Consider the following 60948-nt stretch of genomic DNA (forward strand, 5'->3'; position numbering starts at 1 on the left):
CCTATGATTAAATCCCCTTCCAGGAGCTCTAAGAGGAACCTACCGAGGTCCGGCAACGCCACGGCATGTAGTGCCGGTGGGATGTAAACCGAAACCACATTCAATGGTTTGCCTTCCCATTGTCTATGAACCGCCGCGAAGCGGCCCTGATCGTCTATCTTGGTGGACTGTGTTATGAAGTGGGAGGATTTTCGTATCAGTATGTCTGTGCCAAGTGACCCTGAGGTGAACTCTGCGTGTGCTATCATTCGGTAGCCCCGTCTATCCATTGCCTGTCTAGCAGCGCCCGCTAGATGTGTCTCCTGTAGAAGGACCAGGGCCGGACCCAATCTCTTAATCCCCTGAAAAACCAAACCCCTTTTAATCTTATCGCCCAATCCCCTGACGTTCCAAGACATGATTTGTAGCGGGCCGTCGGGGTGGCTTGATCTACACTGGCCATGGCGTTGGCTTGTATTGGGGCCACCCTAGTACACTTGGAATCATTATACCCCTCACCCCGTGGATGGACCTTACCCGGGGGCGAGCCCACTGTCTCCCATGTGAGGCAGTGCGTCCGACCAGGGGCGAGGCAGGCGTACCTTCAACAGTCACACTTTCGTGCGACCTTTCATGTGGCTTGTGACGCTTCGCAGTGATAGTGTCGTACTGTACCGTGTTGTTTAGAGACAAACCTGTAACCTTTTCGATCAAACGATCCAAAACAATAACCATCCCCCTTCCAGTAACCGCCCCCCTCCCTGCCCCCCTGCTACACGGACTCAAAACTGCCCGCCCCCCCAACTTAGCAGAGTACTTGCCCCATCCCCAAAACAGTGTACTTGCGCGCCGGGGTGAAGAACTCTCCGGAGTCAGCGGTCCCTCAGTCCTCTCCCCGGAGGCCCATCGCCCAGTGTCCAATGGCGGGCCTTAGGCGTGCATCACAGTAGATCCAATAGCATTAAACCTGGAAGTCATTGTTCTTTGTTGTCCTCGTCGCCCACACAGTCTCTCAAGGGTGAGCACCCTCCATCCCCCCTCCTGATGCTTGGGAGTCCGGGTGACGTCCGTTGTTGCGACCCTTCTGTGACCGGTTGGATCGTCGAGGTTGGGTGGTCGTTCTCCATCCCTCCAGCCAGTCCTGCGCGGATTCTGGGGTGTCAAAGAACCATGTTTTGTTATCTGCCACTATCCGCAACCTGGCCGGGAAGAGCATCGAGTATGGGATCTCCCTCGCTCTAAGTTCTTTCTTCACCTCGAAAAACGTTCTTCTCCTGCGTTCGACCTCCGCCGTATAGTCTGGGAAGAAAGCCAATGTGGAGTTTTGGAGCCTAACAGGGGGGGATGCTCGGGCTGCCTGCAAGATGGCGTCTCTATCCCGGAAGTTGAATAGTCAGGCAACAATGGGCCGCCCCCGGTTTTGGTTGGCCACCCGGAACACGGTGGGCCCTCTCCATGGAAAAGAAAGTGGATAGTCCTTTTGGTTTTTGTTCATTTGTGATTAGGCTTTCCACGTATAAGTCCATGGCTCTCGTACCGTCAGACTCCGGTACGCCAATTATACGGATGTTGTTCCGTCTAGAGCGCCCTTCCTGCTCATCGAGCTTCCCACGCAGTACCTTATTATCTGTTGATAACCTCTCCACAGCCAACTGAAGCTCTGACACATCCTCCACTAGTGATTTCGTTACCACTTCCATGGCATTGACCTTCTCCGTCATTTTATGGAAGTCAGCTCTGATTAATGTGATTTCGGTCGAAATCGAACCCGCAGTTACCTGTACTTGCGCCAATGCCTGCATCACGTCATCCAGTGTGGCCTTCTTGCCCCCTGGTGCATCCACGGATTTGCCAGCTGGCTCTCTTCCGGTCGTCGGGGAGGTGGTAGGTTTGTCCCATGAATATCGGTCTATTCGGGTCTGCGTGGTACCACTCTTCGGGCCTTTCCCCGCCATGCCGGTGTTCTCCTCAGCCTTCGGGCACTCCCGAGTTGGAGGACCGCGTCCGACCCTCCTGTGTTCAATATTGGCCACTGGTGTCTTTGCCTGTATAAGTGGTCGGGCGGGAGGCTTCTTCCCCGCCCTGGGTGCACGCGATTAGAGGACTGCGCAGCTGCACCACCCCACTTTTACGGGATGGGTCTATATGAAGAGACCTGCTCTGTATTGTCGGTTTTCCCCAGTTCTTGGTCCTAGGAGTTATTCCGCCTTCCAGTTACCAGGCATAGAGTAGATTGTCTTTGGTCGCCCAGGCACGGCACTGTGTAGGGGTGTCAGACGTCCCTTTGCTCCTTTTTCTACCAATGGTGTGCACTGGAAATGTGTGGCCGGGCCCACCTGCAATATATGACCTATCTGTGTGTGGCGCCTCTTCGCAGTGTCTCTCACTATACTAATTTTTAACACTAATCTTGTATGGGTTCCGGAGTAGCGTCCTACTCGCGAGAAAAGCACTTCAACACCCATCAGGGGTAATAGGCGCTAGATGAATGCAAACCTTTCTTTCCTTTTATCCCTCTGTTACCCTTCTCACTCCAAATAACTGACTAATATCCACCACTCAAATTACTTTCATATTTCACCATACTAATTCAGCACTAATCCTTTATGGGTTTTCAGAGTAGCGTGCTTCAACACCCCATCAGGGGTAACAAGCGCTATATACATACAAACCTTTTTTTTCACTCTTCTATCCTGCTATCCTTCCGAAACCAAATAACTGATTAACCTATTCACCACTTAAAATATACTTGCATGTTTCACTATACTAATTCAACACTAATCCTCTATGGATCCCAGAGTAGCTTGCTACTCGCTGAAAATGCGCTTCGACTCCTCATCAGGGGTAGCAAGCGCTATATAAATGCAATTACAATACAAACAAAGGGGAACAGGGTCACAACTGATTTGAATATGGTTGGGTCCAAACTGGGATTGCAAGATGAGCAAAAAACAAACAATAGATTTAACCTAGATCTGTAACTGGGGGTAAATGTTTGACAATGTTCAGCATTCTGTCCATCATCTTTTTATGTTGCTGAACACAACAAGGTGCCAGTCAGCTAGGTGGTAAACAAGCTATGCTCCACACGAGGACAGTCTTAAACAAAAACAATAGATTTAACCTAGATCTGCGACTGGGGGTAAATGTTTGACAATGTTCAGGATTCTGTACATCATCATTTTATGTTGCTGAACACAACAAGGTGCCAGTCAGCTAGGTGGTAAACAAGAGGACAGTCTAAAACAAATAAAGACATAAAGCAAGGATATGAGTTACAAAATAAAAAGCCAATGGCAAGCAATGGGTGGAATGCACTCCTAGGGAAGCTTTCATTAGGTCTTTGCATCCATACTGCTGTGCAGTTTGGTAGCCTTGACCTAATGAACCCGGAGGTGCTATTGTGTGTGGGTACTTCTGGGAACCTGCTCCTCATTGAAGTCAGGAAGCGGAAGAATGATGGGTAGGTAAGTAGGGTTTTTTGATCATAACAAGGTCCCAAGAGACAGTGGTAGTGCTTGTGTGAAAACAAATGTGTGCTAACTGAACTCCAGGTATACATAAACTATAACAGAATTGTCTTGTGTTAGGCACGCACGAGTTAACAGAAGAGTGCTTTGAAATTAAACAATATAAAGTCCCTCCTAAAATGACACTATGCAAATAAGGGCTAATTGCAACAATTGTGTCTTTTTCAGCTTGCAAAAATGTGTTGGGTGAAACAAAACTGACCATCTTAACATTTGCGGTGAATAAAAAATAGTCTTGAACTAACAATTCCATAAATTCATGCCTGTAATCCAGATTTCAGTCCATCTAATTCTGCAAGCAATGCTAATGGCCAAAATTGAAGTGCTCTGTACAAGAACTATCAACAACTGCTCAATGTCTGGTGGCAGCGTCCTGGCTTTGTGTCAGCCAGCACCAATTACATACACTAATGGCGAGGAAAAAAAGAGGGGTAACTACTGCTTAGTACTTCAGTTCGTGGCACAAAACATGTGTACAGCTAGATCGAAGATGTTTAATATAAGAATACAATACTTCGAATCAAAATCATCTTTATTCGGGTTTCAATTTTAGAAAACCATAAAAGTACAATTAATTTTATGCACCTTAAAACAAACCATAAAATGCATAAAACATTTAAATTAATTAGATAAAATTTCATGACATTCACCAAATTATTATATACAACAATGGAGGTCACTTTGGACTGTAAATGTGTTTCTTAATATTCATGATTCTCCAGAGAAAAGAAGCGCAATTCAGCTCATTCAGTTAACTTAGATTTGCCCTATGTTTAACACAAAATTTCAAGAATCCAATATCTTCTGCCATATATGTTGTCTCCAATAATTGTAAGGCGATGTAAGCTGGGCGACATCTTCAAGCCAAGAGTTTTAATAATGGGAGCACCCAGTGTGTCCTAGGCTCCTAATAAAACCTACAAAAGAGAACAACATGTATGGTAGACTGATTTGAAATATCATCACATGGGCAAGTAATTAAGTGTGAAGCCCACGTGTTCACCTCTGTGAATGACACTAGATGGAATATATTCCACCTGAAGCGGGTCAGTAGAAATCTATTGTGGGCCTTGTGTTCGAACGTTAAATAGGTCTGGATAGCTAGGGTAGATTGTATCAGTAATGCATGCTGAACAGTGGGTTTGCTGATCTTGTTGGCCAACCTGAGTTGTTCTAAGTGGCTCAAGCACATTGTTTTGAATTCTTTCCTAGATAGTTCTATTATTGTCAGAGGGAAAGAGTAATATTTCCCCAGTCCTAAATCATGGAAGAATTTTTTAATGTACGTGAGCCACTTAATTTTGCCCCCATTTTCTAATGGAGGCAATCTTCCAGCAACCCTCGAGTAAGGGTCGTTTTTTCGGAAGACCAAATGTGGTACCACAAAAGCATCGGTTGAAGCCTAATTATATCGGTTAGATACGTGAGGCCGAGCTCTAGGTGACAGTTGTATGTTGAGGAACTTCGGGGGACGGCAAATATGAATCTTAGGAAACAGTTCTCAGCTTCCTGTAGCGCCTCGATATTCCAATTACCCCACAGGGCCGCTCCGTAGGTTGCTACGCTGATACACTTAGCTTTGTAAATTTTAATCAGTTTCGTTGGTGGTCTACCTCCCAACCTTTGTGTGAAGCTAATCAAAGCTGTTGTGCCCTCGTGAAGTGCAGCTTTCTTATCTCGATGGCCTGCTTCCAAGAACACTTGTCGTCTATCAAAACACCAAGATAAGGGTAGGTTTATGTTGTTTGTAGTTTTACATTTTCGACAAAGATGTCCCTAACCTTCTTGCGGCCCCTGCCTATAGACATAATGAAAGTTTTTTTGATATTGATATTAAGGTCTAGGTCCGCCATAAAGCTGTGCTATCTTGTCACGGCACGTTAGTTCAACGGGTGTACGTGCGAGGATCACGGCGTCATCTGCATACAGGAGGGCCGGAATGGGTCGACCATTTATCAACGGTAGGTCCTGGCACCCCTGTAACATAGCATGTTCCAGCCCGTTGGTATAAAGGGTAAAGAGAAAGGGGGCCAGGACGCATCCTTGTCAGACTCCTCTCTGCACACCGAATGACGCCATGAGTTCCCCCTTATTGCTGAACCTGACCCTAGCTGTGGCCCTGGTATATAGTTCCTGTAAGAAATTTATTAAAGGGAGCTCAACCTCCATTTACTCCAATATGCCCCAGAGCTTGGAATGACTGACGCAGTCAAAGGCTGCTGAAAGATCAACATATGCTAGGTACAAATTCCACCTTTGGCCGTCACATACTTGCCCACTAAAAGAGAGAGATTTAGCACTTGGTCGATAGTACCAAGTCCTTCTCTAAATCCGTACTGTATCTCGGAGAGTTTTCCGTTGTCTGTAACCCACATCTGCAGTCGATTGAGAACGACAAGGCCTGCCACCTTACCTAGGGAATCTAACAGTGAAATTGGTCTATAGCATGATGGCAGATTACGGTCACCCTCTTTAAAAATTAGCATCAAGATAGAATTCGACCAAGAGTCAGGGAGACCCGTAGCACAAGATGCCTCCAAGACTCTCGTCAGAATCAGGGACCACAATCCCATGTTATATTTATAGAGGTCCACATGGCGATTGAACTACGACCTCTTTGTTGTTAGATAGTGCCTGGGAGTGTGGAATCCCAAACATTCCCAGGAAAAATTCACCCATGCTACCTCAATGGCTATATCCACAGTGTCATTGGTGTTGTTATCTGCAAGGAAAGGTGATCTAATAACCTTCCAGAAAATGTTGTTTTTAAGGTTACAGCTATTGTGTAATTGGGTCCAGAGATCTTTCTTACGTTCTATTTTCCTGTTCTTTATCGCCTTGTTATATGCCCTTCTGGTAAAGGTGATTTCCTGCTTGTCCCTCTGTATTTTGTGTAAGGCCGTTTTTAAGTTGGAGTTGGCTTTTGAACAGATCTTATCAAACCATCCTTTATTCTTTGGTGGATTGTCCTTTAATTCCCTATAAAGGGCTCCCTTTAATGCTTCTGTTATTTTTGAGAAGCTCTTCAGGACCTCCGCATCGGTGGCGTTAAGGTCCAAACAATTATTTATTGATTCTAGGGATTTACTTACCACCTCGGTGGTTATTACTAGTGGGTCAATTTTTTCCCCCATTTAAAGGAATACCCGTTAGGTCTCTCCATGCGTGGTATGCCAAGGCTTTTGTTGTGCCCCAAATTTCGCCTTTGATTGTTACTTGGCAACGTTACAGATACGCTGATCTATGGTACTCTCTGCTCCACTCCCGTTATAAGTGCTAATTAAGGGAACTGAGGGGGACACTAAATCGTTTGCCAGGCCCAGTTCCAAAATACTTATTGCCTCTTTCAATCGCTCTCCAACCTTTGTATGGCAGAAGTGAGTTATCGGAAGTCCGTGTTCATCTAATAGACCACAGTTTTGTTAACAGCTTTGGGGACAAAGAGTAAGGTTAAAATCTCCCCCCCCCAGATAATGTTATTTTTGTTAAGCTTATTTTCCAGTTCCTGAAGATGGTACATTATTTCCTGTAACACCATTGCTAGATCGGTCTGATTTAAGTTGTTATAAAAATTTACCATATGTGTCCCGACCATTAAGGTCCAGCAATAGTATTTGGAAATTTGGTTCGGTTTTATAAGGTACGATGTTCTTAAAAACCAAGAGTTTTGAGATGAAAATTGACAATCCACCTTTCGCTCTCCTCGAGACAGAGGGGAGGGTGCTACAGAAAAAGGTTTTATAGCCCACCATATGTAGTTGTTCCGTCGCCCAGGTCTCCTGAAGGCAAATGAAATTAAAAAGGAGAACAAATTGTAGCCAAATGCCATTCGTCAATTTAGGGCGAAGGCAAGCTACATTCCAAAAGGTGATTATTAGTTCTAAGTCAATGGTAGAGAGGGGCTGCTCAATGCAGTGAAGTAGTGTGGCTCACTGGTTAGAGGCGGCAGACCCGAGAGCAGAGGACGGCCCGGGACCAGGGTTCGATTCCCGGCGCGGCAGGTTTCTGGACCAGGGTCAGCGGACTCGATAATTCTCTCGCCTCGGTGCCCACTCTGATCAGCGATCACACTCGGCAACTCTGGGCATTAGCTTGCCTCATCTTCACTAACGGCCCCACCAGACCGCCGGGGATGCCTGGTCTCACCCTTGAGATACCCATTAAGGGACCATCTCTCAGGGAAGCCAGGAATGGTTTCGCAGCGGTCGAAGCGCCTTGGGACCCTACGGGTAAGTAGTGCGCTATATAAATGCCCATACATTTACAATGCTTTGATCTAAAGGCTCCTCGGTCTGGCTGTAATTATCTTCATTACTCACTATGCTGGGAGTGGGTAATGCCGGACTTGGAGGCCTAACAGCAAAAGAGTAAGGTGTATGGTCCTTGTTAGTCCTATTCTTGTCTACTACCATCGAAGTTATCGAATTAGTGGAAGTGAGATAGTTATATTTGTTTACTGAACTCTGCGCAGTTATAGGTTCCTGTATGACAGGTTTCATGGCGTTATCTTTCCCCAGTCAATTGATACCATCCAGCCCAGATAACACATTAAATTGATTATGTGTCGGGATGCCATAATAGTTGTTCGACATTGGAGCGTTGAATCTTTTTGCTGGCCAATTAATTTGATTAACGCGTGGAGGGTAGAAAAAGCAGAGGGGAAGAATATTAATCAAAGCTGGCTCCAGGGTGTTATGTCCAGCCCCCCGAAGGATGTTCTTGACCAGCATGGGGTACCTAAATGTAAGTACTATGCAGTCCCCCGAAAATGTTTTTATAGTGTTACCCACCCATTGGACCCTTCGTGCCATCTTAAATTCAGATAAGAGTTGGGCTTCAAGACCAGTTTTCCTGCCCAGCCAATAAAGGGCTTTATTTCTTAATGATTCCCATGTTTCTCTCTCTTCTAATCCCTTTGGTGGCACATTTGCTAAGACTATTAAGTAGGGAATAGCACATGGCGGAAAGTCAAGCACCGAGTCTGGTGCCGAAGGGGCCCAATTTTGAGTTGGAGGGGGTTGGGCAGCCTGTTGTCTGGGGAAAATACAGGTGGGCAGGTGTTTTGGCCTAAGGATTTTGGGTATAATGTTGGTTCCAAATACCTTTTGTCGGTGAGTGGAGTAATTACAGGATTCTTATGAAACTTTCCCGTTAAGGGATGTTTCCCGCCAACTATTTTTGTGGACAGATCTTTAAGGGGGGGTTCTCTGGACTTTGAGTTAGAATTGGGCTGGTCGTTGCGAGTAGCTTGGTCATTGCTGGTATGTGAGATTTTCCCTTCATTTCCCACCCGCAACCCTTAAAGAACGGGATTTTCCTTATCTGGGGACACATGATCCTCAATAAGTGTCAGTCTGGCCCTTACTTAGTCCAGGCTCACCCTTAGATAAACATCCAGTCGTTCCACCAGAGTGAATAATCTCTTCAGATCAATAGTTAATCCCTCTAGCCTCTTTATGGGGTACTCCTTCCCTCTATTGGGGCCCTTCCTTAATGTTGGCTTTTTTCCCCCCTGGTGGGCAGATTTTGGGGCGGTCCCTGCTGGTGTTACTAAGTGATTCCTGTCTTTTGTTATTATTCTAGACCCTAAAGTAGGAGTGTTCTCTGGGCAGAAAGGGGTTTTGTGTTTTTTCTGTGGGGGCTGTGAAAAGGAACCAGCTCACTTATAAGGTTGTCAGAAATATTTTGAAAACAGCCATTAGCCTGAGTTTCCGACCTTTTACTTTGGTCTTGTGACTCGTGGTCCAAGGGCGGCAATTCAGTTTCTTTAGAGGAACGTAAGGAGCTTGCCTCTATGGATTCTTCTACCGATGTAATCTGCTTATTTATGGCCCCCATAAGATAGTTCAATAGGGATTATTGAGAGGCTGGTAGGTTTTACGGGGGAATCTTTGGGCTCGTCATTTTCCACTTCCCCATGATCTTTCATGTTTTGTTAGCTTTTATATTAAATAAAGCAATGGCACAGTTATAATAGTCTAGTCCTAATAGGTCCACAGTCCCTACTTGGTTCGACAAAAGGTCAGGAAGCCATAGCAACAGGGTATAGTCTTGCTGTATGTTGGTGTCGAGTTCGATCTCCGCGGTGGAACCAAGGGGATATGCCCAGCCCAGCCTCTGCCAGCCGCTGACAGGCGCGGATGGGCCCGCCCTTGACTCGGGCTTCGCCCAGGCCCTCACACTTCCCACGCCACGGGAGGGCTCTGATGGTTTTGTGCACCTCTGGGCGCTCTCAATGACGCGCTGCACCTGCGCCGTCAGGATTCTGGGAAACGTAGTCCCCCACCTTAGGATTTGTGGCGTGGGAAGGTGGCTCGAGCGGCAGCGCCACAAGAACAGGAGCAGGAGCAGAAACAGTCTCTCCCCAAGCAAGGGGTTTCCTCGCAGGTTAGGCTTTAAAACCCGGTCCGGGTCCAATGATGAATGCAGGCACCTCAGGCAATGCGCCGCGGGAGGGCTCCGATGGTTTCGAGCACCTCCGGGCGCTCTCAATGACACGCTGCATCTGTGCCGTCAGGATTCTGGGAAACGTAGTCCCCCACCTTAGGATTTGCGGCGTGGGAAGGTGGCTCGAGCGGCAGCGCCGCGAGAACAGGAGCAGGAGCAGAAACAGTCTCTTCCCAAGCAAGGGGTTTCCTCGCAGGTTAGGCTTTAAAACCGAGTACGGGTCCAATGATGAATGCAGGCACCTCAGGCAATGCGTCCCAATACAATACTTAAAAACACTTGAAAATAGTAATTACAATACGGAAATGACATACTCAAAACAACCAAAATTTAAAGTGCGCCCATTTTCATTTAACCTCAAATCATTAGTTTCACGATTATGTAATCTAGTTCAAGTGGGTTTACTTGCTCATGTAGATTTTTTTATCCATTTAATAGAATGTATATTGATGCCTTTGAAACCCAAGCCTGCACTTCTTCTGTCAGCTTTAGTGGCTCTATTTACAAAATAAAACACACTATTGCTGAAAGAGAGCCTGAAGCCCTTCCACTTCGGAAGTCACTGGTTGAACCACTCCGGTCTTTTCTCCCAGCACGTATATGTAGATGGCTGGAAATCCACGTGAAATAGTACAAAGGAAACAGTAGGAGACGGAGGTTTCTATCATTTGTTTCTGAAGTACATAGAATCCGAGCCTCTTGTATGCTGTTAAAAGGCTGGGGAGGGGCTAGTGCACCTAGTGACATCAAACACCAAGGCAGGTAAATGAAGGATTTTCAACAGGCTCTGTGTGTTCAAACATTAACTCAAATAGACATAGGGACAAAAATGTTTCAATACGCAGGCAGAAGTGAGTGAATCTTCTCCATTGCCGCTATAAACATCACAATACTAGGGCGGCGCACTTACACAATAATTGATCGATGTGAAATTTACATGTTTCGCTGTTCATTAGCCTGTTCATCGAATGTTATGGTAGTTCAACACTTTAGCACAAAAGAAGCAGGGCAGAAAACAACTTAAGTCAAATGTTGTGAAGTGAGAGATGCTCTAAAAAAACTACTCCCCAACATGTACATACGACCACACCTGTGGCCAAGTGAAAAACAATTGCAAATAAAGGCTGTATCTAGATCCTCCCAGTATGGCCAATTTAGAAACGAAGGCCCAGCAAGAGCAATAAATCTTCCAGGATCACAGTTTGGGAAAGTGGGGAAGCCATGATTATAACGCAGGTCTCCAACTCTACAGCAAATAACGGATAATTACAATAATTGTGTGTTATTCAACTAGCAAAAAATGATTTGAGCGAAATAAAATTTACCCTCTTTCATATATTTGTGATGAATAAAATGTGGTCTTGAACTAACACTTACAATTCCATGAATTGGCCAGTACCGCGAAGATTCTGAACCCTCTGATCAATCCAGTTCTCAATCTATCGCTGTCGAGTGGCATTGTCCCCCTGGCCTGGAAACAGGCAATGGTTGTTCCACTTCTAAAAAACCCTGGTCTTGATCCTGAGAATCATGCAAATTACAGGCCAATTTCTCTTTTACCGGGTTTGGCAAAGATTGTGGAAAAGCATGTCCACTCTGTGCTCTCCACTTTTCTTGAAACTCATGGCTTGCTTCATCCCACCCAGTTAGGCTTTCGCTCCAAGCTTAGTACCGAGACTGCTCTCTTGGAGGTTAATGAAGCCATCAGGTGGAAGAGCTATGCTAGTGATGTTAGATCTGTCGGCGGCCTTCGACACCGTCCCTCATGAGGGTCTCCTCAGCAGACTTTATGAGATCGGTCTGAGTGGGACGGTGTTGAGCTGGTTTAGATCTTATCTAGCGGGTTGTCGACAGGTGGTCTGGCCCCCCCCGTACTCTGCCGAAGTGCCGCCTCTGGAGGTCGGAGTTCCTCAAGGGTCGGTGCTTAGCCGACCCTTTTTAACACCTTTAGGACTCCCTTGGCGGTGCTGGCGGAGTCTTTTGGGGCCCAGATCATATCATACACTGATGACACCCAGCTTCTCTTCACCTGTAGAAAGGGTGCCGAGTTTGATGGTGAGGGCATACGCGGGTGTCTTGGGGCTGTTTTCGACTGGTTTCAGCGAAGCAGCCTCAAGTGCAACCCCGATAAATCGGAGGTGCTTTTCTTCGGGTGTCTGGCTGACCCGCCATGGCAGGATTGGTGGCCTGTGAACATGTTCCCTCCCTCATCTTCCTCCTCGGTTGCTAAGAACCTTGGGGTCAAAATTGATAATAGTCTATCAGCTTGCCATGTATTGACAGAAACAAAACACAGCAAGGTAGATGGCCCCTGGATCGAGTCCACTTTTGCACTGGAAACACAGCCCCAAGCCATTTCTGCATTACACACTTGCAAAGCACTGAATCTGTACTAACGCTAGTTTTTTTTAATATTAAGAGTGATTTTTCGACATTTTTAAATACGTGATTAAAGGCCAAGAGCAATACAAATAAAAAATAAATACAGAAATGAAGAAAAACCATATAAATGCTTTGAAAATATGAATCTATGTTCTGCTAGTAAAAATACATGCAATGCAATAATCTGCATAGTGCAAAGTTATAGTCCAGGGGTGGCACCAGAAATGCTTGAGTTGGTTGCCATGTGTGAGGGGGATCTCAGTCAGGGGTGGTGGAAAGCTGGGTGACTCCAAGGACTCAACGACAAGATGTGTATCATACAACCTTCCTTTATACCCAAACAGCAAGTTGCAAGCCGAAGAGCTACATTTACCACCTAGTTGAAGAACGCACTCTTTGGAAAACACTTATACAGCTGCTGTTGGAATGAGTCACAGGGATAGACTGAGGATGTGACTTCGAGTACCAAGCTATCCAGGATGCATGGCTCTACCATTACAAAGGATGATAATGGTTTGTTCCGAGGCTGCTTAGCCAACACTTCCTTGTTTTGGCTGGACAGAACTGCTTTAAATTTTAAAAAAAAACTGAAAATGAAGGCCCTACCGGAAAAATAATGATTATCACCACCAGGATTCTTCATTTCTCTTTTATCTGAGGAAGCCCCCAGCAGCTTTACAGATGTTGTATTCGCTAATGTTTTTGTATCAGTTATGGATGCCTCTTCCAGATCCCAAAGTAAAGAGTCACAGAGGAAGGCCCAACCCCTGCACTGGCACTCTAGAATGCCACACACGGACATCACCGATCAAGAATGAATAGGTTCGTTTTTTTTCAGAGATCTATGGAGTCTTTATCATTAACATTAAACAACAGGAAGGATATAGTTTTAATTCATGAAGAAATGTCAGATATTCGATTTTTAAGAAGAGTAATAAACATTAATCCCAATGATCACCAATACCTACCGGGATTAAGATGTTACAAAATGATCCAAGAACTACAAGCTTTATTTGGCAAATTCAACATGCAAGTACTTGATGAAATGAAAGCCAGTGTTTCTATAGTCCGGTTGTATCAGTAGTCTGCCCAGCATCTGAGAAAATGCTTCTACCCAGTACCTGTTGACCCTGTAATTACATTTCATATGAATACAGCAAGACAGTGCTACTAGGCTCAAAAGATGGGTTTCCTGGGCAGATCTCCAAAGAAGTGTCTCTGTAAAATGAAAATTTTGGACAAAAAAGATGAAATTATGCTCTACAAATACAATATCCATTCTAATCTCTGCACCTTTCTGCACATGACAAACATGATACAGGTAACAGACTCTCTCACCACCATCCACTTATGGTACCTAGGGTGATATTTGTGAAGAATATAGTTTCACCTTTTGTGTCTTCACATGAAGGCTTTAAGTGCTGGTAGAAATAATTGTCCAGCTCATGACAGTGAGAACAGATAACCCACCAAGTATGATACACCTTTAAAGTGGGTATTAATCAGAAGTTTTCATGATCACTATAATTGAGCAATCCTTAGCACAGGAAGCCGGAAGCCTGGTTTAAGAATTGACATATTCCTTGGCAAAGGAGTGTTAGCAATTAATAAGAAATTAAACTACATTTGAAGGAAAATATATTGTCGGACTTAAGGTGTTTTACAAAAGGCCCCAAAAATGTCTGCACTGAAAATTAGCACGTTAAATTGATGTTTACCGATTCTAGAGGGATACTTATGGATAGCTCAACATATGAATACAAAATAAAACACTTTATTGCTGTGTTGCATATACAAGTCAAACATGGGAATCAAGGCATCATGTGGTCCCCATCTAACCCCTAGTGATGTATAGGGGGGCACCATCCGTAGTGACAATATCACCAGCACAAGAACTTTAGTTTCCAGTGCTTCGTAGCAAGCATTGCTCCCCACACTGGATTTCTATCAAGTGGATAGTTTCTGACCTAAAGAGTTCGGAGTGATATCACAGCAGCCTTGGGGTCATTATCGGACATCAAAGTTTAAGTGAGTGTCGTTAGCACATCAGCTTCTTCATCCATCTCGATGTTACCCTGAGCAAAATATATTTTATCTGATCTTTGCAAACTAAATACATACAGGAGCATTTAGATATAAAAAGATTAAAAGTAGTCTCAATCTAAAATAGGTATTCCTGTGTTGAAAAAGCACAGAAATTCAAACTTCAAAAAGAAGGAAAAGAATTTAACAAGCTGAGGTCTGAAGAAGGAAGAAGCAATAATCTGCACATCGGTTGAAATACAGTACATATTTCAAAGCCCAGCTTACTGTTGGGAGGTTTCTCATGTCATTTTGTCCCATAATAGAGATGAACAGAGAGGCCAATACACAGGACAGACACGAAGAACAGGACTGTGAGATGTAAACTGAAAAGCAAGTAAGAGAGGAGACCGTTCACCAGCATGGAACAAGAAATAACGAAGAGCCGGGTAATGTTGCTGCCATGCTTCATAACGGCAGACATGATTAGCCCATTCACAGCCTGGCTAACTACAATCACAACTAGCCACACAGAGAAGCCTTCGAAGAACTCACGGCTCTGGCCACTAGTCATGTGCATCACCAGGTTCATTGCGATTCCAAAAGAGTAAAGGAAAATGTTCTGCAAGTTGAGGGGCAGTGGCTGAGTCTTCAGAATGAGCTCTGTGTAAACAGCTGACAGCCCAGATATCAAACAGTAAAGGAGCATCATCCCCAAGCCAGGCAGGGTTATGTGGAGCTGGCTCTCTGGAGCGGGATTTTGTTGGTCCTGCATACCTCCATATGTGTACATTATACCAGCAATCATGAGCAAACACAGTGCCATCCATTTGCGCAGAGAAAGTCTTTGGTGCAGGAAGATGCTGTAGAAGAAGGCAGTGCTGCCAATCTTCAAGTTGCTCAACACTTGATAGGTGCTGGGGTCCATAAAGTGCTGCATGTGGACGACCAAGTTATTGTTTGCACCATAGAGCAAAGCAGAAATTGCGAAAGGAGCAGCAAGGTGCCAGGATAGTGAGACTGCGGGAGACCTCTGGTCCCAGATTAGCAAAAGCACAAGTGAAGTGAGAAGCTTCACCAATTCTATCAACAGCACCACAGAGGAGGAACTGAAGGGAATTTCTCCATCAACTTTGCATAGGTTTATGAGTGGGGCATGGGAGCCATAAATCACAACAGACAACATAAGCATAAACACCCAGAGAACTCTACGTAAGCTGTGACCCACTGAGCGGGGCAAGGAGCTATCGGAATCAACATGGTCAATTACAATCATTTTTAATGAAACTGAGGCAAATCAAGCTGCCTTATCTTTTCATTGAAGATCTAAGCCTTAAAGTCAGCTTCCAGCAAGTTCTCTACATAATTTATTAAGCAGAGTAAGCAAGGAACAGCACATTTTATAGCAAATTCAGACCTGTGGTACAATACGCTTTGTTTTGTAAGCATGCAGACAGTTGTGATAATTCGTGGCCAAACTAAATACAGTCAGTCCTAAACCTTGAAGACTTCAAACTGAAGACCTTGAAATTCGACCCAAAACTTCAATGCTACAATAACGGAAAGGCACCAAACCACTTGCCCAGTACAGAGCAGGAGGGTTTCTTATTTGCAGCTTCTTACAGAACCATATTCTCATGAAACTAGGCGACAGAAGTTATGTTCCCAAACAAAAACACTGAAGCATAGACGTCATAGCATTGAGAAGCAGAGTGCAAACCTTGCTGAAGTAGATCCACAATCACCTGCTTCGCAATTGAGAGCTACTTGAGAATTTAAGAAAAAGCATCAACAACTTGACCTTTGGAAACCAGTTAAGTTAATGTACACTTTCTATTATGAGAAATTCCTGCTAAAATAAAGCCAACTTTTTCTTTATACATCAACTACTAAAATAGAACAACTATATCTTAAGAGTCTTTAGGTAAGAAAAGGAAATGAAAAGGTTCCTTTGTTCCAGTTTTGACCCCCAAACTTGGTGTCCTAAATCGTAGTGTGTGAGCAGACCGGCTGAGTTATTAAACATCTTTCCAAGTCAACAATAAAACAGCATGTCATTCTCTCATTAAGAAGGTGTGCACATATTTCACTGTGCAGATTGTTTACGGTTTGCAGCATGAGAGCTGCAATATCTGGGGTGCTTTGCTAGTCCGGCCGCCCTTTCTTGAAAGAGCTAAGGTAATCGCGGATAGTTTGCTCGACGTTTGGAACAGCATAGTTCTGAGCTGCATAGATCCCGGTGCAGGCACCAATAGCAAAACCTAGGACAGCTGAGGCTCGGAGCTTGGCCACCACATACCCCGCCAGGAAGCCCTTCAGAAATGGAGAACTTAGCAACGTGCCTTCCTGCAAAGAAAAAAAAACAGAAAGGGTCAGATTACAATCACATAACACGTTCTCAATAAAGAAAATAATTAGGTATTTTGAAGATCTGGTATCTTGCATTTTGTTCTAGGTTTCATGCGAAAGTGGCATGAGCTTATCACTCAAACTGTGCATCTTTAAAGGGGAAAGAAGATTGAACATGCAGTTCTTCCCGACTAAGTTTGACAGATCTCTATTTTTAGCATGGAGTTGAGCTAACGCTCACAAACTTTGATCAAGGTGAGTTTCAAAGAAGAAATATTGCTGATTTCGCAAATCGCTAACATATCATCTTTGACTAGTCCTCCATTGGGGCGGCCATCTTAGACTAGTCTTCCTCTCCCACTGCCCAGACTTAAGATCACTTAGGGCTCTAGCCCTGCAACCTCACAAATTCACCCACGTACACCCCCCCCCTCTTCTACCTACGCCTCTCCCACCATGGAGCGCACAGGCGAGCACACATACAAAATCAACTACCCACCCGGGCTCTCCAAAAAAAAATGCCAAACGCTACAAACACAACTTCCTGAAGGCACACCCTTAAACACCCTGTGTGGACACCTATTTTTCACTGATCAATGGTGCCACGAGCACCAATTTCATCTTCCACACGCTGCGTAGAGCACAATGGAGGAAAGCGCTCCTCTCCATTCTCTCTATATCCACCACCAGTAAATCCGCTCATGGCCTAACGCTCTCTATCTCGCCATCCCAAGTTTTCCCTGGCAGAGCCACCATCTACAACAACGGGATCATTCTATTCCAAGCCACTGATAGGAACCTCGACCGACTCGACAACCTGTTCCCTACCTTCCTAGAACACATTGCCAAACGACGGTCCCCCACTCCGCACACACCAAGCTGCACTTCACCCCCCAACCCCATTCCCCAATATAACCCGCCCTGCCCATCTCAACAGCGTAATGACACACACCTCTCCCAGTACTATAGTTAGTCACACACCCGACGTAACCCCTCCACACCCCTCACTCACGGACGAAGATAGTTCCCCATCATACATCCAGCATACCCCCACCCTCCCTTCCCCCCACCTCACACGAGTCTCGCTGTACCCACAACCGCCCGGAGCATATCTCCCCCCCCGCGGCAGATCTTTCTCCCACCCTATCTCCCCCCCCACTCTCACTCCCCACTTCTCCACCCTCCCAACTAGACCCTATGAGCACGCCACCTCCCGTACCTTAACATCCCCCCCTCTCTCCCCCCCATACTCAGCCCCCACTACCCTCCTGCCACCCCTATTGTCTTCAGTCTTCATTCATCCCTCAACTCACCGGCGTCGCCTCCCATCGACGTCCTCCCCCCTATGTCCCACCCTACCCCGACCTCACCCACACACCTCGCCCACAAATTCTCTCATCCATCGAATGCCACCCCACTCACTATTACCGTAGAACCCTCCACTAACGCTAGCATATCCCACCCCCCCGTCCCCAGCTCGCCTTCCAGCTCCCTACTCAACAACCCGCCCACGGCCCTCATCTCCAACGCTAGCCCCATTCCTCCGCTGGACTTGATTTTAACGACCCTCCTACAGTTCAAACACGAGCTCCACACCATCAAAGAACTTCTCCTCACACACCGCAGACAACCCCGACCTACAACCACCACTTCGGTATCCAACAAACGCCACACCTTCCCCACAGGCCCTCGCATTCAACTCTCTCCGCGTTGGCCCACTATCCCAGCTTGCAACAACACCCACCGCCCCCGCCGCGCTCCCAACTCCTTGTCGGACCACGACTTAGACACCCTCCTCCGCTCTTTTGGCCCAGGTCCGGTAAAACACACAACGTCCACACAACTCCCCATACCCACAATTCTCACAAATCCCATTAGGCACCCAACTCTAAGTAACAGAAGCTCCGTCCCCAACAATCCCAGAAAAATCCCCCTCTCTCTAGAACACTCGTCCACCCTTCTCACCCCCAGACTCAAATGCATCCTACTCAACTGCAGATCGGCCCAGAGGCACTCATCCGACATTGCAGATCTCGTCACATCAATGGATCTTGGCCTAACCATTTTGACTGAAACGTGGCTAACTGAAGCTTCTACACCTATTATGGACATACTAGTTCCCCCCACTTACCACATCATTAGACTCGACAGGACCGGCAAGACGGGCGGGGGAATCGCATGCATTTTCAGGAGCAACCTCTCCGTTACTAAAGGCACTTCGCCCTCCCTCACGTCCTGTGAACTCTTCTGTCTCGATATCTCCAGCGGGGGCAAGCCAGTATGTGCTTTACATCTCATCTATCACCCGCCTGGGGACAACCTCATCTTCACCCAACAACTCATGGACACGATCACATCCAATGCTGGTCGGCAGATCACTCAAATCTACTTGGGTGACTTTAATCTCCACTGGAACGATCAGAAAGACGCAGTGGTGAACAGTCTCAAAACCTTCCTTAACGCGCTCAACCTCACCCAAATATGTAACAGCCCAACACACGACAAAGGCTCCATACTTGATCTCATCATCGCCAATGAGAACTCTACCCAACTGGGGGCAATCCAACCTTGTGACTGGTCTGACCACCACATCATCACATTCTTCATCAATGAAAAAGTCAAACCTACCCCGGCTCAGCCCTCCAAATCCAAGATTTGGAAAAGGGACATGAAGAATCTTAACCCCAACTCCCTGCCTCCCCACCTATCCAGTCGCCTCCTTCCCCCTTCTGGTGCCTCTGATGTTCAATCACTGACTGACCACTACCTCGACTCTATGAACTCAATAATTAATGAAGCCGCCCCATTGCAACTAAAGAGAGTCTCCACCAAGATCTCGAACCCTTGGTATGACGGCAGACTCAATGAAGACAGGCGTGCTATGCGAATGGCAGAGCGCACTTGGAGATCTGACCCCTCATCACTGCATCGCAAAACGCTTAACAAGAGAAATGCCTACTTTAGGAAAATCAAGCGTGCGAAATCTGACTTCTTCAGCCTCCAGTTGGACCAAGCAAAAAACCGACCAAGAAAACTGTTCGAACTAGTCAAAACTCAAACCAAGACGCAACCCTTACTATCAAACAACACAACAAACGACATCCCACACTGTGAAGACTTTTCTGCTTTCTTTAAGCAAAAGACCGACAACATAAGATGTGACCTCCTCATTGATGTAAGCCGATACCCTAGCCACATCAAAATGTCTAACACCCAACCTAAAAATAACGCATCTTGGACGTCCTTCAACACCTACTCTGAAGAAGCAATACACAAACTGCTTGGCACCTTGAAGCCCTCTAATCACGTCACAGACCCCCTACCTGCTAATGCTGTAAAAGACCTCACCCCGTACTCCTCCCACTCTGGACTAAAATAATTAACAGCTCCCTACAACAAGGTCTCATCCCAGACTCCCTCAAGGTGGGGCAAGTCACGCCCATACTCAAGAAACCTTCAGTTGACCCGTCAGACCTAAACAATTACCGACCCATCACCAATATCCCCACTTTGGCCAAACTGCTGGAAAAATGTGTGCAGCTCCAACTAACAAAACACATTGACCAGTTCGACCTCCTCAACCCTCATCAATCAGGCTTCCGAGCGAAACATAGCACGGAAACGGCCATGACACACATAATTGATGACGCCCTCCAAATCCTTGATCGCAATGATTCCTGCCTCCTCATCCTCCTGGACCTCTCCTCAGCATTTGACACGGTCAAACATGAGAACCTATTGGAGCTGCTAAACACTAGAATGGGTCTATCAGGGACTGTGCTCAAATGGTTCACTTCCTTCCTACATAACCGGTCTCAGAAGATCAAGATCAACAATGTGCTGTCCTCACCTGTGCCAGTAGATTTAGGCGTCCCACAAGGATCAGCCCTCTCACCCACGTTGTTCAACCTCGTCATGGAACCACTCGCCACCTTGCTCCAAGCATCCAATGTACACTTCCATATGTATGCCGATGACACTCAACTTTACCTAAAGGTACAATCCCCGGAAGATATCAAACTTCTGAACTACACACTTAGAAACACCCAATCGTGGTTGGCCGACAATCACCTCAAACTAAATGCTCTGAAAACTGAGTTCCTTCTGATATCACCCCCTGCGAAAATTACCACCACTCAAATCTGGCTCAATCACCTAACAGCACTCAATGTCTGACCAATCATCGTGGATTCTGCGAAATCCTTAGGTATCACACTTGACGCAAAGCTCAATATGCAAAAGCACATTAGCAAAGCAACGAAAGGAGCTAATTTCCAAATCAACACATTGAGGAAACTTAAACCCTTCCTCCCAGTCAAAGATTTCCAAACTACTGTACAAGCCCTAGTCATCCCCCGCATAGACTATGGAATTGTGGCCCTCAGCGGACTCACTCTAGCAACAACCGCACCCCTAAGAGCCTCCTTGAATGCTGCCGCGAGACTCATCACGGGCGCAAGAAAACACTCTCATATATCCCCTGACTTGAAATCTCTGAAATGGCTGCCCTTTGAAGCAAGAATACAGCTGAAAATTGCCGTTATGACACACTCGGCCATACACCACAAGGCACCCAACTACCTCACTCAAAAGTTGACTATATCAGGAGGCTCGAGATCCAATAGAAGTACAAAAAGTCTACTCCTGAAACCTCGCAGATTCCGGAAGGAAAAAACTTACAAACGCTCCTTCTCAGGAATGGCTGGCACCCAGGATCTGGAATGCACTCCCTCCTGAAACAAGGCTTATCTCCTCCACAGCATTCTTTAAGAGAGAGGTGAAAGCCATCCTTATGGCCAAGTTCACCTGAACTTTATTGTTGGTTGATCAGAGACTTTGCTCCGCTTTGCTAACATTGGTTACTTGATTGTCTAATGACCTCATATTCTTATATGATTGCGATCCTATTATGCTACTCACTTACTACCTATTACTACACTGTGCATATTAGTCTATTGAATCACCCCCTAGATGCTTCTACCCATCGTTCTCTGTAACTCTTAGTAAATGATATAAGATATCCTTATAGCCTAAGCTCTCCTGATCTCTATTGTAACTGGATCAAAGGCTCTGCACCGTCTTATATTATTGTCTATTTTGAGTGTTTATTGGTACCTCCGGATCTCTATTGTAGCTGGATCAAAGACCCTGCAACGTCTTATATTATTGTTTATCTGATTGTTTACGGGTATCTTATCAGCACATGACTGCTATCCGATTATGCTATTGATTACTAGACTGTACCCAATATTATGTTTAGTCACCCTCCTGTTGCCCCCTGTTTCTGTGAAGCGCTCTGATATCTGCAAAGATCTTGTTCGCGCTATATAAAACTTTGAATAAATAAATAAATCATTTTACAAATTAAAGCGCATCATGTTCACTGCTTTACTGTATCACTTGTTTAAAAGCTTTCCTATCTTTCAAACTGAACTTATGCACATGAAAGCTCCAGAGACAAAACAAAGCTATGTGGATGAGTAGCCTGATAAATATGGATGAGATTCGAGAATGTTAATTTTATTCTGTTAGGCCAAAACGAAAAGCAGACAGTACTAAAAAGTACTGGCAAAGCCAATAGGTCTGGAGTTGTCGGACAGCTTTTTAGATCTGTCCCAAAAAATGTGTTGTCATAGTTTCGTAAAATATTGTTAAGGGAGTTGCTGGATCGATCTACTATTTATATCCTAAAAGCAAAAGTCCTAGCAATGAAGGAAACTACTTTATGTGTGGATGGGCTCCTTGTCAAATAGCAGAATGCCATCACTCAAGCTGAAGATAGCCAATGACTGAAGTGGACTGACCCATGCTGTATGCTATAGTGGGCAGAAGAAAAATGTGAACTACAAACCAACAGACAAATTGATGACGAAGAATAGATCATTTTAGTAAAATCAAGAGGCCTTGGCTAACGCCAGACTTACAAATGTAATCCTTCATTCCGCTATGGAAAATGTGCAACAGGAGAGAAAGCTTAGCCAGAACCGTTTTAATGGGTAGCCGATCCTGCAGTAGAAGCCCAGCTTCTCAACCAATCTCCAGCCTCTCAGAGTAGACTACAAGTTAAGGGGTCCATTAGAGATAGTATTCTTTTTGAGGACCATCAAGTGGACCAATATAATCAAACATTCTCATGCAGGTCTCCTACCGTACTGCCAATGGCAATGATTCATTGGCAGCAAGCGATCTGTCTAGGAGGGATTCAAGCAGTTTATCTAAAAGTGTAACTCATAATAAACAACAGTTTCTCGTGATCGTTATCTGCCCCAAGTCCCAACTACCCTTCACTGGAGGTTTTCATCAGCAAATCAAGACACACATATCTCTTGGTATACTCAAAAAATAAGAATAGGCTGATTCATTTGTACACAAAGAGTATTCCCCCCCCCCCCAAAAAAAAACTAATTAGTGAAAGTTGAAATTTGAATGTATATTCATCTTTCACAAATCTCTGCGAGCGAAATTCATGTAAGTCACTTTGTTTTTCAAAGAAATTACAAATGTTGATTTACGTGGAATAATAAAGACAGGTTACAAACTGTAGACTTTGCTTTACACTAAGTGTTGTGTGAGCTCACATTATATTCACTGAACACAAGGAGAGGCCTATCGAGTCAGTGCTGGCTTCAAAACAATATGTGGCTGATAGAAAAAGCCCTGAACTGAGTATTCTAATGCATTTATGACTGACCCAGATTTCTTGAAGAACACCAAGACATACAATATCCCACACATGTGGAGAAGTGTGGCTCAATGGTTAGAGCGGCAGACCCTGATGCAGAAGTCTAGTCCGGGACCAGGGTTCAATTCCCCGCCTCAGCGGGTCTTGGGCTCAAAATTCCACGGACCTGATAATTCTCGCCTCGGTGCCTATTCCAATCATGGAGTCCCACTCTGCAACTCTGGGCAATAGCTTGCTTATTCTCCACAACGGCCCCCACAACGCTAAGGATGCCTGGCCTCCATCTTGGGGGTGCCTAGGAGTAGACGCCTCACAGGGAAAGCCAGGATGGGTTCCACAGCGGTATTCGTACAAGCGCCTTGAGGCCCCATGTGGGTGAGTAGTGTGCTATACAAGTATCAATTTACATTTCAATTTACATTCCTTTACATTATCAATTAATATGGAGGCGTTTCCCTCAGCAGTCTGACTCTCGAAGAAGTAAATCTTTGAATGTTTTAAAGGTGGCAACTATTTGAAAGAAATAGTTGAAACCCCCAAAATCTTACAATTTAGGTCTCATCCACGTTTGAGAGTGTTCTGCTCAGAAATATCCTCAGGTCAGGCTCTAACTCTTAAATTTAGGAGGGAGAGATTCCACCATACTGACAGATTTGGAAGCGCACTTTCTAGACATAACATTGCACCAGTTTTGATGTCATGAATGTGATTGTGAAATTTACAATCTGAAAATGCTGTTTCTATACAGCAAAATTTTAATTCGGAGTAGAAAGCCTTTTGTGAATCATTCTTAATCATACTCTAATAAGTCTGAACTGTGCGAATGAGTATGCTTAGCCACAAAAGGACTTGATGAGTGTTAATACATTTTCTTGAAGGAGCACCCAACATTTTGCTTTAACATTTCTGAAAAACCCAAATTGAAAGGCTCGCTAGCCCTGTACTATACTGAAGTATTCATTACTGTCAAAATGGGACCTGTACATCTCAGATTCAACATATAACATTTTACTGCCACTTTTCTTATCCTCTGTGCTAAGTCCATCACATTTACATGTTCGTGGGCTATTAGATACAAAAACAGGTTTCTTGATTTAGGTTTATGTTGCAATTTATTAAAAATTTCAATGAAGCACACACCTGGCATACCCATCTGTGATATTAAAAGGAATACCTGAAATGTTAGGCAAACTGAGATAAAATACCATTACCCCAGTGGTTATGCATGAAGAAGCATAGTGCTTTTAAGTAGCCTATACATGCGGATCCCAACTATCAGCAAGAACATGTGTCTAGAGCCCTATGGTCGTACATCCAGAAACAATTTGAAGCCTTTATTAGACACAGGGTACTTTGCTCTGTAGAAGAGTTAAAAAAGATTACAAGCTTCAATACCAAAGTGACAAGCTCATGGAGTGGATTTATGAAAATGACTTCCCATTGCAGGGAGGACACAATCAACGAAATATAGGAACATAGGCAACAATTACAAGACAGGATAACATTGGAAACCAAATATGGTCTGACTTTGTGGGCCTATTTTTTGAACCAAACAATCTCCTCTGCCTATTCATTCTTCTGTGACTTCATCTCATCTCAGTGCCTAGCTCAGCATCTTCTGATTATTATCCCCACATGCTGCTTCAATTAAACGCTGAAACGCTTTCTGCTGCATTCATGGTCCTGGCTGAAGTATTCTAGTTTATGCCAGCAAAAAAAGACAAGGCTTCTCAGAACTTCAACAAAATGTCCACTTAAATTTTCTGATGATTGCACCTTGGGGCAATGTAGTTTAACATAACCACTATGCAAAGTGTGAGGATTTGAAATGGATGCACACTTAGTAATGCACCAGTTTGTAACAACGTGCAAGATTGTTAAAAGTCGTGTCTGGACAGATTAGACAATCTCATACTTGCTTTCTTCATCAAAGGTAACTTCTCCCACTTTGTTGCAGCTTGGTGCAAAGTCATCAAAGCATCCCTTAAATGAGGTTATTTTTCAGAATACCTAAAAACGTAGCATTGATTTGGTCCCCTACTCACAAACCCCAACTTCAATTCAAAGCTGACAGCACACTAGTGGTACATCTGCAAACTCCCTAGCTAGGAAAGATCATACAAAAAATGCATCTCTGTACAGCGGAGTATATCAGTGACAAACATCTACTAACAGGGCTTCAGAGTGGGTCTTGGAATCAAAACTGAATTGTTAAAATTGTGGCTGATATAGATTGAATGTTGTGTAGCAGCTATTCCCGCCTTCTTGTTCTGTGTATCTTGCTGCGGCTTTCAACATACCTGTTTTTGATCTAAAGCTCTTCCTCCTCGAAAGCCATTTTGAATTTAAGGACACTGTTCTCAAATAGTTCCCACATTATCTCTCACACCATTCTCAAATAGTAACAATGGAAGGCAATATTTCTCAACCAACTCCAATGATCAATGGGTTTGTGCAAGGTTTCCTTGTGTACCCTACCCTCACCAACTTATACTTGGAAATGCTCTCTGAACTTTGTAAAGGGACAGGTGTCTCTATTTCCCAATACATAGTCGACACTCATCATTCAGAACCGATGAAAGAAAAGTTCCTCACCCTCGGACAGACAACAACTTAGTTAATTCCATTCTTTCCTAAATACAAAATGTTCTTCAGTCCTCACCTGCTGAAGCAACAAAATACTGTCAAATACTCGCTCTCTCATTCACTCATTGTCGCGTTTCTTACTCCTACACTGGACACTTTCTTTTTTATGATACCCCACGTAAGGGAAATATTACTTACCCTGTAATTGTCGGTTTGTAGCTTGTACTGTTGTAGATTCATATGCTCTGTATTTTCATGCCACCTAATGTTGGGTGGGAACTTTTGCAGTTGTTTATGTGCAGAGATTTTTGTTCACTAGGTGTTTTGTGGCTCCCCCCACATATAGTCTATGCTTGTGTGTCTTTTGCTTTCTCGCCCTAAGTGCACCAGGTATGCCCAGGCGTGGGTCCTGGGCTCACTGTGCCACTGGAATCAAGCTATCCTGGCTGAAGAGGGGGGAAACCCCGAAACCGGTCCTAGGATGCTTGTTTCCAGTCCAGGGAGGACCTGGCTTGGCAATTCGGTCTGGACTGTTCCTATGAGGCACACGGTCAAGACTAATTTGGCCCGGTCTCAACTGAGGTGGTATGGTGAGCAAAAGAATGATGGATTTAACCCAGATCTCTTGACTGGGGGTGAATGTTTTGATTTGTTCTGCTTTCCGTCCATCAATTGTGTCTTTTTCATATAAAGCAGATGCCAATTTTCTTGGTACTGTGTTCACAATGCACCAGGACAAACACTCACCTCAGTCAGTGGAGTGGAGTGAAACTAAGACTACCTGTGCTGTGCATTGTGAAAGGATAGAAAGTGAAGGCGAGAGCGCATGTGAATATTTAGTAACATTTGCAAGCTACAAACAGATGGTTAGAAGGTAAGATTTTCCAGTCGTAGGAAGTATTGCTGTTGAATTTAATGCTCTACATAGACTCTAGAAAAAAAAGTACCTTCACAAAGCAGTGGTTAGCGAGTGGATGACTTGCACCAACAAGACGTGGGCAGTCCTTCTTTGATGTATTTTTATTTTATGCAGTCCACCCCGACAACCCTACTGGTTTGTTTTTAGGACACTCACACAAAGAGTTTTCACTTCAGTGGCATGCTTTATCATCAAGTCCTCGCCATGGATACAGCAATCCTATCTGGTTGGGCACAACCTTGTACAAGGGAGCTCTGAGTGGAAATTTTCTGGAAGGGGGATGGGGTTAAAGATTCTAAAACTGCCTCATGGTGCCCTTGCACGCAATAGGGCAAACAGGAGGTGAAACCGCCAACCACAATCTTTAAAGAAAGTGCAACTACAAGGAGCTGCCCTTCCCCGCTATGTGGCAATTAGCAGGACTCTAGAAAGAACTGGACTGGAGAAGTACCTCAGAAGGTTGTGTAAGTGTGTAGCCTGCAGGAATGAAAGAATGTATGATGCAGTAATAAGGAACAATACCTCTATTTAGCTAGACTACAATAATTATTAGGGATATGACGAGTTTGATGTTGAAGAAAGCCTAGAGACCAAATTAGGGCACTTTAAGGCAGAAACATGTAGACCAGATTTTGATGCAGAGTATATAGTGAGAACTCTTGAAGCCTCAACAACTTGTTTTTAATCTTGTCAAAAGTATTTGCGGGCACCCAGAGGCAATTTTAGAATATTGGATTCCATTCCCCTTCCTGGCACACAGAGGCAATTCTGTTGATTACCCCAGGGATATAAGAATAGCCCTCGGCTGTTTTCAACCAGAGCAACTGAATAACTTCAAAATTTTAATGAAGAGGTATTGTCCTACATTGATGATATATACCTAAAGGCCAATGAATTAATGGAACACTTGGACAGAGTAGACCGCATAGTTCTGGTGTTTGCTCACATGGGCTACAAATTAAATTAAAAAAAAAAAACGAAAATTGCCCATCTTAATGTCCTTTTTTAGGATATAATTTGTGGAATAAAGACAAAAGCTTAGCGACCCATTTAAAAAAAAAGTGAGTTGATCCAACCTCTAATGACTGAAAAAACTACAATCTATTTTAGGATTTTAAAATTTTTGCAGAACATACATTTTGGATTACACAATGTGTAAAGCTATTCTATGACTTGATTAGACCAGACTCTTCAAGCACACATTGGACACAGGAACACACAGATATTTTGAGTTCCATAAAGGCGGATAGGATGGCTTTAAAACATTTACACATTTGTGTAAACCCACAAATCTGGCAATCTGCGTAGTCACTGGACTGTCTGAGTACACTTATATCACATTCACCAAAGGTGAAATAGTACCAATAGCATACGAATCTCATTTATACACATAAATGAATTTTGCATCTACTGAGAAAATACTCAGCGGTACAGACTGCTGTAGTGAGAGAGGACTAGCACAGGATAAATTCATAATTGTTGTAACCCAACCTGTACCGACCTCAGAGGCCGTCACCAAAGCAACCGTTCCAAATGCCCAAGCTTTACATACATGATGGATACAGAAGGGCCTTACTCTCTCACTGAAACAGATGTAGACTACTTATTTGACTCAACATTACAACCACAAGCCTTTTTGCAGTATGAACTAGAATATCCTCTGATGTATGAAATAATCCCTCTAGATCAATATGAATATATCATTTATACTAATGGGACTGCCCAAACTGTCGTAGAGACAAAGCACCAATATTCAGCTGCATGCACAATAGTTAAGGGGCGCATGCATGATGGGAAATTCCATCTTAAAAAAACATATATTCTGTGGGAGACTGCACAGTGCAGCTGGCAGAACTCAAGACCCTAGTGCTGTAGAATATGGATCATGGATTCCCCACAATTATAGTGTGTGATTTGTATTATTGTGTTGAGTCATAATGAATACCTTCACTAATGGGGCCAAATTTAGATTTTGATATTCTGAGGGTTGCAGGGTCAAGCATAAGATGTTTTGGGAAAAAGTGGCAAAGCTGAATGATTGCTAGCCACGGGCTCATGTAATGTATACCTTGAGTGATCTACGAATTGGTATTTACGATGTAGGGAATACTTTGGCTGATGAAGCCGCTACAGCAACAGTTTGTACTGCTGCAATAACTCGCTCTAGTATGAGGATAGACTGAGACATCTTGGTGGCTGTAAATGCTATGCGCAACAAGACGCACCTGCTTAAAGGCATTTCACTCTAGTATTCCTTTAAGTTACTTTTTTTATATATACAGATTGAAGCACAGCTGTGCTTCAAACTATATTTAAAAAAAAATTGAATAAAGAAGATCCTTTGGACATTACTAGCTCTCCAGAAATAATTATTGAGTGCACCTCCTTCTTTCTTTGGAATTCTTTGTATTAGTGGCACCTATCTTTGGCAGGTGCTGGGAGTTGTAGCACCTAATTTCTATAACAATACATTTGGATTAAAAGTGCTTAACCTTGGTTAGCGGTTGTGTTCTTTCATGTAAATACGCCTTTAAGTTAGATGCACATATGCTTACATACCAGGAGGGGGGGATAGAATCATACCCAACACTGATTGCAGACTGGGGTTAATACTGCTCATGAGGGTCTTGCTTCAGCACACACAGGGATTACTGCTACAGTTTCATTATTGCAGCAGCTCTATTGGCGGCTTGGTCTTACTAAACAGACCAAGGACTTTGTCCTCAAATGTGACATCTGCCAGTAGATGAAGGGCTCCACCATTGCACGTCCACCACAGACAACTCTATTAATTTCCAACAAGCTTTTGTGTCTATTTGGGTCACTACAGCCCATACAATCTGACGGGTCTTACAAGGACATCTTGGTGGCATTCATGCTCTAGATTCCTGTGGGTATGGCCACAGCAGTCGGCTGACGCCCGAACTGTTATCAAAGACTTGCGAGTCTTCATTGGGACAGAATCAATAGGCCCACTACATTCCAACCGGGGCCCGGCATTTGGCTCTCGGGCTTACAAAGAGGCCATGGGAAGTTTGGGTGGGAACTTGTGATACTCCTTACCCTATCATCCTGAGAGAAATTCGGATGTCGACAGGAAAAACCATGATTTAAAGAAGTCTTTAACAGCAAGGGTACTAGGCTCAGGTCGCAGTTGGGTACATCACCTGTATGGGGTCCAGAGGGCACTCCATATTAAATTCTGTTCACGTAGAGCCTGTTGGTCACAGGCCTCGATAATGTCGACACAGAATGGCAGAAACACCATTTGACATCAACAAACGTTTGGCTGCTTACAGGAACTAAATTAATTCGAGGACGAGCAAAGCATTGTCCAAGTAAAACGCACCGCCACTGGTGAAGTAAAGGTTGTCCCGCAAGACCCGGTTGGGTCCCGAAGATTGGGCATCTAGTCCGGGAGAAAAATGTAAAATACAAAAAGAGAGTTTGGGCCGTCACACAGAGCGCCTGTACCTGTCCTGGATGTCAAAGGTACCAGAACTGTATTTCTTCTGCCCCATGACGGCCGACGAGACAAAAAGTTTGTCTCTATTGATCTGATCGAGCCACAATATGTGGCAGATTCTCAGCAGTAAGCCACTTGGGCTAATGGGCAGCCACTGCTCTCCTCTTGCTACTAAAGGAGGTTCAGATGGAAGGTTTGATAACTAAAGAAGATTCCTCTCTCCAATGAGAAACAGTAAACAACAATCTTCTCTCTGTTGCAACAACAATCAACTAGTACAGATAGGCAAATTTCGAATCTACAATGTGATGACAATAAAAGCTACGTCAATATGCCACAGAGTCATCATCTAGTTCTACAAAACCTGCTGAGCTGCCAAAAATAGATCGAACAGCTTCTGGCTACTTCATGGACTACGACAACTTCTCAGCGGTTTCAAATGAGCCTGAGACACTACTGCAGTTGCCTCCCCCTTTCAAGCTACAAGTACATGCTCTCTATCTTTGGCTGAAAAAGAAATACTTTGTTACTCCCTGGTTGCACCTCTGAATAACAATTAGATTACTATTTCTGGTCCTCTGGATTGATTAGATGACTGTCTTTTTCCTACTTCTGAATGGACATTATCTCCCAGAACACACTGCAGTACAACATGTAGAAGTTGGTGTTGAAACCACATGCTTCATTGCAATGTGAACAGAGAGACCTGTTCCTGGAGAACATTACAGCGGTACCAATTCTTGAAGGAATACTTTGGGACAGGTCATCGTATGATGTAAAAGGGCCTTCTGAACTTTTCCAAATTCCATATTTGTTTAAAATTGCTTTGGATTAGGTCAACACCGCTAGTACTATTCCTGATGATTGGGACATTGATACACTGGATACTTTACTGGCAGATTTAGAACAATTGACTGCATTTTCTTCTGATGAATTGTATGATGGTACACCTAATTACAGTGATATGTTCAGTTTTCAACATTATGATTACCAGTTTTTGCATAAAGCAAGTATCCCAGTTCTGAAGGAGTAGTGTGGGACAGGATATCATATGATGTACATGGTCCTACTCAACTTTTACAACTTCCATATCTGTTTAAAATTTCTTTAAATTATATCATATCCTCTAATACTATTTCTGATGATTGGGACAGCTATACAGTGCATAATTTGCTAGACGACCTAGAGCAATTGTCTCCATTTTCTTCAGATGTATTGTATGATGATGCATCTAATTACGGTGATATGTTCTGTTATCAACATTATGATCACAATGTTTTGTGTAATGCAAGTATCCCATGTGCTATTTATAATTACACCAAATGGGAACACTGCCCAACTACACAGAAAAGTAGTTCGAAGATATTTGCGCAGAAGTTTGTTTATTTTGACACACTTCACCGGTGATTACACTTTCAGGACCTGCTTAGGCGCCTTGATGCCCTTGGGCTAAGTTGCGCGTTAAAAGATTCCTTTCATTCATTCATTCAGATCAGACTGAGCCTCATGTTTTTACAGGCTTACACCTACATCTGCTAAGAAAAATATGCTAACAAATACAAAGCCGATATATTCTGCTTCTTTTCTTACCCAGCTCACCTGTACAGGGTTTTGACTTTTGGAAAGACACAATAGATGTTAAGTCCGTTTGGGGGACAAAACATTGGCAGGTTCATGGAACTGAGGCCTTCCTTAGAGCAGGTCTAACCCCGCATCAAATGATTTCCTGAATAAGACAGTGCAACAATCAACATGTCTTGGAATAGCTAAGATAAAAGCCTTGAATACAAATTCCCGTATTTGCACGTTTTGAAAATTGGCAACACTTTATACGCTGTAATGAGGATACACTAGAAGCCATGATACGCAATGGCTCCTACAATTCATCAGACCCCCATTGGAAGGGAAGTTTGGTTCGGGTTTTAGACACTAATTTGTGTCAGTCTAGATTCCTTGGTGACACTGAAGGGTTTAAGATCAATAGACCACACTAATGATATGTACAATCTGAACATTTGGGGTGGTGACATCGTTAAGTGTTGGGAATGTATGCCTAGATTGGCTAAAGACCTCAACACTGTCTCAGGTGAAACACTTGTCCCTTGTGTTAGATGACCTGGATCTCAAGGACTTCTTGTTAGGTCCCAGGAACACACATCAAAAGCGCTTCTTATATGCCATATACAATGAACTATGGAAAGTTTCTCAAGAGGAAGGTGCTGAGAGGTTACGTGAAATTGATAGGATTAAATTAGAAAGGGCTCTGGCAGTGGGTGACAATGGCATGACCACATTATCCAATGGGAAAAGGGGAGGGAGGGTTTGAATGGCATCACCAAGCTCAGTGTTAGACTCTAAACAATTTTGTGCATGAAAAAAACTAAAGACCCAAGACTATATAACACACTTAGCACATACAATGATATAAGAATTTAATCTTTTATTATTCTCTTTATCAGTATTTTTTGTAAAAAAAAAAAAATTATTTTGAATATATTTATAAAAAACTGTATCGTATCACATATATTTACATAATCAGTTATCTCTGCATAATGTATACATTTGTATTAAATGTTATACATATATTTAATCAAAAAACCACTACTGTATTATTTTCCAAGACTACCCTGACTGATGCGGATACATCTAGTGCAGATTCTGTACATTGGTTACAGCAACTTTTATATAGGAATTACAATACAATACACAAATTCATAGCTGTTATCACTGGTAATGATGTTTCTTGACTACCACCAACGCGTTTCGGCAAGTTGCCTTCCTCAGGATTTCCTTTACCAGTGGTTTTAAATTCAAATCTATTTGATCTTGACTGAAATGTGAACTGGCTGCAACTCGGTATGTGTGGATAGCTGGTTGACCAGAAGGTTGTGTTTGCCAGGATCTTTTATGTATTTGCTGATCAGATCTTAATTAACCCGACACAAATATTTCAACATCTAGGAGAGAATTCACTTGGCTTGAAAGTCCCATAGAACTTTATTTTCTAGTTCTTTTATCCTTGTCTGAAAAGAGCACAGGGTTTAGGTTGTCATAGTGATGCAGAGATCTTCTTTTATTTTGTAAAATAGTTCTGTCTTTATCTTGATGGTTTAACGGCTGATACTCGGTGTTTGTAGATAACCAGTAGTATCGGTGACACTATTTCTCTTGATCTTTGATTAACTGTCTAGTCTGCCACCCACGATCGATAAATATTTAACTTGTGAAGGAGATTAATTTGATAAAATGCGAGGTCTGTATTTCCTCCTTTCGTACTGGCAGGACTGACATTTCTCAGATCGATCTGAATCACCGATAGCCTCAAGGATATATTCACTGGGAAACAAAGTATCACCTGCATTTGACATAGTGCAGCAAGACGGGTCTTTTTTACAACATGGGACAGTCACAACTTCGGTCCATTGCGTTATTAAGCTGGACACTTCAAATCTTATGTTCTGGGCACAAGACTACGGAGATATATTAACACCTCCAATCTGTTTTCTTTATGCAATCTAACTGGACGAAAGATATTGATGGCGCAGAGAGTTGCAACGTATACCATGTTGCACATTGAAAGACTAGACCAATTACCTTTCACCACTGACAAAACACCGCCACGGATTATATAATCCATGGATATAATACCCAACCAGTCACAACATTCCAATTCCAAAATTGTCTACAACATCAGCAGGTAGGCAGATATGAAGCATTAGGGGAAGGATTTGTGCATGAATACTGGGAATTACCTTTTTAGTTTTGATGCAGGAATGGGGACATGTAAGTTTGTATCAGTGGATCCGACTGGGAGAATGGTTTGAGTGGGTACTTAGTGTGCAAGGAGATTTCCCTTCATGGGCTGTAAACTTGTCTTGTTATCTGAAGGGTTCACCGGCCACCGTGATTCATCCAGTATTCAGGCTACTTTAATGGGCGTTATTTGATGGTGAACAATCAAGGGCATCACCCCTCGTCAGCCAGGCTATCTTGACTCCAGTGGCACAGTCAGCCCAGGGACCAGGTCTGGGCAGCCCAGGACCCACGTCTGGGCATACCCGGCGTAATTAGGGCGAGAAAACAAAAAGCACACAGATGATGGAAGGAATGCAGAGCAAATCAAACATATCAGTCAAGGGATCCGGGTTAAATCCAATGTTCTTTCGCTCACCATGCCAACCTAGTTTAGACCCAGCCATATGCAAATCAGTCTTGACCCTGTGCCTCATGGGAACAATCTAGTCCGAATTGCCAATCCAGATCCTCCCTGGACCGGAAACAAGCATTCTGGGATCAGTTTCAGTGCATCACCCCTCATCAGCCAGGCTAGCTTGAATCCAGTGCCACAGTGAGCCTGGGACCCAAGTCTGGGCATACCCGGCTCACTTAGGGCGAGAAAGTATAAGACACACAGGGGTGAATGTTTGACATTGTGCAGCATACTGTCCATCAATTGTTTTTTAGGTCTCGCCTATTCCATTCCGCAAGGAATGAATATGCGAGTCTAATGCAGCTAAACCACTACTTAAACCAAAGGCTCACCAAAGGCTCTTCCAAGGCTCTCAAAAGACTCTCAAGCAGATTTTCAACAGTTCACGCGAATCACGTGACCACACAAGCACGCGCATTTCCCCTACAGGCTTCGCCAGCGTGCTTAAACCCATTTGCTCCTGGGCTTCAAATTAAAGCCATCTGTTGCTTCCCCAGCACACTCAGCCTCACTTCTCCTCCCCCTAATTAACACACACTTCTTTCACGGCCGCGAGGCCGCGCTTCAAAGGGATCCGCTCCCCCGCCCCTAAAAGCTTCTGTCCGCGATGTTCATTCAGACCCTGTCTCTCCCACCTACTCCCTTTCTCTACTTTTAGTCAGGCTCTCGCTGTTACGCGCTCTCTCCCCCCTCCCCTCTTTCCTACATATTGCCCCTTTGTTTCTCTCTTCTCTGTTTTATATCGACCGCCTCTCAATACCATTTATTTTCCCCTCTGCCTTTCTCTTCAACTCTCCCCCGCCCACTGCTTCACACTTCACGGCCAGATCGGCTCTTGTGAACACACGGCAGCCCGGGCCTCTCCTTGCTGGGTTTGAGGTAGAGGCGCCAATCAAAGGGTCTCCGGGACTGAACCAGCTGTCTGAGGGCAACGCCCGCCCACCACCCACCACCCCCCAAACAAAACGCCAGAAACTTATTATGCACCTATGTTTGGTTCATCTTTGCAGCGCTGTAAATAAACCCAGAGCGACACTCTCCAGACATGAACGTATCAAAAACATTGGCAATAAACTCCGGATTGCCCATGCAGTTATTTTCCTCCTGGTACTCTTCCTACCCCCTTCCTGTACTGCCAACCCCTCCATTCTGCAGCCTCTTTATCCGGTCTCTCCTTACCACTCTCTCTAGCCTCGCTCACGCCCCTCACTTCGCCCCATTTCCTCTACCGATCTGTCCCAGACTTTTTCCCTCGCCAGCATCCTCTCTTTTACATTCAGACCCTGTCTCTCACACCTACTCCCTTTCTCTACTTTTGGTCAGGCTCTCGCTGTTACGCGCTCTCTCCCCCCTCCCCTCTTTCCTACATATTGCCCCTTTGTTTCTCTCTTCTCTGCTTTATATCTACCGCCTCTCAATACCATTTCTTTTCCCCTCTGCCTTTCCCTTCAACTCTCCCCCGCCCACTGCTTCACACTTCACGGCCGCGTCTCGCATTTCTCCTCCCCCTCCCCACAGCAATGCCAATTTTTTTTGGTTACCACCTAATTAGGCGATGGGGGAAGGCCCCAGTTTTCCTGCTTGGCTTTGTCCCACCTTGCTACATCACAGCCTCCACTCACCGACCCCTGGATAACATGTTATGTGAAAGCACACAACAGTAGCATCGTTAGTACCGCCAAAATACTGCATTACAGTTAACTAAATACAAAACAACCCCAATCTTTATTTAGCAGTAGGGGCAGCAGGTAATATCTTCCAACCCCCCACCCCTTCCTTTGGGCGTCCCTTGAATAGACCCTGTGCATGTGCAGATCGGCTCTTGTGAACACACGGCAGCCCGGGCCTCTCGTTGCTGGGTTTGAGGTAGAGGCGCCAATCAAAGGGTCTCCGGGACTGAACCAGCTGTCTGAGGGCAACGCTCGCCCACCACCCCCCAAACAAAACGCCAGAAACTTATTATGCGCCTATGTTTGGTTCATCTTCGCAGCACTGTAAATAAACACGGAGCGACACTCTCCAGACATGAACATATCAAACACATTGGCAATAAACTCCGGATTGCCCATACAGTTATTTACCTCCTGGTACTCACCCTACCCCCCTTCCTGTACCGCCAACCCCTCCATTCTGCCGCCTCTTTATCCGGTCTCTTCCTACCACTCTCTCTAGCCTCGCTCATGCCCCTCACTTCGCCCCATTTCCTCTACCGATCTGTCCCAGACTTTCTCCCTCGCCACCATGCTCTTTTACATTCAGACCATGTCACTCCCACCTACTCCCTTTCTCTACTTTTAGTCAGGCTCTCGCTGTTACGCGCTCTCTCCCCCTCCCCCCTTTCCTACATATTGCCCCTTTGTTTCTCTCTTCTCTGCTTTATATCGACCGCCTCTCAATACCATTTCTTTTCCCCTCTGCCTTTCTCTTCAACTCTTCTCATCTCCCTGCTCTCGCTCTACCTCCCTGCTTACACCCACCCCTCTATCCACACCCTGTGATGTCAGCTTACAGGCCCTCTTGACGCACATGGAATCTAGCCGACTCTCACTGAGAGTGACTATTTTAAGTGAAAGTTGATGACTTTATGTAAGGCACTGGTTTTTAAATGCCGCAAACTTTTATCCCCCTCCTGTGATGTGAAACAAATTTCTGGACGCGGCCGCCTATCGCCAGCTGCAGGCCAAAACTGCAGGCCTCACACCCTCTCACCCTCACTCACCTTCACACCCCCTCACCCTCCTCCTCACACCCCCTCACTCACCCTCCCAACCCTCACCCTCACTCACGTTCACCCCTCACACACCCTCACTCACCCTCACCCACCCTCACTCACCTTCATACCCCCTCACACCCTCATCCTCCTCACCCTCACACCTCCTCACCATCACACACCCTCACATCCTCACACCCTCACCCACTCTCACACACCATCACTCACCTTCACACCCTCACACCCCCTCATCCTCACACACCCTCACACCCGCACTCACCCTCACTCACCTTCACCCCTCACCCTCACACAACCTCACTCACTCTCACACCCTCACCTTCGCACACCCTCTCACCCTCACTCACCCTCACCCTTCCTCACTCACACCTTCACCCTCACCCACCGTCACATCCTCACACACCCTCACTCACATTAACACCCTCACCCTCACACCCTCACCACCTCATCCGCACACACCCTCACTCACCCTCACAACCTCACTCACCTTCACCCCTCACACAGCATCACCCTCACACACCCTCACCCCCTCACTCTCACACCCTCACTCACCATCACCCCTCACACACCCTCACACACCATCACTCACCCTCACACCCCCTCACTCACCCTCACAACCCTCACTCACCCTCACAACCCTCACTCACCTTCACCCCTCACACACCCTCACCCTCACACACCATCACTCACCCACCCTCACACCCTCACCATCACACACCCTCATATCCTCACCCTCACCCACTTTCACACCCTCACCCACCCTCACACCTCCTCACTATCACACACCTGCACACCCTCACTCACACTCACCACCCTCACACACCCACACCCTCACATCCTCACCAACCCACACCCTCATCCTCGCACACCCTCACCCACTTTCACACCCTCACATCCTCCCCCCTCATCCTCACTCACCCTCACACCTCCTCACCATCACACACCCTCACACACCCACACCATATCGCCCTCCCTCTATCTATTGCCCTCCCTCTATCTATCTATTGCCCTCCCTCTATCTATCTATTGCCCTCCCTCCATCGCCCTTCCTCTATCTATCGCCCTCCCTCTATCTATCTATCGCCCTCCCTCTATCTATCTATCGCCCTCCCTCTATCTATCTATCGCCCTCCCTCTATCTATCTATCGCCCTCCCTCTATCTATCTATCGCCCTCCCTCTATCTATCTATCGCCCTCCCTTTATCTATCTATCTCCCTCTATCTATCTATCTCCCTCTATCTATCTCCCTCTATCTATCTATCTCCCTCTATCTATCTATCTCCCTCTATCTCAGGGGTCTCCAACAGGTCGATCGCGAGCTACCGGTAGCTCGCCATCAGCCTACCGGTAGCTCGCGGTCCGATGCCCACTTTAGTACCCTATCACTGTCATTATGTCTTTTTTAGGCCTTTTTGGCCTCGTCTGTTCTTGTCGGTGTTTCTTCCGGTATCACACTGCTGCTATTGGCTAATAAGTTAGCAGGGGCGGGGAGAAGTGGGTGATGTCGACCTGGTAGAAGCAGGGTTAGTTTGCAGCTCTACGGGGACCTGCAATGCACAATTTGTACATCGCTGTGGAATTGGGGCTAGCTGCGTGATTCCAGCAATCAAATGGAGAATCACTCAGCCCTGCTGCGGCCTCCTTAATACTACGTGGGCTGTCACAGCATGAGCATCATGGAGCAGTAACCCCCCATGAATCAGAGGGGCGGTGCTTTACCTTTTATTTCTGGCAAGGCGCGCCTGCCCAACCCCCATGACCACGCAGGGTGTCTGGACAATGTCGATCACTCGATAATAGCTTAAATTTGCCATTTCTGGTGCCAGCCGCTACTAGGCTCAAGTAGCACCTTTTAACTACGTAGAAGGCAGAGGAGGTCATGCTCTTTGGTGCCGGATGTACTATGCATCGGAAAATGTGTGTTTTATTTCTGAGGCCAGCCCACTCCAAGCACTAGCAAACAATGATTGCCACCAGTAAAAACAGGAGGAACACTGACCTGAGACTTCCTGCGGGTGTTGGAGGGTGCATAGGGCACACTGTCACTCCAGATTGCATAGAGAGGGCCCTCTCCTGACGGGCCTGCATGTTGGAGAGGCTGGGGCACACACCTGTTGTTTAATCACCCTGTTCCCAGCCGCACTGAACTGTCTTTAAAAAGACTGCTGCTGCCTTTAAAAAGATTCCTTGCAGCCACGGTAGAACAGCATTGCAGGCAGCATGCAGTCCTTGCACTCTGCTGAGCCCGAGGGTCAGTCAAGAGAGAAATCTGCATTTTTGCCTAGCATGACGCCAGCAGCAGTGCACAAGCATTGACTGAGGCCACAGAGCGACGAGTGATGCCTACAGCCAGCAGTGTCCTTGACATGATGCCACTCCACCTGCGGGAGCATGCCCCCTTCAGAGAGAGCGCCTCTGCCCCTGTTGTACGTGCGATGCCAGCAAGTAAGTCATATGCTTAGTTCATAACTAGTCTTAAGTAGTTTAAAAAACCTTGGTGCAGCTTACATGTGTAATCGTTTTTGATTTATGCTTGGCCTGAGGTCGCTGTGTAGTATTGCATAGAGGGGCGTCTGTATCTGTATAAATTAAACAACAAGAGAGTAAAGTATGCATCTCACCCTTAATTTATCCTATATTTAAAAAAAAAAGAAAATAGACCGTGACGCCTTCTACTAATGTCCATAAGATCATGCATTTTGTGCAGTTAGTTTTTAAGTCTATGACCAAACTGCTTTATTTTGACACTAAATAAAAAATATGCTTTCCTCTTTAAAGGGTGAGCATATAAGTGAAGTTATTTGAACACATTTTTCGAGGCCTGCTCTGTTTTAAGGTCAGACACTGTGGTTCGTGACCTTCCATTTGAGAAGTTTTATATCTGTTTCAGAACTTTTCATGTTTCAGAAGTGGGCAATTTGTGATATTTGTTTCCATGGATATTATGCTTAAATGTCATACATAAGCAACCTGAAAACTCGACAGCTGTGAAGTTGTTTCTGGCCACAAACCGGTCCCAGGAACATCATTTTACATTTCTTTTCATTAAAATGTAATGAATTGATGAGAAAAAGGTATAATAACTTCCTGGCTTCGGTTTGTGCCTAGGGACAACTTACAAGAACTACCTTATTTAAAAAAAATCCCTGAAAAACACTGCTTTAATTTAATGAAATAATGGGAGAAATTTAAAATCAAGTTTTAATTTCATGGCACAATGAGCATTAGGCTCAACACCTCACTTTTTTTTTTTAATGTATCCCATTTGAAAAAAGTACCTAACCCCTGCAGTGGCTATATTTTTCTGAGGCCAATGAACAAGGAAAGCTGAAACATGAATCAAACTTAGGTGTATGACCTTCCTTGCACTAGCACATGTTTTAAAATATTGCAAATGAGGACACAAAAGTCATACAAAAATGGTATCCATTAAAAAATGACGTTCTTTTATTTCTCCAACATGGAGAAGCTTTTCAACGAGTTTTAAAAAAATGAAACAGTCATGGACTGCCACCGTCCCTTGTGTTATGACAATGCTATATTAATGTACTAAGATGCATGCACATGTAACAGCTTTATATCCTCTTGGGTGAGATTTTTGCACAGTGCACACCATGACCTCAAGCATTTCAAGTTACAGTTATGTGTGATAATAAAGTTGTATTGCAGCATTTATATTTAGAGCTTATTACCCCTTTGTGGGGCACGGAGGTACTTGCATACACGGCCAGCAAGCTATGCCATGTAGGGTGTGTGGTTGGTATGGTGTTGTCATTGTCTTGTGATCCTGTGTGGCAGCGTTTCCGTGTCATACGTGATGACCATCAAGGTGCCTTTACTGTGTTATGGGACGGAGCAGTATAGTGGATGACCAGGTATGAGAGACAGAGATTCAGTTTATGGCTTTCAACATGCTGGTAGCTTTTCACAGCTCTACAAGTCCCTATAATTTTATGATTGTAGTGTGCTTAGCTGGTGACTGCAGAGGCCAGGATCACACAATCTGTTGAAGTGAGAAGCTGGAATAGGTTTTCTGGTTTCATGTTGTGCATTGCATATACTAAATAGGCAGCTCTTTCTCTGTAGTGGCCCTTTAGTCAATGAAGCTGTGCGTAGGGGGACTCTAGGAACAATTCGCGAGTTGCTCGGCCTTTAGTAGCTCACGTCGGTTTTCACTGATCAGAAGTAGCTCTCACTACAGAAAAGGTTGGAGACCCCTGCTCTATCTATCTATCTCCCTCTATCTATCTATCTCCCTCTATCTATCTCACTCTATCTATCTCCCTCTATCTATCTATCGCCCTCCCTCTAGCTATCTAATCGCCCTCCCTCTAGCTATCTATCGCCCTCACTCAATCTATGGCACCACCACAGCATCACCCAGGGGCACCACAGCATCACCCAGGGGCACCACAGCATCACCCAGGGGCACCACAGCATCACTCAGGGGCACCACAGCATCACTCAGGGGCACCACAACATCACTATGCGCCACCACAGTATCAATCTGTGCAACCATTCAACAATAACTGGTTCAAATAAGTTCTCTCAATGTTTCAAGATTTATTACAAATGTCACAAAAAGATGGTAATATTTCACTTCTGTTCTTGGATTTTCGTCACAATAAAATACACTGAACATAATCTTCACAAAAATTATTTACAAAACTTTAAGCTATTGCCATTATAAATTACAATAACTTTTATTTAAGTATTAATTATTTTAAAAAAAATTAAAAGCCATTGTTATTTGTAATATCAATACATCTAAGTCACGTAAATACAAAACATGTTGCAATACAAATGCTATAGGTGTCACATTTGCAAAAGATAAAAGTATTGGCATTGTAAAATGACAAAGCTATTAAATTTGCTATTTTCAAAACCAGCACATAAATAAATTATGTGTCATTTACAAGACCAATAGCTCAAACTTTCCTAATGCGAGACCTATTGCATTGCAAATGCTTGCTTTGAATTTGTCACCCCGAGTGGGATGGGTATGCCCACAAGTGGGTCCTGTGCTCTATATGCTACTGGAGTCAAGCTAGCCTGGCTGTTGAGGGGTGATGCCCGAAACCGGTCCAAGGATGCTTGTTTCCAGACTAGGGAGGACTTGGGCCTGCAGTTCTGGCTGGACTGTTTCCAAGGGGAACAGGGTCAAGACTGATTTGCATATGACTGAGTCTGAATTGGAAAGGCATGGGGAGCAAAAAAAACTATGGATTTAGGCCCAGATCTCTGTACTGGGGTGAATGTTTGACACTTTGCAGCATTCTGTCCATCAATTGTTCTTGATACAAAGGGAGTAGCACACTTTTTTTTTTAATGAATTGGCTCTGTATGGGTTGGTACCTTCGGAGTAATTCTATTGTTTATTCACTTCGTACTGGGAAACATTTTTGGAGGCCTACCGCTTGTCCTGATTCTTGTGGCTCGGATTTGTATTATAATTTTTCTGCAATGCAATGCGCATGATACACCGCTTGGCACACCTCAGCTTCTAAAACTAAATGAGCCTTGTTTCTTATTGTTTAGGCCTGTATGGCCTTACTGCTTACAACCTGCATGCCGCTGTCTGCTGTGCACTCATGAAGGTGCACTGGATTTCTACCTTGGTTCGCACTTGGTTGCCCCATTGGACATTGAGGTACTGATGGACCCTTTAAAGGCCCATAAGTATAGTTATCCCTAGTGTATTCCATTGCAGCTGAGCACATTCCTCGAGTCACCCTGGCATGCTTTGGCTCCTAGTGACTTGGATATCAGCTCTGCGGAACGCTTACATGATGTAGTCCCTCCCTTGGGCAGATGCTGTGGGGACTGGATGGGAACACCTTTGCTCTTTACACCTGCTTCGAGGTGCGCCTTTGGGGACGTCGTCTGCGTTGCCGGAAACAGTAATTTAGCGACTACCACTCTGAACACAAACACGTGGCTATTCCGTTTGGTGAGAACTGTTCATTTGGCATGTTTTCGGGGAGGGGGTGGGAGGGGGAGGAAAGTAAAAAAAGGAACAAAATCATGTTTTGTTTTTTTCTCTCTTTCTTGCCTTTGACACATTGGCTTTCTGTGTACTTGGAGTTTCAAACTGACAGATGGTAATTTTTAAATGATTGTTTTTAATAGTTTTTTTTAGATTACTTAAAGGTGCTTTTTAAAGTGCTTTAACATTTAATAGATTTTATAATGTTATATAGCCTGCTGTTTTAAACAGTTTTAGGTCGACCCTTAGTATAAGGATTGGGTGTTATATGCCTGGGTTAGGCCCATAGAGCAATGCTGTACATTTTCTTGCATGATCTTCTTTCTGCACTATAACATTTTATGTTAACTATTTGCACATATTCGCAAGCGTGACAATGTTGGATTAGCTTCTCTGAAGCTGCTTTGTTGACACATTTTGCTTCACGCATCATTATCATGAATCCCTCGTACACAGAGTACAAAGCCTTTGCATATGCTGTACAATATCGTTCTATCTCCATCCACGGGGTGACAGGGCTCTCTGCATACCCCTAACAATGCTAATTTGTATATACACATTGCAAGGATGCTTTTTATTATAAATAAATAAGCATTTCTGGGGGTTAGCCAGAGGAGACACTTCTGCTGACATCAAGAGGACCCTGCATGCTGATGCTTTGCCCAGTAGCTGTCTAACACCTCCGTGACGGGTGTCCAGTTCGTGGCCAAGAGGATTCTTGGCTATACACCCGCACAGACAACCTAGACACACATAGGATAGAGACTGCATAACAGGAGTACGCCTAATTCCTAAATACATACACAGTTCCTAGCACCATGGTGGAACTATACCTGCTATTTACTATTGTGGTGCTTGTAATCACTTTCATATGCTTCTTCCTATTGACTATAGCAACATGTGTACTCTGTACAAGAATAACTTTGGTTCAATAAATACATTGAAGAATGTTCCATTGTGTATTCTCTGTATATTTCTCTGATAACAAGAGTGCAAGATTGACTGAGCAAAAGGGTTCTGGATCTGTTTCCATGATCCCTGAAGGGTCAGGGCGTTCATGTTTAGAGGTTGCCAATAACCATTCGCTCCCTGTTCAGGCTAGGGGGGTTTATGATGGCACTGTCAGTTAGCTTGTCTATAGGACAACATATACTCTGGGGTGCATGGAATCAGTCTAAGAACCGCACCCGTTTATGCTATCCACAAGCGCTCAGGTCCTATGGATTAGTGGGAACTACAAGACACTGGGGCTGCATTTAGGACAAAATCGTAAGGACGACTTCTCTAGAACACCCTCCTTCCTATCAGTCTTTTTCGGTAAGACCCAAGTTTGTTCCAGGATGCTGTGTTAAATCCTACGTGGGCACCAATGTGGTAGATGTTCTTTTGTTGCATGTGGTGAATTATTGATAACTAGAACCAAAAGTTGCTGAAAAGATGATGTTGGACCCGAATACAAAATAAAAGAAACTGAGGTGGAGTCTTGTCCTGATGGATTCTGGACAAGAAAGGAGTCACTAAAGATCATACCAAAAACTTCTAATAAAAACAACTTGCAAACGTCCATGCCCTACATTAGATGACAAGAGTTTGTAGAGCAGGTGTATCTGCAGCAACTCACGCTACAAACACAAAATTGCCAACATGGCTAACTTTCACATCTACGACTTTGAGAAAAACAATGCAGATTCTTCCACTGGCTTGTATACAAACCGCTGCTCACACACTAATTCTATCATGTGTAGTGATGCTCAGTAAGCCACCCCGATGCCTCTTAAATAATGTCTTGCATGGTAATGTATCCCTCTGTCAAGGAAATTTGATCACATCACTTCAACACTAGTTGAGCTACGCAGGCTTCTCATAGAAACCAGAATAACATTTAAATTGGGTTGTCTAGCCTACAATGCAGTCTATTTCATACCCCTTACCCGGCTTATCTGCTCAAGCTCTCTGACAGCAAAACTACAGAATCTCCCAAGCCTTCTATTAGTCTTTCTCTAGAAACTTCTTTTTCCTACATAACTCTTATCCTGCTGAGATCAGGACCAAACTTACAATCTAAAAACAAATGGTGGAAGGACTGAAATGTATCTGCCCACTGAGTCATGGTATGGTGATGTTCTCTCCACTCTATTCTACATTACAATTTGGTTACTTGAGACCATACGCACTCACTACTGTTTATCTACCACTAAATACCAACTCACGCTGACTCCTTCACTTACTCAAAACCCTCTTGCTACCTTATCTTGTCCCTCCCTATTTCTCCTCATCGCTCTTTTTTTTCTTTAAACCTGATCTTGACAGTTCCTACCTGGTCTACCCCTTCTCTGCTCACTCTTCTTCTTCCCCACACTCCTTACCTTTCCGCTCCTACTCTATTTACTTGGCTCTTTTCAATGTTACTCATCTTCAGTACCACCTCACTTTCTCCCACTCTCTTCTCCCTGTGTGCGCCCCTCTCAATCTTTCCCCTTCACCTTTTCCTCTTCTTATCCTTCCTACCTTCCTCACTCTATCCCTCATTCCCTCACCTCCCAAGCAATTCCCCTCACACTCCATGATTTCCTTTATACCGTGCCCCTCTTTCTGGCATGCTGCCCCAATGCTTGCTCCTTCTTTTCTTTTTTCAGTACTGTTCTTTAATGTTCTCCTCCTAGTTTCCACTTCACATACGCTGTCCTCTTTCTTTTCCCCTCTCTCCTCTCATTCATCTTCATCATCATGTCTCCTCATCCTTGCCTCCCTGAATCTCTCACCCTACCCTCCCTTCCATGCCATCCCCAACCTTGCTCCTTTCCTTCTCTTCTCTCGTATGCCACGCTCTACTGCACCCGTATCCTCCTATTATGACACATTTTCCCCGTTCCTCCTCTTGTTTATTACTCATCTTGCTCAATGTGCTACGGTTACTATGTCAAGCGCAACTATACTTCTCTGTGACCATGCACAGCAAAAAACTGCTAAAAAATAAGTTGCCTGATACTGCTATGTAAATCAATATATGTTTTAATGTTTTTATTAAGTTTCTATGCAAGCAAAAACATTCACGTCTGTGAGGCAAAGAAACAGTGACAGAGCAAAGCATGAACCCTATCAATATAGCTAGTAAGGACTGTAAAGCTTAATACTTTCATTCCCTGAAAACTCAGGCAACATGCAGGATTTCTGTGTGAGAGGCAAAATTAAGTAACTGCCTCAGCAAACCGGTCTAACTCATGATATATCTGCTAGCAGCCCCAATTCTTTACAAAATTTCAGAGGAAACCGGGAATCTACATAAACCACCTTCTCAAATGCAATTTAACAAGCAGTTCATACCCATAATGTCTCAATTCTAGGATGCATATAATTTCCCCACTTCAGGGCTATGTCAAACTGCATTACCATGAGGCCCAATATTTTTTATAATGCCATATCACATCTTCCTCATTCCAGGTCACCCAGCAGCACAGGAATCTGCCAAACATGAGAAAAATCATCACCCACGTTCTTTTTTTAACAAAAGGCCAATATTTCATCACATGCCCAAATGGTGTGAATAAAAATACCCTCTTCTGCTAAAAAATATGGTTTGCCACAATGGCTCAGGACATATTTGAAGGAGGGGCACTAAGTAGGGGGTACTTTGTATGGCTTACAGTACCTTGGGCACTGTGATAATTTTAAACAAGGCAGTCCACTCCAATAATGAGATTGGCATCTTCCTTCAAGGATGAACATCACTTTCAAAACTAGAAACTGGAAAAAAAACGGTTACATTCCATCAACTGTGCTATCATATTACTGATTTCCAACCCAAGATATGGCAAGCCTTCTGCTCACTCAACTGGAAACAGCATAAAGGTCTGATTTTTCACTCACAGATCTGAAGCAGGACGAATTTTACCCAGATTATCTGGTACCTTTACTACAGCCCATACTCCTTAGAAATGGACACAAGACAACCTACTGACCACCAGGGGCCTGCAAAGTACAACAACAGTAGATTGAGGTGGTAGCATTAATACAGCTCTCCAACTGAAGACTAGAAAGCAGGTCCTTACTAATCCAGCAGGCAGGATCCAGGTTGGAGGTATAATAGTCCTCTTGACTATGCATATCATCACATCTGCTGTAACACAATACCCTAATTTGTAGCTCTTTGTCTGCTTGAAGGTTAGAATTACTTCCATCTATTGTTCCCCAAAAACTTTTAAATTCTATGAGTGATTTTGTTAGTCCACTACTACACATTTAGCAAGCATACACTGAACAAAAATGATTACTTATGTCTATTTTAGTGACCACCTTGTTCTAAGCCGGGACACCCCTTCGGGGGTAGCTGCGCGCTCTATAAACTACATAAAATAAAATAAATAAAATAAGGCCACAAGTCTATGGGGCTTTCGTTATCTTGTTAAGATCACCAATTTCAACTGTAGCTACACATAAGGTATACTACCAGTATGCTCACAAATTCTGTACCATCAAAGCACACTATGCATGATTAACCATTTACCACCTTTTTGATAAATAAAGGCGGCAGGGGGCATAAAAATACACTACCTATTTTACTGAAGAGACATTTTATACATTCAAAAGGACTAATAAATGGGACAGTGTTTTGAGCAAAGAGTTTGACCAAATAAAATACGGCCTGCATTGTAAGGAATGCTCAAAGGCTGCCATTTGCCAAAGCAGATTGAGGACATGACCACTACATGTGATCAATTGAATTTATGTTTATGAATTAACCTTATGTACGCTAAGGAAATCAGGACAAGCCTTATTACCTGGGTCACGCCAGCCTGCACCTCCTCCTCCACCCGACGCTGCAATCCTTCCAACTTATCTTTCAAAAAAGCCAGGTCTTTCAGCTTTGGTGTAGAACCCTGTACAATAAACAGAGAACAATTTAAATCACTCACAATACAAGAAAGTGGAAAATTGAAGTTTTACGGACGAGTTAGTGTGGAATAGAAGAGCAAAGAGATTTTCATCAATATAACATCGAAGAATAAAGAGCTATTTGAGGTTTAAACTCAAAGGAGGTAGGTGTACAACCAGAAAGTACTAAAAGACCCTCAGAATATTGCAGCAGATGATGTGATTGATCACCTCATGGAATTACATTGGCTCCTTTGCCGAGCCACATCTTCAAAACCAGTAACAGAATTTACAGAGCCATCACAATCAGCACCCCATCTTACCTTGCAGACAAGCACACCATCTGTGATGGTTCTCGGCACATCCACAACCAAGACCTTATCAGACTGCATACTGAGAAGTGTGTTAAAAAACGCAGCACACAGCAGCAAGTCCTTTCCCATCTATGCACAGAGGACATGCAACAACATTCCTATATCAAACTATGATACAATTTATGAAAGTACTTAAAATGCACCTCTTTAAAGAAACTACACTACGATGCATTATGAGATAACAAACCAGCAATCTCTCTTATCACCCATGACTTTATGCTTGTCATTGATCCCGTACAGAACTCTGCTGCCTTTTGGCTAGGTTTGCACTAAAGAAATCACAGATATGTACAAAAATCAATCTGTAGCTTTAGGATCATAGAATATGAAGGTAGATTTGGAATGCCTCGCACATGCAGTCTATTCACGTTATTGCCTATTTTAACCACACAAACTTCAAAGCTTCCAGATTTACCCTGGCCTTTTCAGTCTTCTTACACCATTCTGCACAAATCCCAAGCATTTTTAATACATGTGGCATGTTAAACTTAATCATTTTCGCAGATACCTTGCTCCCCAAATTAACACAATGCCAAAGGTAATGGGTGGCATCTGATGTTGACTTTGGGAACACAGCCTGAAAGTGTATCCAATTACTATACCGTTACCAATTAATTTAACATCATCCATACTCTCCCCGTTGCACATTGTCTCTTCACTTTGTGATCATGAGATAGGATAGCACAGATATCGCTCTATAATTTGCGAGTCTTCCACATCTCCCCTCTAAAGCCTATACCACAGATATGTGCATTGGCCATTTGGATTCGAGCTTTACTTGCTCCCTTTTTTGCCCCGTCATAGATTATTGGACAACTCTGTCTCCTGCTAAGCTCCTCGTAAAGTGTCAATCAGATTTTCAAGAACACAAAGTGAACAGTGTTGAATCCTTATGCTGGAATTCTATCCCCTAATCTAGACTGGCATGGTACGACATTTTCTTATGAAGACCAGGAAAATGTAAACTGACCAGACGATTATACAACTCCCAAAATAGAGATTTTGCAGAAGGGAAAAAAACAATTGCTACAGTATTATAAAAAACAAAAAGGAAAATCATGTTTGCCCTTTTATACTAGTCATGATTTGGGCTTATGTCCCTCTATATCAGGCAATTAGTTTTTCTATGAGTTCTACGTGTTTACAAGCAAAAATAGGGTATAATGTAAAGCAGTGGGCAGATGCTGCCTTGAAAGAGAGCTTTTATGATTGTGAATGAAAAGCAATTACACACTTTCAATACACCCTGCTGAATAAAAAAACATGCCTTTGTAAAACAGAAGCACCACAAAGGCAGTTTAAAATATCATACTTGCATGTTCTTGACATCCAGCTAGCTATGACTAATGTTGACGCCTCACACCCATAGTGAGTCATACTTTAATTACTAGCAAGTTATAAACCACAATTAATGACCCACTTTCAACTCAGGGTATTGGTTACGAGTGAATGGGTGTACTTGTGAAAACACCAGCAACTGAATATGCTTCTCCAACTTTCAAAAGTTATTTAGATGGCAACTTGGAATTTTATGTTAACATCGGAGGCCCCCGTTATGTTTACTTTCCTTGCTTCAATAGCAGCAGCAAAGGAATTTAATTAGAGATACTACAGTTCCGACATGGTCTAGAACCAAACTGACCAATCAGAAAGAAAACTTAGTACAGCAGTACACCATAGATAAACCATACATACAATACTCATGAACACTCCATGTAGTCCTCTTCACTCGCTTCTCGCAATCAAGATAAATATCATATTCATGCGGTTTACTCAATGCTTCCATACTAGTTTTCTAATATTGAGTCTGTTGATAGTTAAATCCTTCTGGTTTATTGTTATTATTAACTTTAAGGTTTCATTACTGTTGGCAGAGGGCAAACACTTTAGTTAACTGAGCAGGTCAGTAGCTCAGTTGGTCTACCTCAGCGAGAACACCACTCAGCACCATTTCATATTTCTGCTAGCTGGGACTGAGGAACTTAACGCAGCGCCCCCTCTCCTCCACCCACCCCCACTTAACACTTTCCTTTTTTAGGTCTCGCCTGGCATTAGCAGCGCGCATGCGCTGCCCTCGCCATGTGAGGGCCGTTTGGAATTGATACGGAGTCCAAAGCGTGCACACGGATGGACAGAAGATGTGCACGCGGGGATTACAGGTAACCTCCTGTTTCTCAGACCGAGAAGTGCCTTTGCTCCCTCATTGAAAGTAAATGGCTGCAGAAAGAGACTCTCCCCAGCTCACGCGGTAAGTGCGGGCACCAGGGGCACGCCAGGCTTGCCAGCTTGAAATATGGACTCTTCTTCTCATGGCTGGCTGTTTGTCTGTCCAGCTGCGTGGCACCCTTCTCATTTTTGTCAGGAAGTTTATATGGTTCCTGAAGGAGGTGGTTTTTAGTTTTCGGTTTGAACTTGAAGTATTGTGTTAGAAGGTCATACGTGGCGAATAAATAAATAAATGAACGTGTCTTTAAAGTACAGAGGTTATAAGAAGGACTGATACTTTATTGGTAATTTGTAACATATCAAAATCTGGTCCCTCTTGTAAGAGGCACTCGAATAAGTGTAACTGAAAGGCAGTGTATCCGCCCATTATTAGATTTACTGCAATGATGTCACCACAAATATCCATTTTAAGCCAATGTCACCACCGCCGAGATTCGTCTGGGTGTGTTTGGCCCAGATACTGTAGCATTTAATGCGAAAGCTTAATCATTGCAAATGCTTGTTTTGCTCAAGAGGCTTGTCAGCTTCTATGTGTGGTCCCCTTTCTGTGTCCATGTAAATTGTAGTGGTGGGGGATTCTGTGGGGCCGGTGGCGCAACTTTTATTTTCCTGGTATCAATCAATATAAAGCTAGTTAAGGGGATGAGTGCCGAACTGTTTGGTGCTGCATGAACCTAATTTATTCCATGCCATATTGTGCCAGATGCCACCAAGGCCCTGCCCCCACCACAGCCCCTGTTGCTGCTGTTCCGTTTTAGGCTTCCTAGCACAGCCTTTCCTTTGAGAAATTCAATTTTTTCCAGATGCGCTGTGCAGTTTACACCGTGCTCTATCCTCAAGGTGTTAAATTTTTTCAAGCATTAATCCAGAGGGATGGTGTTGAGGGGCTGGGAGCTTAGCAGTTCATTGCAATACTTTGTCAATGCATTGAGCTCACGCTGTTCCCCGTAGAGCCTTGCTTTGTGACCTAGAAGTGTTAGTTATGCATCCACATGCCTTTTACTTTTAAAATATCTGTTTTCCTTAATCGTTGTTTAGTGTACTTTTCAGAATTGCAAATCCAACTACATTTCAAGGAATGCAAGTATCAGAATGTAAACAAGCATTACAAGTGCAATAGGTCTCGCCTTTAATTATGTTAAAGCCATTTGCTTTGCTATACATAATACCATTAGCAAAGCAAATGGCTTTAACTTAATCAAAGGCGAGACCTATTGCATTTTTAATGCTTGTTTGATTGGGCTACTGCTTCCCCCAAAGAAGAGCCATTTAAGCCAGTTACTAAGCAGAATTAATGATGCTTCTTTCATTCACACAATGTCCTCGAGTTCCTGCTTCGTCTGGCCAATCTATTTCAGTCAGGTTACCTTTGGTTTTAGGCAACAAACCAGGTCTAGACTGATGTCTGCATGTCTCTGCCCTAATCTACCTAATGATATTATGGTTACCCTGGTTATCGATTCAAACATGTTCATATTTTTCTAAGCATTTGACAAAGATCCCAGCAAAAGGGCTGAAAAAGCCTAGTTCACCTGCCATGATAAAGTAATGGATATGGTAGGGATCTTAAGCCCTCATATTTTAGGCATTGCTGAAGTGGATAGATTGGAGGGTTCTTCTATTGATGCAGATGAATTTTATAACAAGCATTTGCAATGCAATAGGTCTCGCATTAGCAAAGTTTGAAGTTGTTGGTATTGTAAATGGCAGTTTTTTATCTGTTTTTAAAAGCGTCTGTGATGCATTATTTATTCTAGTTTTATGTAGCACTATGTTCCAACGTTTTAGACATCGCAGCGCTAAAAGTAAGAGCTATTACAGTAAACGGCACATTGCTTTAGTAACTGGGTTTTAATGAACGTGCAGGAGAAGCTGGAAGGAGTGGGGCTGGTGACTGCGTCCTCTGCTTGAAGTGCTTGTGCGTTTAGGTTCTGGCCTCTAGGAGCTACACTCCTGATTTTGTCTACTTCCGGTTCCTAATATTTCGGCCCTCCTAAAAACCTAATTTGAGCAATGAATTTCAAAGACGACTCACCCGTTTTCAGCTTTTTTATGTGCCGAGTGGCAGCACGGAAAAGGGTTTTGCTTTCTGAGGCTTATGTTTAATGGAATTATTTCTGCACGCCATATAATGTCAAAGCACACATGATGCGCAGACCTCTTTCAGTAGACCCAAATTACCATCCAAAATATTATTCCTTACCCCCATTACCGCCACACAGCACCCGAAGCAGAATTGGTACATGTGCTCGGTGGTGGTAACCGTCTCTGAAGTTTTAACGCAGTTTACTAGAATAATAGCCCGATGCCGAGATGTGTAACTCACAGGTCACGGGTTCGGTCCTGTAGATGAATAAGCCATTTTTAAGTGGCACTGCCAAAGAAACAAGTTCACGAGCTACTCGTTGGAGATGCCTCTTCCACATCAACTAAGAACACAATATGATTCTTTTAGAAATTAAGAGGTGTGAACACGGAAATAACCCTGAATCGATTAAATGCGGTCTGAAAGGGAGGCTGGGAGGAAGGGGTAGAAGTGTGCGGTATGTGTGAAGCTGAAGACTGCGCTGGGTTAAGAGTGAGCAGCCAGCTGGTCAATGACACAAGACCTGGGTTTTCTTGTCTGCTGTCACATTCTAGGGGTCCCCGTCCCTAATTCCTTCCCAGCTCTTGCTATCTGCTTCAGAGTCCCCCCCATGACCCCTCACATTCCTCCCCGACCTCAGGTCACCAGAGGCCGGAGCTGTTTCTCCTTCTTGACAAGGTGTTATCCAGCGACAAGCAATGACTGACTTTAGTGTCCACCCCCAGGGTCTGCCGGGCTCTACTCATCAGTGCTAAATGAGATAACGCCCCGCCAGTGACAGCTATGAACAAGCAAGTGAAATGCCCTCCTCCCGCCCCCCCCCCCATTCAGTATGGTGGTTAAAGACAGATATAATTGGGATGCAGTCGACCTATAATACCACATCGCTGCAACAGTACCAAAGCATCTGTTCCCCTTGACATCCTGGTCAAGCTGGGACTAAGCAGGAATTCCTGGTGCAATAACAGGCGGGGAAATGAGCACAGCAATACAGAAGGGCAGTGCATAATTTGTAATATAATGAGTACCGGTGCCCAAAGCACTGCCCAAAATACAACGGACGGTGCTATTTAATGTCCCCGTGTCGAATACCACGCCTGCGTATTGTATTTCTGTATGCACCTCGTGCCCATTTTAATCCACTTCCAGACACTTACTGATTCTTTATATCATTCTCTATACAGGCACCTGCTTTCTCTCTTCTTAATAGAATTTCGGTCTTCTTTTCCTTCTCTCCGGTGTGTGTGTTCCCCTCTTTCAGCATGTCTTATGAGGAAAAATAAGTGCCGGATGCCCACCGACCCCCCCCTAAAAAAAAGCACAGCCAGTGGCCGCCACCGGCTCAAACTAAGTACTGCATAAAGATCTGCATTGCGCAGCAGTCAGCCTGCGCCAGCAGACACAGCTCCCCTCGCTCTTTCGGCACTAATGTTATGTTAAGGGGCCTGCTGCTACTAACCCACTACAGCATTCCATGCCAACATTCTGTGACCATTATTTCAAATGATATTATTCACAGTGGTGAAATCAGTGTAAATGATATTGTCACAATCAGGAAAAAGCCACCTTACCAGGACACATGATGCAGAGGTCAGAGGCTGGCATCTAAAACACTTCTGACAAAGGTTCTGGCCACACATCTGTTCCAACAAGCATTAGCAAAGGCAGCAAGTCTGGCTGTGGCAAACCATCGTTAATTTCTTTTTATATTTTATTATAAACATATGTCACAAAAGGAAAGGAAAGAAAATCACATGCTACTGCCTTAACCACAGGGGCCATATGCAAGCAACACATATGTTTATATTTTTTTAAAAACATCACAATTGCATACAATTTTAATAGAATAACACGGGTGCTTCCTAAACACCCATTTTTGTTTTAATGCACATCATAAGAATGAATGACTCTTACTGGGGGCAGGCTTACCATGGTGTCGCGAGTTCACGCTGCGAGTGACCCGGCGCAGGCCGTGTTACAGATCCATTCCCATGCACTGAATGGGGATCCATGTGCCGTGCCCGTCAGCCACAGGCCAGCCATTCACCGCTTGGGCTTTGTGTGTACTTCAGCCTGTCGTCCCTACCCCGCCTGCTCAGCGCTCACCATCAGAAGCCTTCAGGGGTGCTGCTACTCCCACTGCATCCCACAACAAGCATTGCGGCACCCGTGCTCCAGGGCGCGGGAGCGAGGGCTGCTCACGCATGCGCTGTCTCTGGATCTGTGGCTCGTGCCTAGTGGCGGCGAGGCAGACTTTAAATGCTGCCGTACTTTAGGGAATGCTGCGCGACTCATGCGGCCTAGGGAGGGGACCGCCCAAGGAAAAAAATTAAGAAGGCCAGCAGGAGCCCACCCCGCTTTCGTGAATGCCGCACGGCCAAGGCAGGATTTCAGGCGGGGCTCCTGTGATCAAGACGGAGCCTAGCGCGGTGCTGCACTTTGCCGATGAAGACACGAGACCAGCGCAAAGTCACCACAAGAGCTGGTAAGTGGGGTATGCTGTACATTTAAAGCATGTAAAACAAGACTTACATGTTGAATGCGGTGTTGTTTACATGTGCACTAAAAGCCCGGTGTAAGTGCAATGTCGACTCGAAAGTGAAACTGCATGCTTTTGCCTGGGAAGCGGGACAGAAGATGTGCGTGTGCCTGTACGTGCGCGTCCACAGACCCCAATCGGCGCGAGCCCCGGTATGTATCCGCATGAGAGGCAAGTCGATAACAATAAGTCTCGCTGGCGACAGCGCTTCATCGCCAGGTGCGAGACCTAAAAAGGTTCAAAGATTGATTTGCATATTTGAAAATAATAACGCAGCCATAGCCCACGAACTTAGAAAAGTCTTCTTTTGAAAACTGATACAAAATTGAGCAATATGACTGCTGTGCATGGAAGTATTTAGGCAGATAGAATGCTCTTTGGGAATTTATTCATAAAGGACTTAAGCAAATATGTAAATATGTTTACTATACAGGATAAGGCTCAGCAGTAGGCTTTACAGAGAGTCTTCGGCAAACATGTTTTTGACAGAGTCATCAGAGGAAGGGGTGCTTTAACAGCTGCTTCCCCAAATGTCAGTCTTTGGGTGGCTTCAACTTTTCTTCCCAATAGCTCATGTTTTCTCTGGAAAAGGCCAGGTATCCGTTGTGTCACACCTGGATAACGTGTTTTTTGTGCTACTACGTGGAGATTAAACAATCTTCCCAGGTTCACCGGATGTTGCTTCACACTGAAATCTGAACATTATTCCCACAGCAAAAAAGTCGGCAGCTTCGAGCACAAGGACCCGTCCCTTCCCCCTTGGTCCCTGCTAGTGCCTAATGTTGCCTCACGTAATAACCTTGTGGTCTTAAACCCCATTTATTAATCTGCAACTCCTAAAATGAACATCAAGCAGCCCGAGAAACTGTCCCCCTTCACAAGTGTTATCCCTGCACCCAATCCTTCACACATATGCATGGTTTACGTGGTCAAGCACCACTCAATACGAAAATAAAATCTACAAACTGTTTGAATGCCAATTTGTTACACCCTCTTCCCTAACTCCAGCGAGCAATCCCTAGCGGACTGACGCCAGCGAGATCAGCATTTAAAAACGACGGCCACAGAGTTCATCACCACAGAGTGGGAGAAATAAAAGGCTACGTGTCAAGGTTCTCCGACACGAAGAGACGAGATTTACTTCTCCTCTCCCTGTAACGAGATGCGCGTCCTCATTCCTTTCTCTCCTCATGACTCATATATTAGATGTTCTGCCATGCTCTTCACGCCTCTGAAGCAATAGACTCCTACCCCTCAACAAAATAAGGGTCATTGTGTCTGTACACAAATCCACGCAGTTCTCTGGCAGAGACAGGGTCACATCACAGATGTCGATCACCGTAACATGCCAGAGGCTGGAAATATATAGGAAGTGGTTTTCTGAAATGAGATGAGGGCCTAAAATCACCTTAGCTCGTTAAACAGAGGAGAGGATTCGCTGGGGCAGGTCTGCTGCAGACTACCTCACAGCCAACCTTGGCTTGCACAAATGAGCAGAGCCACACATTTTCTCCACTTAAAAGACAAAGCGTCTCTTTACACCCTGTTCACATAGGCTGTGATGCAGGACTAGTCATCAGATCGCTAAGACGTTTTAGATCATGAGTCCTCCTGGGGACTGGATTCTCTTTGTTGCAAGTGGTCGACCCAGGCCTGCACCTCTAACTTGCATCATGGACGATCAGTTGTTTGCACCGAATTAGTCAGTGCCCTTTCACCACAAGGTAAACTGGCTCCCGCTCATGGCCACCTTGGCATTTCATTTCTACTAGTGGGATGCACCATTTAAAAATGTAAATATTGATTTTTTTTTTACCTAATTGCCTCTATAACAATGTGAAGAATATAGAGTTCTGAAGGCTCATGGTTAGCAAGCAGTTTAATACATTCATGGCCTCAATTCATTTAATGCTGGCATCTGTACTCTCACTCGGCAGGTGCTCAGCAGAAAGCATTGTGTACAACTCTACAAAGAGCTTAGGTCGCTTTACATTTATAGGAATCAGGAATTGTGTGTACCTGGAATCACATTAATCTGTATACACATCTCAGAGCACACAAATCTATCCAGCCCACTGGAAACTACCACAAAAACTTTGTAGTTAGACAGTCTGCCCCCTTTTTCTCATTTTCCCCCACAGCATGCTATCAGGGGTTACAGGAATCCAGACATCTCCACCACACTCTTTATTTCCCTCTCCATGGCATGGCTGAGCTGCAGTGAGCTCAAGTTTCTTCTGGCTCTGACTGATCACAGCGCGGTCATAACTTCTATAACTCTGCTCTCCCCCTCTCAGACCCTGGTCTTTCTTTTGTCTGATGATAGTGCTTAGAAAAGGCACTCTAGGTCATGTGCATGGTCCATGCTGCTCAGTCTTTCCACCAGGGAGGTTGAATGCTTCTTTCCCACTCAGCATGCTCCTTGCCTAGGGTGACCAGATTCTCAAAACAAAAAACTGGGACAGATCATAGACAAAGAAGTAGGACTGCAGTTTGCAGGAACCTTCGACATAAAAGTAGGAATATTTGACAGCTATCATAGACATAGAAAGAGGACTACTACGAAGACAGCCCCTTCCACAGACACATGAAGAATTGAGGACGACAAATGAGAGGTCTTTTATTGACTGTAAACTTTGTGACAAGTGACGCAAACGCAGCGCAAAAAGTTGCCTTGGGTTTTACTTTCCTACGCGAATCCTGATTTGCATTGTAAAGTATCCATAAAGTAAAATAGCGGTAAACCCTACTTTGCATCAAGGTGGTGTACATGGGGGTTCAATGCAATCACCCATGGACTTTGATGGTAATCTCTAGAGGGAAAAGTATTTTACTTTGTTAAAGCATAATATTTTGTACTGGATGGGAGACCCTTCCAATACAAAACCGATGCTTCACAAGCACACACTTGCACTGTAGCGCAAAGGTGTGTGCCCTGGTGCAAGGCAGCCTAATGTCTTCCACCGTTAGGGAAAGAGCAGCAAAGACAGATCTCAGAGGTATGGCACCGTTGTACTGTCTCAATTTCATGCAACGCAGTAACTTTAGTTACTGCTTGTGTGAAAACGCAGCAAATCGGCCCCTTTGTTTCTCCAGGCTACTCTTAATATATAATGGCCAGCAGTATGGATGACGTGACTCCTATACCTTGTAGCCCATATCTGTTTTTTATATTTCCTACGCACTGATTAACATGCTTAATGGTCTCTATTTAAAATGAAGGGCCACTGGAATTATGTGACAGCGAAGCACTAAAATTTGTGGCAAGTGGAATGCCACATCACCTGGTGATGGCTGATGCCAGCCTTATATGTGGTCTCTGTGTACCGCACACAACCACCCCTAGCAGCTGAAGAAGCCTCGGTGACACATTCAACCTTCATGTAAGGCCCCCGCAGCATCTTTGTTAAAAAATAAATAAATAAAAGATAGTCTTCAAAAAGCAGAGTTGCTTTGACCTATTCATGCAGCCCAGAGGCTTCCTCTTCTGCTGGTGTGCATGCGCAAGTTACTATTTATGGTTGCATTTTTTTTCTTTGCATCGCCATATTTTTTTGATACCTAATGGCTAAGAAAAATAAATAAAACACAGCAAGGCAATGTTAAACATTATAGCAGCTTTTTGTTTAAAGTAAATGTAAAATTAGATGAAATTGCAGATATGTCTCTGAGAAAGATGGCAACCCTAGGGACCCCATCCAAATCGTATTGTTGCCCAAGAAAGTTTGAACAAATTGCAGGATATGTTTTTTATTGTGGGGGGGGGGGGGGGGGGGTGGAAACCATATAGCAAGAATGTGATTGTGCCAGCATTGGGGCAACAGCATGATTGAAACACAAGTAAGACCCTGCTCTACTCACTGGAGTAAGAGGTCACTGCCTGTACCAAGATCCAGCCAGCCACCAGTGTGACCCTGCTCTGCCATTTAAAGCGAGCGTGTGTACTGCTGAATTAAGCAGCAGCCAGAAGTGAAAGGGGCTTTGATGGGAACCAACCTGCATGGCCCCTCCCAAGCCCTGACAGCACCAGCAAGTCAGGACCCTGAATCCATTTCTGAGCTGCTCCAGCCACGATCCACCAGAAGGCACAGACGTGCCCTCCCAGCCTACAAACCATCACAAGACTAGACAATGTAAGAACTTAAAAGGCATTCTTGCTGCTTGTAGAAAGTAAGGGAAATCCCAAGAAAAAAATGTATCTCTTTAAAGGATATCACTTCCCACAACAACCTCTCCTGGAGAACCGTCACGCCGTAACCTCGCCAGTAGTGAGAAGTGAGCATGCTCACATCTTTTTAACACCAGTGCGTATGCTCAACTCACCCACTACCCAAAAGCGGGACATTTCTATGCTCAACCAGGCCATTATTAAAAAAGACCGGGATATTTATGCATTTTGGAGGGAAGTGTCGGGACACTTCACCAAAAACCGGGACCGTCCGGGAAAACAGGGACGTCTGGTCACCCGATGACCTTGCCACTCCTTTACTTCCTAAGTGCCCTTCCATTTCTGGTGCTGTGAAGCAGTTTTAAGATCTTCTTAAGAGTTTCTCATTGCTCAAATTAGTGTTATTTCTGATATTTATATGTTTGCCTCGTCCTCATTGCTTGATTTTGCTCACGAAAAAAGTGTAACTTATAGTCATTGAAATGTCACTCATAAATAATTACACTGAAATTATGAAAATCTCACACCCAACAATCTATAACCTTAGCAGCTATGCCGCTGGTCCAGCACCTTCCCTGCCTCCATTCAATTGTCCCGACCAGTCCGAGTTCCTCTCCTTGGGGGGTGGCCTCCACTAAGGCCCCCAGGTCGAGCCACAAGTCCCCCTCACTTTGGGGAGGGGGGCCGAACCAAGGGGCAAACGTTGGGTTGCGTCTCGTCCAGCGAGTTGCTCAATTAATGTATGATACATAGCGAGACCACGAGTTAATAGAGACAGAAAAAGTACTCCAATGCAAGTTGAAAAAAATAAATAAATAAAAATGGTCAGCTCGCGAAGACCGCGAGCCGCTATCCAACCCGTCTAACGATCACTCGGAAAAGCTCACACGGAGAAAGCTGGCCTCTCTCTGTTGTTTATTGAAATTGTAATAAACTGCATATTTAAACCCATAAGATCAGCAGTTCCCACCTCTCACCTTGTCGTCCGCCATCTTTAACCGGCAAATTGTTAGGCGCATGCTCCAATCGGCGATCAAGTTTTAGTGAATAGGCGTGCCGCAGATACCGCGTGAGATCCAAGCGAGCATGGCGGCCATGTTTGAACGTTAAAGCTTTTGCAATTAGTGATCAAACTAATGCAAAACAGGGTATATCCCAACTCGTGAATTAAAACTTCCATTGAAAAATTGCTAGACTCTATTTAATTGCGTTCATTGTCACATGTTTCTTTTGAAAAAGTTTAGTTATTAGTGAAACTTTCGCCTACGGTGTGAACGGTCCTGATTGTTCCAGACACCTAAATATTAGACAAGATGAGCAGAAATAGGTATTATGTCCTAGTGCTTTAAATGAGCATGTACTATCACTTCTTTAATTGGGAAGGAACAGTGCATG

The 60948-nt window shown here is 44.3% G+C and overlaps 2 protein-coding genes across 2 annotated transcripts; both read right to left on the bottom strand.

Moving 5' to 3' along the window:
• Positions 1–13203: 13203 nt before the first annotated feature.
• LOC147702798 (SLC35A4 upstream open reading frame protein) lies at positions 13204–60613 on the bottom strand. Its single transcript, XM_086931389.1, has 3 exons — positions 60531–60613; positions 48067–48165; positions 13204–16706 (listed from the first exon to the last, which is right to left on the bottom strand). The coding sequence occupies exons 1-3, from the start codon at positions 60570–60572 to the stop codon at positions 16506–16508; spliced, it is 342 nt and encodes a 113-aa protein (XP_086787515.1). The 5' UTR covers positions 60573–60613; the 3' UTR covers positions 13204–16505.
• Positions 14668–15636, bottom strand: SLC35A4 (solute carrier family 35 member A4). Its single transcript, XM_086931388.1, has one exon. The coding sequence runs from the start codon at positions 15634–15636 to the stop codon at positions 14668–14670; it is 969 nt and encodes a 322-aa protein (XP_086787514.1).
• Positions 60614–60948: the final 335 nt, after the last annotated feature.

This window comes from Lissotriton vulgaris, chromosome 7, assembly GCF_964263255.1.
Source record: "Lissotriton vulgaris chromosome 7, aLisVul1.2, whole genome shotgun sequence".
NCBI classification, from domain to species: Eukaryota; Metazoa; Chordata; class Amphibia; order Caudata; family Salamandridae; genus Lissotriton; species Lissotriton vulgaris.

Excerpts from the sequence above, each read along its gene's own strand:
- LOC147702798 (XM_086931389.1), bottom strand. The coding sequence starts at position 60,572 with ATGCGCCTAACAATTTGCCGGTTAAAGATGGCGGACGACAAG. Across the intron at positions 48,166-60,530 it reads TAAAGATGGCGGACGACAAG|GGTTCTACACCAAAGCTGAA; the intron begins GTGAGAGGTGGG and ends TTTATTGTACAG. Across the intron at positions 16,707-48,066 it reads TGCAGGCTGGCGTGACCCAG|GAAGGCACGTTGCTAAGTTC; the intron begins GTAATAAGGCTT and ends TTTTCTTTGCAG.
- SLC35A4 (XM_086931388.1), bottom strand. The coding sequence starts at position 15,636 with ATGATTGTAATTGACCATGTTGATTCCGATAGCTCCTTGCCCCGCTCA.